Here is a 72,089-nt window from a genome sequence, read left to right on the forward strand (position 1 = left end):
TTACGCATTTGCATTTATTTAGAACCATGGAAATGATATTATGCTGATGGGAAAAAAAGAACGTGATCAAAGTCTTTGTTCAGAGCGAAATTTATTGTCTAGTAGTTTTTAACCTTGTAACGCTGTGGAAGTTTCACGAAATGTAAAGGCTTAGAGAGGAGGAGCAATTTGTAAGTGGGAGATTACCAGGTGTCTCTGTGAGATAGAGATTCTCTTGAACAACTGGCATTCCCTGGCTTCCAACGCTCTCTTCAAATTAGGATAAATTGAGAGGTAATGTTGCACCTTTTATGGAATGGGAAACAATGTTTCAATTTAACAATTAAATGATTTAACACCCCTAGATTGGGAATTGATTTTGAAAGTTTAAAGAGCTGGAATATACTTCCTTTAAAAAATGCAATCTACTTAGCAAGAATATTAACTCTGCCAAATAAAAACTAGTTGAGTAGCATTTACTTTAAATGTTTTAATTTCCACGATTTTCTTTATAATTCTCATACTTATGCCCTTGAATACGAGACCGATTAAACAGGTTTCCCTGTCAGATCATTGTTGCTAAAATGAACATCAACAAGCTTGTACCACTCAACTCAATCCGCGTTTGGTGTCATTGTTTGTTTTCTGTGCGTATATAATGTTCCACGACAAATATTGTGATTCATATGTAATTTTAATTGAACTTCACATGCACATTTCTCAGCTTCAAGAGACATTAATGTGGTTTGGAATTTAACTTCCTCAGTAATAAGGAGAGTAAAAGTGGTATTTTTAACTGCACATCACACGTGTGCACTGCAGTACTCATAGGTCAAACAAACCAATTGCCTTGACATAATTTTCATTTAATAATAAATATATTCGATTTTCACTAAATATACGTGTGTGTGTGTGTTTTCCCGGTGCCTTGATACGACAAAGTAAGTTTTGTTTGAGAACTAAAACTTACCCATATTATTCAGTAAACGTAGTAAGATGTTAGAGGTGAATTCAGTTTGTAATGAAAAACAGTCAGTTAAAGCTTATACTTTCTGGAAACCTTCAAATTTCGAACAAACTAAGGAGGCTAAAGTTTTCAAACATTCATAAATATGCACACTTTGGAAGCCTCCATAATACTAACAACACAAAAGAGACGGGTGTGTAAATATACATCGGAAGACTTTAGTGAGAAATGTTATTATGAGGGTGTAAAATGTTTCGAAGAGATGGAAAGCTATAAGAAATTGAAAATCTTATTTTTTTAAATGATTTTTCTTAAATAAATACCATATCAAATCACACAAAATATTTTCAGTGAATGTAAATAGCATTATGTCGTTTACAACAAATTGACATATCAAATTGTTTTTAAAATATTATAAGTATTGGGAAATTTCACAACACTGTTTAAAATCATGCAATTTCGAGAACGTATTGTCACTACAACTACCAGAAACTATTGTAGTAGTGTTATAGAAGCAAATGAAATGAGCATGCATTGGAAAGTGTTCCAAAAAGTGAGGTCATTTCAAACAGAATTGCAATATATGTCCACGTTTTTCACATGTCAAAAGCGGTTTGAAATAACAAAGTTGCGTAAAGAGAATTATGATAATTCCACATTGTGATAACCACCTACGTAATTAGACTTGACACTTATCTAGCCAAGTTTTAGAAACAGTCTTACACAATGAATTTGTTGTAATGTTGCTACTATTTAGTCGAAATATGCCATATTATGGTCATAGTATTAGACACTAAAGTACTTTAAATGCACATCACACTATCAGTTTCGTTTCCATTATTATTGAAATAGATACCCCCAAAATGCAAATGTTTGTTAGTGTAGCTTTCTCCGTCTACCTTACTGCATAATAAATAGGTCATTGTAAGTTTTTATTTTTAATATGCATGTTTTAAATATGTAACAATCTGGTATAGTGTTATTAATACGGTCTCTACTCTTCAATATTCAATTGCATACTAAAAAAAAAATAAAAATAAACAATCTGTTTTGCTAAACCTAATCACAGATTCATATATATATATACACCCAGAAATACATGTCTCATTTTTAATGTATTCACCGGATAGTGGTTGCCATAAATAAATTCGTCTTAAACTTTAACGTTAACAGCGGACATCTTATCAGCCACGATGTTCTTTCCTTAATAAAATTTTCAAGGACAAATATGTGAGTGTTCAATGATAAATGAAATGATGTCATGCTAACTTAGGTTAAGCAATGTCATCTCGATTAAGGAAATGTGAACGATGGCATGCTGAATTTGTAACATAAATCTGCACTGCCAATATATGGAGATATATACACTAAGAATTCTTTTTAAATTTATGATGTGATGTTGTATATTCAGCAATAACTCAAAATTCTGCAGTAAATCGGAACTAACGTCATCTTACACCTAATCATTTGTAGAATACGTGGACAAGTCTAGTGTTTAAGAAGCTAAATAATTCTAGCAATTTTGTATCTTCCATGAGTAGATATCTTGCAGGTAAAATCATATTTTATTATCTTGAAGAATCGCCGGTAACCTAATTGAAAACTTTGCTGAAATAGCATCTCTAGAAATATTGTAATGCCATATTGCCTTATAAAGTCATGTTAGTAAACAATTTAATCACATTATGTGTGTTAAGAAACTTCAAACAAGTAGCCATTATGATTTCATGACGAGTACTATTGCAAAAAATACATTTGCGTATCAGCTCAAAAAAAAATGCATGTCATAAACGGATGTGATTCAATTCTGTTGATCAAGCATAAATTTGCTCATAAATGAATTACTCGACCATAATGGTGATTTTTTTTTGCGTACAGTATGAGCGGATGTTCAATTTTAACCAGTTCGATTCATTAGAAATAATACTTGGCTGAGAATTTTGTTTTTTAATGAATAAAAATAATCAAACAAAAACTAAATCTTTTCAAAACTGACAAATTATAAATTTAAGGCAAACATGTAAAAAAAAAGCTAAATTTAAAACGAATTTACATACAACATTTCCAAATTATATTTTCTTGAGGTAATGAAACTAAATAAAACTAAACTTTTCCCAATGAGTGTAAAATAATCAAACAAAAACTTTCAAACTAAAATTGCCTAACTATTTTCTAAAACAAACACATTAACTGTGTGTTCGTCAAACTTAATTTTATCAACTTTTTTTTTTTCATACAAATAATTTAATATGTGCAAATATTCTCAAACAAAATCACTTTTAAACGTTTCAGTGATAATCAAATTGGATTAAAATAACCTTTGGGAGTTAAACAAAAAAAAAAAAACTAAACAATATTTAATACAATACAATTTTAAATAAGAAAATCAAACGATGATTGAAAATATATTTCCAATCTATAAATGTTGTGCATTTATTTCTAAATAAAAACTTAAAGAAAAGAATAAACGTTTCAAAACTAAACAGAAACATGAGTGACAGAAGAAATTTCACATAAAAATATCCTTTTTAAATTAAAAATAATACTTCTTAGCATTTTGAAACAAAACAACTTCGAACAATATCTTAAAACAACGTTTACAAAGTTGCCTTTTTTTGCTATAAAGTTTGAAAGAGTGTAAAAGAAATCAGCAAAATAAATAATAAAACTGACAAATTGTCAACCAATCAGAGTTTTCCAGTATATATATTTTTTTCCATTAATGACATCAGAATGTAAGTGGCGTTTACAAGCACTAAATATCGAAGTATGAGATTGTTGTCATTGTGTATCGGTTGCTGTGATGATTCACTATCAAGTTTCATGTCCAGATTCTTTAGGTTCAATTTGAACCCTAGTAGCAAGAAACTTTTCGACCAGTTAGCCCGTGCTTTGCTTTTGGCTTTCCACGCCGCTTGCATTTGAGACGCGTGATTTCACATAGTTTGCATTTTGTTGTACCTGCAAGCGATGCTTTAGACTCTTCGCAGAGCATCGTTGTATCACTGGTGGTTCATTGGCTATTGACTTGACTTGAAAAAGGCTTGCGTCATTGAACATAGAATGCAGGAACATTGAATGTAACTTCGTTACTGCAATCCAGCTTGCGGCAAGCTCCACGTTTTCCAATCAAGGTAGATGCAAGCTTCGCAGACTTGCAATTCAAGTTTACAGCAAGCGGTTTGCAAGTGGTCTCTGCTATTAAGGAAGACATAAAATGTGTAAAGCAGACGCGAGAACACACGAATCTGATTACAAGAATCTATCGACGATTTGTTTCTTCTTCCAAATTTCAAGATAACACATTAAATCTATTGCATTATCATGACTTTGCTTCTATTCGGATGTGACGTCAGCATAATTTACTGTAAAAGAATTATGCAGTGCATCCCAATGTGCTATTTATTACTCGATGCCAGGTATTAAAATCTCTAGAAATGTAGCTTTGAATGCTGGGTAGAAATACCTTAGTTCAGAACTCAGATCTGATGTACAGTTTTGTTAAAGAAGCCTGGTCACTCGCCTTATTTTGGAGAGCCGTGCAATCTTACACACAGTTAAAGATAAATAAATTTGAATTTTCTTTTGTGAATTGAGATTATTTAGAGCCACAGTATTAAAATTTCTTAAGTACGGTTCCCAGTATATTAAGTTTTAAATGATAGTGGATGGCATTTAAAAACAAATGTAAAGCACAATATACGTAAACCTCCAAAACTAAGTTCGAAAATTTCCCTTTGCATTATTAGTTTGGTTTAAAATATCGTTCAAATGTTTATTACCCTCACTGAAGAATTTTAGTTATAAAAGTATTAAATCACTAAATAAATATTTTAAAAAAATGAAAAATAAAGTTTTATAATTTTAGCTTGATTTTTTTAGACTAGTTTCAAAAGCAAAATGGTTCAGAATATTTAGCAAAAAGTCTTAAAATGTACGTTGGAATTTTTGTTTAAAAATAAACTCAAAGTTTTTATTCAAGTTATATTTTCGCACTCCCTGAAAACTTGAGAGCAGCTTTAAAAATGTTGTTTGAAATTTTGATTGGATGTTTTTGTTCTCATTCAAAGATCTACTTTCTGGTTTAAAAAAAAAAGTTTGGAAATTTAACATCATTTTTATATTGTTTATGTGATTTTTTACTTGAAAAAGCCTCCTTAGATTTCAAAGGTTTCAATAAATACTGATGTACAGTTGTACAAAAAAGAAAAAAAAAACATTGAACTCATCCATATGGTCATATTAATAGTTTCACCTTCGTGAACCTTGCAGCACTATATTCAAAATTCCTGACCCACACAGAAAGCTAATTCAAATTTCGTGTCAAAATTCAAAATCCTCGTCAAATTCCACCAAAATTCCCTCTCTCTAATCAAATATCTAGTGTGTTTGATGCACACTTTTTGACACTTTTTTTTACCCACGCAAAGATAGGAGGTGAACCAATCAAAATTACAGAAGCATTTGCATTTTCGTCCTAGAGAATAACTACCAATTTATAAATTTTGACTTTTCAATTTTTGCATATACATTTTGACTTTACATTTACAAAAGTTGTATTACTTTTTTTTTTTCATTTTTAAATTGATGAGGTGAGGTACTGTACCCCTCCGGAAATTTTAAAAGGAAACGTCAACATAGTAATGCCTTGCGAAAGAAAATTAACATCTCTACTAAACTATATAGTGTAAAAAGGATACAATATGTCAAAAAGAATATAATATGTCAAAAACATTCGAAGGTTTAATTTTGGCATTTTCTTTAGAGATGGTAGCAAGACGAGATGAGACGAGACTTTGCAAGTCTCGGTCGCGTCTCGGTTGATAAATAGCGATCTCGGTATCGATCTCATCTCGAGTCAAAAATCACCGTCTCGGTCAACAGATGCTTGTCTCCATCTCGGTCTCGGTCTCGAGGGCCAAGTCTCGGTCTCGTCTCGAAAGTCTCGAAATAAATAGTGTGAAATTAAAATTTGTGAAACGAAAGTACAGTCCGTCGTTTTCGCTTCTTATTTTTTTGCTTTCATTCTTGACATAGAATTATGGTATGATGTACCTCTTCATAGCTAATTTGCTAGCGTTAATGCTTTCCATGCGTGTGTTCCAGATTCAGTCACAGGTGGGTATACGAGGGGGTGCTGGGAAGTCCTTAGCTTTGCCCCCTTGCCCTTCCGATATTTATAATGTTTGATTTTATTTGAAAGCTACATGCGTCTATATGTTTGTGACGAAATATTAAAACATTGGTACTAAGGAAAGTTGTTTTATTTTTTTTATTTTTTTTTTTTTTAGGTGAGTGCTTGAGATGGCAGGGCAGCCCAAGTTCAACGATGTTTAGAGTCGAGCGGTGATGAAGTTCCTCTTCCTCCAGGGGAATTCTGCAAAGACGATCCATGGTGACATGCAAGAAACATTGGGGGTTCATGCACCTTGTTATGCCACAGTGAAGAACTGGGTTGTGAAATTTAAGACAGACCATTTTGGCACTGAAGATGACCCCTGCCCTGGGAGACCATCCATAGTGATTGTTCCAGAAAGCATTGAACAGGTTCATGAAATGTTTCTCACAGACAGACGAATTTCTGCTTAAAGCATAGCAGAGGACCTAGGTATGTCCCTAACGCGTTGGTGTCATTATTCACGAGCATTTGCCCATGAACAAACTTTCTGCCAAATGGGTGCCGAAATGTTTGCAAGCCGATCAAAAGCGTGCAAGAGTGCTTGCTTCCAAAGAGGTTTTCAGCCGTTTTGAGCAGGAGGGAACTAATTTTGTGGAACGTTTGGTCACGGAGGATGGAACATGGATCCATTTATATGATCCAGGCACCAAATAACAATCAAAAGAGTGGCGCCACAGTGGTTCACCGAGGCCAAAAAAAGTTTCGTGTGTAAAAATCAAGTTCAAAGGTTCTTGCCAGTGTTTTTTTTTTTTTTTGGGATAAGGAAGGGGTAATCTTTGTTGATTATCTAGAACAAGATAACACCATAACCGGAGCTTACTATGCATCATTACTGGAAAGGCTTCACTCAGAGCTGAAGCAAAAACGCCGTGGAAAGTTGTCCCGAAAAGTTGTCAACCTTCTAGACAACGCATCTCGTCACAAGAGCAATGGTGCGATGCAAAAATTGGCTAGCTTAGGGTTTGAAAACTTGTACCACTTACCATATTCACCTGGCCTAGCCCCATCAGACTGCCATTTATTCCCAAATTTAAAGAAACACTTGAAGGGGCAAAAATTCGCCACCATTCCTGAAGCAATTACAGCAGTAAACGCATGGTTTGACACGCAACCAAAAGAGTTTTATTTAGAGGGTCTAAATAAATTGCAGGCCCGAAGCAAAAAATGCATCGAATTGAACGGAGAGTATGTTGAATAAATCTATCAAAACAATTTAATTTTGTCTTATTTTTCTTAGCAAAGCTAAAAACTTATCAGCACCCCGTCGTATCATACCTAGGATAAAACTCTAATAGTAACCCATATTTCACTTTCAGCCAGTAGCGTACCCAGGAATTTATTTCGGGGGGGGGGGTCAAACTAAATATGAAGCTATTTTATATTAAAATTGCTAAAATTGCCCCTAAAATTAGGCTAATTTTTTTAAAAGTCGAAATTTCGGGGGGGTCCGGACCCCCGTGTCCCCCCCCTTCCGTACGTCCCTGCTTTCAGCAATAGACTTTGTCTCGTATAACCTCAACTGCCCATACAATTAAACTCTATTAAATTAACTCCAGTACTATACAGTAGTTTATTTCCTTCCATTGAATCAGAATTGTTCAATACTTCCTAAAGGATAGCGCAACACATAGCAGCACTAATGTATTCAATCGTATCGAAATTGAAATTTTACAATTTCTCATTTATTATCCAATACATCCTTCTTTGACTGCCATTTTTTAAAACCAGAATATAACGTTTATTATCTTTAAAAAATACGGTAAATTATTACTACAATATATTTTGTTTCAAATTGGTCAAATGCTTTATTGCCGTTTCACAAATCCGTGTTTAATTGACGCTTTATAGCACGAACTTGTTGAACCTTGTGGTGGGAGCTACGACACTCATCTTTGCTATGTGTGTGGTCTCGGGTTTAATCACCAAACAAGTTAGATTCAAAGTCCGAAGTTTCACATACTTCGCGTCTCATTTTAAGTATGTTTTGTTTCTTATACAAGTTCATAAGGTTGTAATGCATTACATAGGCATATATGTACTGCCGTAACATAGTTTAAGCTTAGTCCTGAGCTTTCAGAGGTGCATGCGATTTGTATTCGAGAAAACTAATTGTGCGTTCATACATGTTATAGAATTGTATAGGTAATCCAAGCTATGTGTATATATTTTCTCTACCTCACCAAAACAAGCGATTCTTAACTTTCTAGTTTTCTTTTGTATTAATTTTCGTAGTTCTGCAACACTATGAAGGATTGAATAGTCAAAAATATTTTTTGCTCTACTACTTCTGTTAAATTTTTGGATCAATTTTTATTATATTTTACCTAGTAAAAGTTACATATATATACTATACTACCAGATAAACAATGTTGCAAGCCCGATATATATTTTAATTGCACTATATTTCAGACCTACAGGGTGGTCCAAAATTCATTAAACACACTAATCAGTGGTAAAGTTGCAAAATATGTCACCAAAGTAACAATGTAGATGAAAATGAGAGAAAGTGTTTGATGACGCATCACACCGACGTCCGTCATTTTGAATTCTACGCATTTGTCTTAAATATAAACTATAACGTGTGATATGCCATTTAAATATTAAAGTTTTGTAGAAATTAAATATCAGTATTATTTTTGCTCTAACACTAACCATTACCAAGTTATCGCTGTTGTGTTCCACATCACTTCGCCGACCACCACGTGTTATGAAACCAGTCATTGAGGACTCGCGGGCATAGATACCATAATCAAATGGGTAGTGCTGTAGAAACTTAGGTAACTAACTATCTTCCGAAAGCACTAATGGGAAGACGTCGTATTCTCGCATGTGCCAATAGCCATACTATTAGGTTTCCGTCGATGAAAAATAGATCATAACGCGAGTCTCTTACTCGTCATACAACAACACACTATCAATTGCACCTGCACCTGCAAATGATTCAAACGTGTCTGTATTACTATCCGATCAGTGCCAAGCGTTTGTTTGTTTACCTCACCCGACACGCAGAATTTTGCTTAATCAGTAAATAATACGTCAGAGAAGAATATAGCAGTTTATGATAGTTTCTTTGTGACTCATTGAAAAAAATTTCAGACGATGATGCAGATTATTTGCTGTAAGGCCTACTGCTCACTGACAACATTTTGTCGGGCGACTATCTTGTTGCTCTGGCTAAATGCATTGAGTCTTATGAGAGTCCGCTCACTTAGGCGACAGCGACAGAAAAGTTGTCGAGGTGCCGCCAAGCAGGGCAACAGCAGGCCAATAGCTCGGCGACGGAACAGTTGGGTAACATCTAAAAATGCGTTGAGTCTTATGGGACTCCGCTCACTGTGGCGACAGAAAAGTTGCTGAGGTACCTCCAAGTAGAGAGATAAAAAATAAGTGTTTTCTACAAGTTTTTTCACATAACAGTTCTTTCCGTGTGTAGCGTATGAAGAGAAGTATTCGCAATGGAAGTTGCTATACAGTTTTTAATTAGTGATGAAGACAATGAAAAATTGAAGAAATAGAGAAACACCGAGCGTTATATATATGAAAAAAAAAGTTTGCAAGAATATTCAGATATAAATTGAAAGAAGAAATTGTGGGAGGAAGTGTATGTTTCACTATTTGTAAGAAATTGGAATGAGCTTTCCAGCCAAGAAAAAATTAACACGGGTATTTACACAGGAGTCTGTTACATTTTGAAATGAAAATGAAATGAAACCTTGGAATTTTATGTTTCACGGTTATGCCGGGTAGGCTAAAGGAGACGGTGATGATGAGAATTAATGAAATGGCAGGATGAAGAAAGTGGGAGGAAATGGGTAAACCCATCCACACGATATTTGTCCACCACAAACTCCATTTAGCGCGGGTTGTGATTGAACCAGAGCCCCTATGCACCAGAGGTGAATGCTTTACCACCGAACTCTATTAGATTTTGAATCTGATATCGCAGTACAACTAAATGGACCAATGTTATTAGCCGGTCTAATTATTATTAACGATTATTTTACTGGTAAATCAATCTAATACGCACATAGTACATGCTTACCTTAATGTTACAATTAGCCTTTCTTCAGGTGGTACATCTAGTCTGAAGTTTGTGTTTATTGCTGGTGCAACTAGTTATTGCTGGTGCAGTTATTGCTGGTGCGGTTATTGCTGGTGCAGTTATTGCTGGTGCAACTAGAGACAACAGTTCATAACTATACATTTCAGTGCATATATGTTTAATGTTAAAAATGTAGTTAGAGATCAGCAATTAAATATTGACTTGTACTTTATTCTTAATAAAAAGTGACAATAATTTTGAAATGCACATCATTACCAAAATTTGGACAGATGAATCCCATAAATTTGTCATGTAAATATACCCTGTGCTGATTTTTTTACGTCTCTCTAAACGTGCGTCCAGTGATTTACTATTATTTTATACTAAATATTGAAAGTTCGACTTCAGAGGTCTTGTCGAGGTTAAGCGTAGTAATTATCAAAGTTAATAGTTCTCACAAAATCTGGACATGTTATTCGGGGTTTTATCTATAATCGATTCAAATAATTAATTTGGAACATATATATCATTCTGAAGTAAATATGCCAAACTTTTAGGGTGAGCCTACACACTTTTTCCTAAATTTCGACAACGTTATACCTAAAATTAATGCAAACGAAAAAAAAAAAAGAATTTATACATCATTCTGGACTAACCTCTAGTTAAACGTATGTTGTAAAAAGACGTGAGAGAGTTAGAGAATTTTAACCACACACCCACACACGCCCACTGCAGAGAATTTTAACCACAAAGAAGTTAGGTCCTGAGGGGTGGCCATACTCACATTAACCTAGGATCACCCCTGGCTAAAGGACTGAAGCTTACGCCTGTGAACCAAGTCATATTTTGAAATGCTCACCTTAATGAACTTGGAGACATTTTTAAGACGCGTTAGCCTCGCCTCTAGAACGTGCCTCTCCACAAGTACTCCCTTGTCTGGGTGCGTTTTCATATTCCTTAAAATCTACACAAGTGTGTCCTTCCTACTCTCCCGACCATTACATTTTTTTTCTGAATTGGCACGTTATAAACAAGACAGTCTTGCTGTCGTATCGTTAGATACGCCGAGAATTGCAACGTAAAACACAATCTTACGAAGATGAATCGTATATTCACATACAGGGTCCTTAGGTTAGATGTTGTTTGAGTTTTTCTGGGTTTCCCAATAATAGTGATTTTTTTTTTACTTGGAATAAAATGCTGATTATGCACATTGCGGTTTGTTAGTTCTACAAAAATACGTTGGAATTTTTCTACCAGGGGCAAACATTTAAGTATATTTGACAGGAAGAACATGCAGCGCATTTTATAAATGAATAAACTCAGAAACCATAGCACAATAAACTTTATAATTACGGAATATAAACATGAATTAATTTGGAGGATGCAGTCTAAAAACTACCAAATATTGCGTAACTTAGAACGCTAGGGATGCTGCGGAAGAGTTGTCTAGGTGAAAAGTAAAGACCAAACAATATCCTATTAAAGTAAGAAAAATATCCTTGTGTAGTATCCTCAGCGATCTGAATGAAAATACGATTTTCACTACATTTTGCACGATGCTTCATATAAAACATTGGTTTCATATTACATATTTTGTTACAAGATATGTAGCACACATAAGAGATTATCTACAAGTGTATGAACTTTTATTAGTATATTTTATCAGTCTCCAAGAGTTGCAAAACGATTTTTGATGTACATTGTATTAAGACCCAGAACAGTGATCTCAAAATATAACTATATTTTGAACTTTTATGTATTGCACTTCAAATTGAAAACCTTTTTGTTTCATGTAGGCGACTACAGTATTTAGAAAAGCAGCTAATAAATATTATAAAATTTGAAAATGATAAACAATCACGTTAATTCCTCGTTATCATTCCAATTTTCCCACTGTAAGATAAATTTCGAAGACGAAGTAATACAACAATGTGATTAATTTGACTTTAAAAGCAAGCATAAAACATTGGTGTTGTAACACTAATTTACGGAGCTGTTAAAATGCGTATTAGATGTGTCCCAAGGTCTTGAGGAGCAGCTGCACATTAAAGCCGACAATTAAACCAACACCGAGATCATTAGGCTATAACAAGCGAACACACACAAGCTGATAAGGATCGGATAGCTCTCGAAGTTGTAACTTGTTGGAAAATCTTAATTTGGAAAGAAACTAGGTCTTATTCGCAACTTAGAAGTTTTACCCTTATCTTCGTAAGAACTGACGAGGTATATATATTGTTGTTTGACATCTTAAGTTCTAGGTACTTCCACCGACTATAGTTAACTAATAATAATAGAGATTTTATGAAAACTAATGAATTTTCCCGAAGCCAAGTAACATTTGACACATACGAATTCATAAAATAAAATATCATAAAATGCATGTCAGTTAACGACTTCGACCAAACCCATAAACAAATAATAATAATAATAATAAACATATTATGTATGTAAGAAATATCAAAGCGATTAATAGTAAAGCCAAATATAATCTATCAACTCAATAAAATTATCTTGTTAAATGAAACATGTAACATTTTCTTTTAAATTGACGATTTAAATAGATTTGTTTTATTTATATTTTTTTTTAACACCAAGACTATTTCACCAACGAACATACTTTAGAGTAAAACCAGATTGATACGTTTTCCTACCAAAAATTAAACTCGCAACATTAATTAATTACAGAGTCTGAGCATAGCGAGGTATTTGTAAATAAATACAAACCAGCTTCGAGCATATATTGTAAGTATTTTGCAGAAAATTGTCAATGTTCCCGGAGTACAAAATTGTTCTTATCCCGGAGACAACAATTGGGCCAATAGGAACAGTTATCATTAGAGAACGAATTATAAGATGCAACACCTTTCGGAAGATGTAGCTGTTTTCATTTCCAGAGTTCAATATACACAATGTGATCAAAAGTATCCGGACACCTAGCTGAAAATGACTTACAAGTTTGGGGCGCACTCCATCGGTATTGCTGGAATTCAACTGGGTGCTGGCCCACCCTTACCCTTGATGACAGCTTTTACTCTCGCAGGCATACTTTCAATCAGGTGCTGGAAGGTCTCTTGGAGAATGGCAGTCCATTCTTCACGGAGTGCTGAACTGAGGACTGAGGATCGATGTGGTGAGGTCTGGCACGAAGTCGGCGTTCCGAAACATCCCAAAGGTGTTATATAGGATTCCAATCAGGGCTCTCTGCAAGCCAGTCCACTACATGAATGTTATGGTCGTGTAACCACTCCGCCATAGGTGGAACAGTATGAAAAGGTGCTCGATCGTGTTGAAAGATGCAATCCCCATCCCCAAATTGCTCTTCAACAGTGGGAAGCAAGAAGGTGCTTAAAACATCAATGTAGGACTGCGCTGTGAGAGTGCCACGTAAAACATGGGGTGCAAGACCCCTCCAAGAAAAAAACACGACCGCACCATAACACCACCACCTCCGAATTTTACTGTTGGCACTACACACGCTGACAGATGGCGTTCACCGGGTATTCGCTATACCTACACCCTGCCATCGGATCGCCACATTGTGTACCGTGATTCGTCACTCCACACAACGTTTTTCCACTGTTCAATCGTCTAATGTTTACGCTCCTTACACCAAGCGAGGTGTCATTTGGCATTTATCTGCGTGATGTGTAGCTTATGGGGAGCGCTCGACCATGAAATCCAAGTTTCCTCACCTCATGCCTAACTGTCATAGTACTTGGAGTGGATCATGAAGCAGTTTGGAATTCCTATATGATAGTCTGGATAGATGTCTGCCTATTACACTTTACGACCCTCTTCAACTGTCGGCTTTCTCTGTCAGTCAACAGACGAGGTCGGCCTGTACGCTTTTGTGCTGTACGTGTCCCTTCACGTTTCCACTTCACTATCACATCAGACACAGTGGACCTATGGATGCTTAGGAGTGTGGAAATCTCGCGTACAGACTTCTGACACAAATTACACCCAATCACGTGACCACGTGCGAAGTCCGTGAGTTTCGCGGACCGCCCCACTCTGCTTTCTCACGATGTCTAATGACTACTGAGGTCGTTGATAATGAGTACCTGACAGTAAGTTTCAGCACAATGCACCTAATATTTGAAAAAGGTATGTTTTTTGGGGTGTACGGATACTTTTGATCGCATAGTGTATGTATGTAAAATCATCAAATGAAGTGAAATGGAGAAAAAGTGTGCTGCATCGTGTTGTCTCTTTGTTCAACTTTTTGTTTCTTGAGCACCTTTGTCTTCACCTTTTTCTTATGTTACTTTAATGAACAGAACAAATACTTTGTTTTCATTCTAGTTGAACAGCTACGACAAATTTGACTTCTCATTTTATAACATGATATATAAAATGATGTCATTAAGTCGCAATCTTTGATGGTAGATTGCGAGGATTGAAATTACAACGGGCGTTTCGGCTTTACACGTATTCGTCGTAGTATGAACACATTTATCATCATATGCTTCTTTCGAACCATTTTACACGGATTTTTTTATAATGTATTTCTAATATTCATAAAGTATACAATTTATTCGTATGCGCATGTCTTGGAGAGGATGCGGATATGACTTTAATAAGACAGGGTATCGCCTTTAGCTGCAAATCGGAAACTTTCATGGACTGATAATCACATAGTTTTGTTGTATAAAAACACGGGACAATCTAAGTGAAATCGGCCAATTTCCAGGTCAAAGATTGCTGACAAAATTTATGTACCTTTTTAACTAACATTGTACCACATTCAGGGAGTTGAAAACGGGTATTCATTTATTTTTTAGCAGCGCAGGTTTGTTTGTGGCGCCCATTTTCTATAGGCTCCTGAGCGTATGTTGCGCTTCTCAGAGGATTTCGTTAAACGCTATAACATTTTAGCTTTTAAAGATAATGAGTTCAAACCAAAACCGTTTGAAAGATAATAGAATGGACAACAATTTGTATTATGTGCACATTGAGACGTACTTTAGAGCGTCGAAAAAAGAAGCTCTGAACATTGAGGTTGGAAACCTAAAAATGACCATTTTGGAATGCACATTTTGAAATGAAATAAAAAAGACTCACCTTCAATTCTTTGTCTATATAGAGACTAGATAGTAAACAACATCGCAAGCAAGTTTCAAATTTGAGAACGGTATACTTGATTTTTTTGGAAAGTTTTGAGCTTTAGAAATTTTCAAAAATCGTGTATTTTCACCATCAAACATCTTAGGAAGGACGGAAGTGAAAAATTCCAGATTTTGCACAAAATAGACAATATATATTCAGTAATAAGTGAATAAAATTTAATTACTAAGACTTGAATAGTTTCTGAGTTATAGGTTGTTGCAAGTGATTCGAAATTCATGATTTTGAAAACTGAACAGATGTGCAGGTTTTGTGTTGAGATAGTATCCAGGCATATATTTTATCTATGTTTCATCAGAAAAAAGTGCGTCCAAACAGCAACAAATTGGAGATTTGCTGCTTGTAAAATAATTATTATTACCAGGTCGTATCATACATTTGTACCTCTGACGAAAACAGAAATCATGTGTTATGAATACTCCTAATCAGATCAATTTACTGATTGCAGTACTTCAGTACTTCCAGAACATAGCATGTTACCATTTTCACCCAATGATACCGTAGCCTTTATTTGTGGCAGATATGGTGGATTGGAGTAATTGAAGACATCAGTTACGAAAATAACGATCTTTTTGATCACTTTTTCCATCCCTATGGCCCAAGAACCTCTTTTAAACTATGTACGAAACACAAAGTGTGGGTGCCAATCACTAAGGTTCACCGGAGACTCATACTCACAGAGTTTACAACTGCTGCAGGTCGTACTTTCAATTGTCAGTGCCAAACTCTGTACACAAATTAGTCAACTATTTACCTCACTCATGTCTTAACAGCAGCGCTGGAGGCAGAAAAGAAATAACAGACAACTTTCGTTTGTTGTACAAGATATGATTCATAAATGATGCATACTTTACCAATTTAACATTAGGCTGACTATACACAACGAGATAAATCCTAGGGAATATCTTAGGATTTATCTTCGGAAAAATGTTATGACATATCTCGTAGGAAATCCTTCCGTTCTGTGCCATACACCGGAGGAGTTTTACTGTTGGACCGAATGACGTTTTTCAATATTACAAAATTGTTTTATTTAACAAAAGTACAAAATTGATGAATTCCTATGCTAACTACACTGCACATCCTACTAATATTAATACTAGCCGCAATATTGTTAAATTGGATACCTCTGAAAAAAAGCATAAAAATCAGAAGGACATTGGTGGACTTCAGGCGCATCACATTTTAGAATATTTATAGGTGAAATTCAATACTATGCATGAAAAGACATAATTACAAAGCACAAATGTCTGCAAGCAATAGAATTGAATACATTTGTATTTTACGTTTAGCCTACAAGTATAGATTTACTTGGGTAAAATCATTATAAATGTTTTCCGACGGATAAAATAAGTAAGGGACAATGTTTAGCAAAAGGGATCCAACTACTTTTTCCAAGAAATGTTACAATTTCGATAGTTTCCGTTCACATTAGTTAATTTAGGTTAGTTATGGTTAGGTTAGGCTAGGTTAGGTTATGTTAGATTATATTAGCACAGGAGTCCAGCATAATTTTCAAAAAGTATAGAATTTAGCTTTTTTCTATTAATATTAGGCTAGTTTAGTTTCATTAGGTTACATTAGGTTAGGCTGTGTTAGGTCTAACTACTTGAATCTTCCATTTATCCTGTTAATTTGGTATTTATTTTTTACGTTTCCCTGAACCCCTTCTGCGAAACATTTACCTAAGTAGGTGCATATAAAAGATGACCGACTATACTATTCCACCACCGGTGTATTTCTGCACAGTTTAGAGAAGCTGTAATTTGTGTTTACACGTGGAGCACTACTAGCATGATACCATAAAAAGTTCTACTCAAACTCGTATAATTGCCAAAAGTCACACGTTTTCACTACCTTCGCTCACGCTCCTGCTTCCTTCGAAAGCACCCAATCACTAACGCTCGGTCCCCACTTCACCCTACCCTGACTCGGTTTGATAGCATTCGTACTTTTCAGGGGCCATCTAGCGCAGGTTGGTTTGTAAATTTTGCACTATGTTTTTATATTATACATCTTGGTGCCGTATTTATAGGCAAATCGTAAAAGAAGTGTACTTCTTCAATAACTGCTTTTGATGGTCTTTTTTTTTTAATCTGTACCATGCGAGATATTTTCATGACGCTCAGCTCAGATCATTTAGGAAATAATAATAAGGAAATGAGTCACAAATTATAATTTTTCGACCATTATTTCGAGTGGTGCACCAAAATTAAACCTGCACGATGAGAAGATAAATTAACAAAATATACCTCATAAGTTGTTTGTTTTCACTTGTTTTGCTTTCACTTTCTCTCATCTGGTGTCGCTTAAATCGAAGTCTTACGAATTTTCTTTTCGAAATAGAGCGTGTTTTAAATAAGAGAAATCTCATACGATCGTTCGGAACACAGGAAATGACATGCGATCTGATGCCATACACATTGAGATTTTGAGTCTAGGAAAAATCGTGAGATTTCCTAGGATCTATCCTATAGTGTATATAGATCCTAGATATAGCTACCTTACTGTAGTGTTATTGTGAGTTTTGCCACAAAGTTTATATTCAGTCCAATGGCGCTTCATGATATTAAGTCCCAGTGAAGAAAAAACTTACAACTCAGAAACTGTTCGAGTCTCAGTGATTAAATTTTACCCACGTGTTACTGCATTACTATCGTCCATTTTGTGTAAATTTGAGATTTTTTTTACTCTTGTCCTTCCTGAGATAATTGATGGTGAATATACATGACTTTCAAAATTAACAATGTTTAAAAAGTTCCAAAAAAATCAAGTATATAGTTCTCATATCTGAATCTTGTTTTGTACGTTGTCTATTATCTAGTCTCTATGCAGACAAAGAATTTAAGCTGAATCTCGTTTATTTCGTTTCATAATGTACATTCCAAAATTGCAATTTCTAGGTTTCTAACCTCAATCTCCAGAGCTTCTTTTTTCGACGTTCTGAAGCACGTCTCAATGTGCACAGAACATGAAATATTGTCCATTCCATTATCTTTCATATGGTTTTGGTTTGAACTCATTATCTTTAAAATCTAAAATGTTACAGCGTTTAACGGAATGCACTAAAAAGTTAAAAATACGCTCAGGCGCCTATACAAAATGACCGGTACAACAAAACCTGCGCTCCTAAAAAAGAAAATAAACGAACACCCATTTTCAACTCTCTAAATGTGGTACAAACTTAGATAAAAAAAAATAATGAAAAACTAAGTTTTGTCAGCAACCATCATTGGTCGATTTCATTTAGATTGACCCACACACTTTTTTTTTTTTAAATATTGTTAACCAACTGCAGTCTTTGCTTTCTCCTCCTCTCATAGCTTCTTGCGTACCTTCTATCACAACCCTAATAAGACAATTTCTCAAATGATGTCGGGACCACCATCTCTAGCGTTGGTCTTCTTGCCTAGCTTCTGATAACACTTCCTTGTTGGGTTTTTCTCATGATACTTTCTTATTATACTTCAAATTCCCGTTTCAAATGCCCCTTGATCTTTTCCGTCGTCTTTCCATGCTGTTTTAGGCCAGTAAAAATACGATTTAACCAAGGACTAATTGCAATTGAAATAAAACCAACGCCAATTGTTTTATTTTATGTTCTTATTGAACATACAAAAAGAATAGAAGAATCTGAGTAGGGAAACACCCTCAAAATGGCTATTTTCAATATGGCGGCCAGTACACCTTCAAATAAATTACATATATATACATATATATAAGCTATTTCATTTTATTTCAAAGAAAAACTATTAACTTTAGAGTGAAAGTTCTCTGCTTAACTTTTGTTCGTCTTTCTTTAACTTCATTTTGATACCCAGATAATTAAAATCGGGCTCATATTCCTAAAGTTATATAGCAAATTATTTGTGACTTCGGCTTCCGCAGGATATAAATAGCGGCGCATGTATGTTAAAAGAAACTTCGCTGTTTATAGAACTTCCATACAAACATATGTGCAGCGTTACTTTCAAAATCATTATTCTTATCATTAGTTGAAATGTTTTTAGATAATTTTATAACAAAATAATTTTAAACTTGAATATTCTGGTTTTCTTTTAGGATGTGACTTTTTTAATGTGCTAAATTATCTTTTTTCTCAGTACAATGCAGATTCAATGTATTGTACAGTGGTTATATTATTTCTTACTGATACTGAAATACTTTATACTGGTCTCTTTGATGGAAAGCACAGCTGAAAGCATAATAATTCTGTAGATACTTTCCTTAGTTCCATAGAGTTGTGTTTAGGAGGTTTTCACTTACAAACTTACTTGAGGTTCTTGGGTTGCATTGGGCATCTCATGAGTGGAAGAGGGTTGAAAGAGATATTAGTGTACGCACCAAACACTGTAGTTCACATGCTAAGTGGTAAAGAAGTTTCAGGAGCAGTGCGAGGTCATTTCTTAATAGATGCAGTTCTAAATATACTTCTATCTGGGAACACCATTTTATACGGAAATTCACCTGAGCTTATGCAGAGCACCTTGACAAGTAACACTTCCTTGCTTCATAATGAACATAATGCTCCAAAAGGTATGTGGTTTGCTGTAGAGAACTGTATCACATGACTACGAGTAAAAGAAAAAAAATTCAAACCCTCCGACTCATTTCACATGAACTATTGAAGGAAATTCACAGTTTTATCAAGGATAAGAAAACATATTTGGCAGCTGAAAGTCGTAGCAGCAATATATGGATTCAACACATGAATCTTGTAGATATCCTTCACAGCTTTATCAACCCGAAAGGACAGAGGATTGGAATTTCCATTTAAATACATGTAAAGAAAAACTTTACATTTTGCAGCCTGTGACCACAACACCTACTGAAATCAGTGTACCTATACCTAAATGAAATCACTGGGCTACAAGATGGCCATCCGGACATATACAAATTGTTCTCTGAGGACCACCACGTCACCCGACAAAGTGATCGTTACTGGGCAGGACTTTGTAATGATATTGTGATTAAACATACTATAATGACAAACATCAAAACCACAGGAGAATTAACACGAGGTAGAGGTATTGGGAAGTCCCAAAGGTAACTTTAGTTTTTGTCTATGCCAGCATGCACTGAAATTAACTACGCCCTACAAGAGTTATGGGACTTTAGTATTACACAAGTAATCAACATCAGGAGTGCACACCTGCTAGAGTGAAGAAATGCCAGAAAGATCTTTCAATTATTTCGCAATACCTTCGGGACCGAAACCCGTTCTAATTCAGTATTGGATGCACTATGCTGTACAATATTATAAATGAAAGTGAGGCAAAATGAATGTTAATGTTGATATCGCAAAGAAAGTTGGAGATAAAATTCTGAGCTAAGAGGTCGAGAAAGAAGTTGGTAAGTATTCATTTAAAAGATCGAATCAATTTGTCACTATGAATGCTAAAAGCAATATTGTTATCGATGGCCAAAATGTGTCTATGGAAAGACAAATTCTCTTCCAGAGGCTGCTGTTAGTAGCTCAATCAAATAATAAAAATATGGATGAGGTGTTCAAGTAAGAATTATCACAATATCCTTCATTCATGTTTGACCATTGAATTTATGATAAAAAACGACAAAGTCTAACTTAACAGATGCGTTGTGGAAGATGGTAGGAAATGAATTGAATGAATCAAGTAAAACATTACTAGCAGAACAAGACTTTGTGTATTGCGGCAAAAAAGGTGAGCCTTTTAATCCTGTATGTGCTAACTGTGTTCAGTTTTCCTTTAAAAAAAATCTATACCAAAGCTATCATTGTCTTTGACGGTTATTGTTCTGAACGAAGAATAAAAGACAACCCATGTTCGTCGATCGAGTGGAATAAATGGAGCTCAAGTTACATTTACTTTGGACATGTCATTTCATTCTAAGAAGGAATTGTTCCTCGCAAACCCGAACACTAAACAGCTTTTCGTAAACATGTTGAGTGATAAACTGTCAGTAGAAGGCTCCCAAACACTATATGCTACTAACGACGCGGGTGTCTACATTGTAACAACTTGAGTGAAATATGCCAGAAAAATGAAGACACTTGAGTATGCAGAAGATACTGAAATTTAGATGTTACTTTCTTATTTTCAAGAGTAGGTGGATTACCATTGTATCTCAGATCACATGGACGAAACTGCTCTAGTTCACAACGTATTTAAACCATAGAACATTATGCTCTATTCTCAGTGAAGAAACTTGTAGTCACTTTCCATTTATTCATGCGATTGCTGAATGTGATATGACATAGCATTTGCTTGGTATAGGTAAACATGTGCCATTAAAGAAAAATAAAGATGAACTCTTTCTTTAGCAAGAAAGAGTATTCCAAGATTATTCGTCCACCAAAAAGAACATCGTCGCTGCGGATGAAAAAGTCCTAGTTTATTTCTACAGTGGTAAGTCAACTGATACGTTACAAAACTTGCGTTACCAAATATTTTGTCAAAAAACATATATCAGCACAATCGTCTGTAGTTGAAGCTAAATGCTTCCCATTCACAAGTGATGCAAAAGCAGCAAGTAATCACATGTGATTGTGTGTATGTGTGTATAGCGGATATGTAAAAATAAGTATTCCAGATTATTTTATATTTTATAAGCTATATTGAGAATGAGAATAATAATCATATGTGATTGTGAGTGTATAGTGTCTAAGTGAAAATAAGTATTCCTCGTAACTTTATATTGTATAAGCAATATATTTTACCAAGTACTGTTCAGTTATGGTTAATAACCAATACGGCGGCCAGCAGACCTTTAAATAAATTATATATATATATATATATATATATATATATATATATATATATATATATATATATATATATATATATATATATATATATGCAATTTATTTAAATGTGAGCTGGCCGCCATATTGAAAGTAGCCATTTTGAGAGTGATCCCCTACTTAGATTTTTATACTTTTTGTATGTTCAATAAGAACATAAAACTAAATAATTGGTGTTGGTTTCATTTCATTTGCAATTAGTCTTAGGTCAAGCCCTATTTTTCACTAGTTTTACTGGACTATTTACAATTTCGCCCCATATATTGAAATACTGCACACGAAACATTTCATAAGACTCTTCATACTTATTCGTATATAACCTCACAAAATATGGTTTAATTATTATTGGAAGGTAAATAATCAAAGTACTAAAAATATCGTTCTTTGTTTCACTTGTTTTATTTTAAATGACCATTAATTGCTATCCAAACAGTGTGCATTACGTTTACTAGACTTCCGAACTGTGCTATGCGTATGTGTTGGGAGTAATATAGAACGCTTTGTCCATCCATCTGTTGAGAGGAGTCAGAGCAAAAGCGTTAAGAGTTATTGCGGTGAGAATTCATTCAAACGTTTCTGCATACTAAGGGTAGGTTCCATATCATTCGTCAACTTTCTATTCAAACTGGAAGTGCTTCAATTTTGTCGCTTCCGGTTTTAATGTTTATAGCCATAGAACGAAAACAGTAGCGGACAGCGACAACCGGTTTCTTGCAAGCGATTTACCGTTCTAAGTTAACCTATCTCGAAGACTCTATCAAAACCGAAAGTGATTCAAATTTAATATTACTTCCCTTTCAATATTGATTTCTAGAGAACAAAAATTTCGTCGGACAAAGAGGACGATCGATGTCAGGTGTCACTTCTCGGAGTTTGAGCACATCATTCAGGCTCACCCTACATACATACATACATATATATATTAGTAATTATTTACCTTACAATAATAATTCAACCATATTTTGTCAGGTTATATACGAATAAGTATGAAGAGTCTTATGAAATGTCTCGTGTGCAGTATTTCAATATATGGGGTGAAATTGTAAATAGTCCAGTAAAAGTAGTGTAAAATAGGGCTTAACCTAGGACTAATTGCAAATGAAATGAAACCAACACCAATTATTTTGTTTTATGTTCTTATTGAACATACAAAAAGTATAAAAATCTAAGTAGGGGATCACTCTCAAAATGGCTACTTTCAATATGGCGGCCAGCTCACATTTAAATAAATTGCAGATATATATATATATATATATATAATTTATTTAAAGGCGTGCTGGCCGCCGTATTGGTTATTAACCATAACTGAACAGTACTTGGTAAAATATATTGCTTATACAATATAAAGTTACGAGGAATACTTATTTTCACTTATATATATATATATATATATATATATATATATATATATATATATATATATATATATATATATATATATATATATATATAACCTTTCTTAAAGATTGATCAAATTAATAATAATTATTGTTGAGTACTTACAATATAGAACATAACTACTAAAATGTCACAGTTGTGTTCTGCAATAAAATAAGTTTCTGGCTGTGAAATATTGTACCTAGCTCTAACAAGTTCGTCTTGTCTTAGGTAAAACACTACATAAAGTAATTGGTCATCAAATTGATGTTGACTGCATGAAGATATGGAAAATAGCATGCCCACTGATTAGTTATTCGCGTGAAGGGAAAAGAGTTTGAACATTTGTTATAAACGTGAATGACATGATTTGAGTTAAGCGTAGCAACGAAGAAAGATTAATGGAAATTTAGGTGAAAAAATGTATGACAAATTGTGTAGAATAAATTATTTGAATATTGGAATTCTAGTTTCGGAGTTCCAAAAACACAGCTGCGCTTTAGTGCAATGAAATTGTGTGAGACATGATATCTAAAGTCGGCCACATTAATTAAATAAATACTTAAACTATAATATATTTTTTTCGGATTTAACATAAAATTATATTTATGAGATATGACTAGGAATGATACAATATCATGTTCTACTTCGGATGTTTCTATATGATCACGGGGTGTTATATAATGATTGTGTTTCACTGTTACTTATAAGCTTCAGTAGGCGATATAAATACATATAGACAAATATATATAATATTACGCAATAATCCGTTGTGAGAAATCATCACATACCATGAAAGCGCGTGAAATGAATTTATTTTAGCATTCGTAACATAAGGATGGATGACGTAGAAGGGAATAAATAATTGATTTCAATCTTTGTGATACAACACTTTAACTGTAATCTTATGCTAAAATGCACGGTATAAACGTTAAGAGCTGGCAGATTACAGTCATATGGTGCAAGAGCTGGTTCCGCGGCCAAGAAAGTTTGTTGTGGACAACATCGTGTCCCTAGGTTTTCTCTGGATACTCCGGCTTTCTCCCACTCTCGCACTCTACTATATTTTTATCATCATTCTCTTGCTTCAATCATAGTTTCCCTTAACCTAAAGGGCATAATGGAAGTACCTTAAACTCGGATTACATTTTTTTTTGTTTGAGGTTTCATGTTCTGTTTCTTTATTATTATTATTATTATTATTATTATTATTATTATTATTATTATTATTATTATTATTATTATTATTATTATTATTAGACGCAAGCCATTATACATTTTACAAATTATCAAAAGATGAAAACACTTGATTAAACATATATATATATATATATATATATATATATATATATATATATATATATATATATATATATATATATATATATTTTTTAAAGTTCTTCAATTTTTTTTAAGAATTGTAGCTGTAGAGACTTTTATAGTGAGTTTGTATCATTGCCATTAACGTTTCTCTTTTGTTTTTAAAAACAGTTTGTGTGCGTGAGTGTCAGCAAGTTGAGCACCAAGAGATCCATACAAGACGGTCCTCCGGAATTCGTAAAAAAAGACAAGATAAAGTAAGTTGTAAATGTTTCAGTTGTTGTGTAGTTAGTGCAAATAAACATTTATTCATTTATCACAATTAAGCTGTTTTGTGAACATTTATTCATCAAAAGACAGAAACATTGGTCAGCTCCGACCAGATCACAGTGAGCTAGCGTTTGATACAAACTGTGAATGTGTATGTTAACAATTGTTACATTGCTCTTTGTTTAGTGCTGTTCATGTGCGCAGTGACATTTATTAATTCTTCTGGAAACTATGTGAATAGACATAACTGAGAACACGTTCATCAGTGTGGACTTGTGTGTGGACTTGTGTTTATTAGTTAGTGTGGACTTACAATAATTTTCAAGATGGAGGACTCGGACAGAAGCAAGTTAGTGAAGAAACAACATGGTGTGTGCAAATGTCAACTGACAAGAATTCAAAACTACGTAAGTAATATTAATTCATCAACTACAATTAGCCAGGTGAAAATACGTAAGACTGCAATGATTGAGTTGTACAAAAAGTTCGATGAAGTACAATCACAGTTAGAAATAAATTACGAACAAGTAGAGGACGATGCATATAGGGAGGAGTTTGAAACCAGTTACTATGATGTATTAGCGCAACTAGAGGATTTTATTATTCAGCGTAGCCATGAATCTCATTCAAACAATTCCACGAAACATGAGAATCAGGTGTCAAATGATCAATTAAAATTGCCTCGTGTTGAATTGCCATCATTTGAAGGACGATACGAAAATTGGCTTTCATTTTCAGACAATTTTAAAGTTATGATTCATAATAACGATAACGTGTCAGTGTTGCAAAAGTTCCATTACCTTAAGAGTGCATTGAGAGGGGAAGCGTATGATTTAATAGCGAATCTGCAAGTTACAGAAGCTAATTATAAAATTGCGTGGCAATTATTGAAAGACAGGTATGAAAATAAGCGTTTGATTGCAGCTACTCATGTCCGTAATTTGTTACATATTAAATGCATCACAAAGGAAACTACATCAGAATTAAGAGAATTTATTAATACAGCTACTAGTAACTTGAATGCATTACGAGCTTTAGATTTGCAGACACCACTAGAAGAGGTTTTGTTAGTTCAACATTTCATTTCACAATTAGACAGTAACACTAGGCGTGCGTGAGAGTTACAAATCACAGATCATTCTTTCCCTCCCTTATCATAGTTCTTTGCTTTCTTGGAACGTAGGTGTCAAGCATTTGAAACTATAAAAAATACACCATCGCAGGAAGTAGTGTCAAGGTCAAGGGGCGATAAAAATAGACAGAGTGCTGAACCAAAACAAAAAGAAAAACAACCAAATCATACGTGACAACAGCTCAGTCTTTCTGTAACTTTTGTGAACAAAACCTAATACATCAGTTGTTTAAATGTCCTGCATTTTTAAACGCTGAAGCAAAAGAAAGACAAGACTATGTTCGAGATAATATATTGTGTTTCAACTGTCTCAAAAAAGAATGTAAAGTAAAAACGTGCAGATCAGGTGGCTGTAAACGCTGTTCCAAAAAGCATAATACCTTGCTGCATTATGATGTAATGTCAAAAGCAGATGAGAAACCCAGTGTTGCTAATTCACAATCAAGAAATTTTTCGAGTCATTCTAATACGAATAGGGAAAATATGACACAAGGTTCTTATTGCATTTTTAAGGGAAAACCAAATGTTACTGTTATGGTATCTACTGCTATAGTAAATGTACGAGATACGAATGGTAAATTACATCCATGTAGAGTATTATTAGATTCTGCCAGTCAAAGTAATTTTGTAACTGAAGATTTAGTTCAAAGGTTGCGTCTACCTAAAAATAAACACCGAGTTCCAATTCAAGGTATTAATAGTGTGATTAGTGAAACAAAGTATTGTGTAGATGTACATATAGAATCAAGAATTCGTGAATTTGCAATTGATGTAAACTGTTTAGTTTTGCTCAAAATAGATAACATTCCAAGTAGGCCAATAGATCATGCTGATTGGAACTTGCCGACAGACATAGTGTATGCAGATCCTAACTTTCACCAACCAGATACTATTGACATTTCCTTAGGCGCGGAAGTGTTTTTGGACATTTTGCGATCACATAAACTAACTAGACCAGGGAATTATCCAGTAGTACAAGAGACTGAATTTGGGTACATTTTAGCGGGTAAAGTTCCTACAACAAGAGATTCTAGTATACCGCAAGTGTCATTTTTTTGCAAGAAAGTAGCCTTGATAGACAGTTACAGACATTTTGGGAGCTCGAAACTATACATTCAACAGTCATGACTCAAGAAGAAAGGCAATGTGAACGACACTTTGAGGAAAACACTACCAGAAATAGCAGTGGTCGATTCGTTGTACGTCTGCTAATTAAGCCAAACCATAAACCATTAGGAGAATCAAATAATTTAGCTCTTCGTAGATTTTACCAGCTAGAAAGACGGTTACAGCAGTGTCCAGAAATTAACGAGCAGTACTGTAACTTTATGAGGGAATATGAAGAATTAGATCATATGAAACAAGTGAAAGAAGAACATGAAGATAATGGTATGAAATGTCATCTGCCACATCATGCAGTATTGAAACCATCCAGTACTACAACAAAGCTAAGAGTGGTGTTCGACGCTTCTGCAAAGACTTCAACGGGGGTTTCATTAAACGACATACTCATGACAGGACCAACAATCCAGCAAGATTTACATTCAATTGTCACGAGATTTCGAACCTTTCCTATTGCTTTTACGGCGGATATTCAGTCAATGTATCGAATGATTAAAGTTCGTGAAGATGACATTGGACTTCAAAAAATTCTGTGGAGATATTCATCATTGGAACCAGTCAAGATTTATGAGTTGCAGCGGGTCACATATGGTGAAGCATCATCACCATATTTGGAAACGGCGTGTCTTCGAAGGTTAGCGGAAGAAGAAAGAAGTAAATATCCTCAAGCAGCGACAGTATTGGAACGTGATTTTTATATGGATGATGTAAGCTCAGAATTTCATAACGTTGAACAGGCGTTAAAACTTCAGAAATAACTTATTCAATTATTGCAAAGCGGTGGGTTTACTTTAAGAAAATGGTGTTCGAACGAGCCAGCATTGTTGGAAGCAGTGCCAGAAGAACATAGGGAAATTTACTTGCCGTTTGAATTCGAGTCCGAGTCAGGTGTTTCAACATTGGGTTTATCGTGGAATCCTGCATCAGATAAGCTTCTCATCACCAACAAGTCAGTTAAAGAATGTCTCACGAACAACATACCAACCAAACGTCAAGTGACTTCGACCATAGCAAAAATATTTGATCCTTTAGGACTTCTAAGCTCTGTAGTTACTCCGTTCAAGATTTTCTTACAACAAATGTGGATCCATAAGATCAATTGGGATGATCAAATACCATCAGAGCTCTATCAGCAATGGTTAGACCTGGGTCATCATCTTCCAAGTGTTAACGAAATACAAATTGATAGATGTGTAGTATTGAAGAATTATGTTCATGTCGAGATACATGGGTTTGCTGACAGCAGTCAACTTGCGTACGGCTGTTGCATTTATGTTAAAACTGTGGACATTTCAGGCAAAACTACTGTTAAACTTCTGGGTTCTAAATCGAGAATAGCTCCTATTAAAAGGGTAACGTTACCAAGACTTGAACTTTGTGCGGCAGTACTTTTGAGCAGGCTGTATCGGAAAATAATTCCGATATTAAACATTTCAGTGAATAGTACTTACTTCTGGACCGATTCAAAAATAGTGCTTGCATGGATATCATCTGCAGCTGTCAGATGGAAGGAGTTCGTGGCAAACAGGGTTGCAGAGATACAGGAGATCACATCAGTCAACCAGTGGCATCATGTGTCGTCAATGGACAATCCAGCCGACATTATTACACGGGAATGGATCCGAAACAGTTGAAGGAAGCATATATTTGGTGGCATGGACCCCCATGGCTTGAATCATCGGCATGGCCCGAACAATCAGAAGTGGTAGACGAAGATGTTCCAGAAGAAAGGAAAGTAACGAGCATATCTTTAGTCAGTTATGAAGGTGACATAAGCTTTCTGGAAAACTTTTCATCATTGTGGAAACTATCGCGAGTTATTTGCTTGTGTCGTCGTTTTATTTACAATTGTAAAAATCACAACGAGAAGAAAGTAGGGACTATTTCCACTACTGAAATTGGTGATACTTTACAACAATGCATTAAGTTAATTCAACAGGTCAGTTATTCGCAACAATTCAAAGATTTAGCTTCGTCAGGCCAAGTTTCATCCCAAAGTGAACTTAAATCTTTGTATCCATTTATAGATAATGAACAGTTGCTACGAGTGGGAGGACGGCTAAAAAACTCCGACTTACCGTATGGTAGCCGACATCAGATCATCTTACCATCTAAAGAGCATCTCACCAAATTGATAATTGAAGCTGAACATAGAAGATTGTTACATGCTGGACCGCAGTTATTGATTTCATCATTGAGGCAAAAATATTGGATCCCACGAGCTAAACAAGTCGTTCGATCTATCATTCATCAGTGTCTAGTTTGTCTTAAATTGAAAGCGTCAGCCTCAGAACAACTCATGGGTCAATTACTATCAGCACGAGTACAACCAGCTCGAGCTGTTATTCACGTAGGGGTGGATTTCACCGGTCCCCTAATGATTAAGCAAGGAACTAGATCTCGTAAAGTGACAAAGGCGTATGTTGCAATATTCGTGTGCTTAGCAACCAAAGCGATTCATATGGAGTTAGTGAGTGATTTGAGTAGTCAAGCATTTTTAGCAGCTCTTCGAAGATTTGTATCCAGAAGAGGCAAATTTTCAAACATATATAGTGACAACGGAACCAATTTCGTTGGAGCTCAGCGAGAACTTAAGGAGCTTCAACAACTATTCAGTTCACAACAATTTCAAAACTCAATTCAAGACGTTGCAGTGCAAGAAGGATTTACATGGCATTTCATTCCACCCAGAGCAAGTCATTTTGCAGGCATTTGGGAAAGTGCACTGAAGTCATTTAAGTTTCATTTAAGAAGAATAGTAGGTTGCACAATTTTGACATTTGAAGAACTCAATACAGTTATAACACAAATAGAAGCCTGTTTGAATTCAAGACCAATCACCGTTCTATCCAATGATCCCGATGATCCTTCATTTTTGTCGTCAGGACATTTCCTTATTGGTGAACCTCTGATGAGCATTCCTGAACCAGATCTGGTGGATATTCCGACCAACCGATTATCAAGATGGAATCACCTTCAGAAGATGAAGCAGCATTTTTGGAAAAGATGGTCTCAGGATTATCTACATGAACTCCAGCAGAGAAGAAAATGGACAACAAAACAACCTAATATTTCTATTGGAGATGTGGTTCTAATCAAAGAACACAATACTCCTCCATTGTCATGGAAATTAGGTGTCATTCAACAAGTGTTTCCGGGAAAAGATAGACTAGTGAGAGTAGTGAGTGTAAAGTGTAAAACAGGGGCTGTTAAGAGACCAATTACTAAAATTGTACCTTTACCTAAAAGTGATAATGTGGATTGTGTGTAAGTTGATTGACTTGGTTCAATCAAGAGAGGGGAGAATGTAGAGACTTTTATAGTGAGTTTGTATCATTGCCATTACATTTGCATAAAGTTTCTCTTTTGTTTTTAAAAACAGTTTGTGTGCGTGAGTGTCAGCAAGTTGAGCACCAAGAGGTCCATACAAGACGGTCCTCCTGAATTCGTAAAAAAAGACAAGATAAAGTAAGTTGTAAGTGTTTCAGTTGTTGTATAGTTAGTGCAAATAAACATTTATTCATTTATCACAATTAAGCTGTTTTGTGAATATTTATTCATCAAAAGACAGAAACAGCAGCCTTTCTCTGTTGCTTAGGTTGCTTCCTCCATGTCAAACGTTTAGCCTTGAACATGAGGGATTGGGTTAAGATGGTAGAAGCGCTGAGAACAACTTTCTATCTGTCATGAATCAGACTCATCTACCCTAACGAAATATCCAGGACTCCTCACTTCCTGTTAGGAACTCCCATGTGCCCCACTCAACGACTCAGAATCATGCATTTAGGAATGGATGAGATTACAAGTCTAAGAGAATAAGCGTACTTCCTCAGTTCAATGAGTAATATTTTTTTTGGTGATATTTGTCCCCAAGGTTCCTTTTCGCATGGTTTGAACAGTCCTAGCTCTGAAACTATGAACTTATGGCCACGGGTCTATATGTACACTGTTTCCTTATTTTGGTCTGATGAATCATCTGTTTCACTTTGTTCGTCGAGTTCATTTGTACTACACACACACACACACACACACACACACATTTAATATATATATGATGTGTGTATGTGTTTTTGTATATTACAGCGTAACTCTGAAATGTATGGAGTTGTAGTATTTCAACTAAATTTGGTGCAGTAATGTTTTGCAACCTGAGAGAAAGCTGGAGTAAGATACATCTAGCTTTACTTGGAGTGGGAATAGAAAGGGGTATCGTGTAAAAACAATCACAAACGACGTATATAATATCGGATTCATAGTTTTCGGGATAGTTAATATGAATACTGACACTCCTTACACCGAATGCATCTCCCAATACGAGTTAGACACCTATACCACTCCCAAGGTAGAGTTGGAAGCAAGTGGCATGTAATAATAATAAAACACAACCCATAATGGTACCGAATCCATAGGTTTTTTTTTTTAAGTTTCATTTTGTTTCATTTTATTTGCGTTTATATTTATTTATTTTTATTATTCAATAACACTAATGCTTTTTTATTCAAAGTTTAGTAGATATTGAGGTTGGTGAAAAGGGGTGAGAAAAATGACCCAGAATGGTGTTAAATCCAAAGTTTAAAGGGTTGGAAAAACGGCCGATCCATTTGAAATAACTTTCCGAATATAGTATTTGCAACATTTTTCTTTACTGTCTCTTTTTTTTCTTTCTTCCTTTCTCTCTTTTCTTTCTTGTTTTTTGCTCATGTGACTTCGGTTAAAGTTTCTATTCCATGGGGTTAGAGTCTTTCAAAAGTTATGACAAACGTAGAATACCCTATGGTTATTATATTTAAACTTTCATTAAATGTTTATTTCAAGGCAAAATCATTTGAATATTTGCCACATACCTATTCTATTAGTGAAAACAGTGCATATTTCGGACAGTATATACATACACACACACACACACACACATATATATATATATATATATATATATATATATATATATATATAGATAGATAGATAGATAGATAGATAGATATAGAGATAGAGATATAGGGCGGACAATTTATCTTGACAATCTGCTATAACGGAGAAACCCAAAGAAAAAAAGCGAAACTATGCACGAAGCAACAGTAAGGAGAAGATCTTCAGATGCGTTAAACACAAACACCGAGCAAACAGCGTTGCCAACCCAATATAATGTTAGATTTCTTTAAATGGTGCTACGTCAGATTATTGCATGTTTCAAATCAGTATTTCGAACGAAAACTTGTTGTAAAGGTACCACATTTGTTATTTGTTTTAAACAGTATATGTTCCAAGATAACCAAAGAAGGAGTTTCAACCACATTTCGTGCAGACATTATTTACAATCTTAAAAAAAGTATACTGTTGGATAAGACCTTCTAGTGGGCCTAGGGGAGTGGTAGGGCGTGACGCTTTAAAAAATACCGAAAACGGCTGATATTAGTGTCGAATCATAAATTTCGAGGTCGTTGACATGAATAGTGACACTCTAAATGATATTTAAATCCATATTATTTCCTCATTCACACTCCTGTGAAAGGCAGAGTGGCATGTAAAGACAGTTGGAAAGGACCAATATTAATGCAAAATCTATAGTTATTTTAGTGCAAGTTAAGCCACCAATGTAGGTAATACTTCTAAAACACCTAGGGGGAGTGGAAGTGAAGACATTTAAAAGTGTCGTATGTTTTTATCGCACCTAAGTGCTGAGATTAATAATGACACTCCGGATGTCGTTCAAATCCAAGTTCAACTCACATTATTACCTCTGAAAGATAGGGTGGCATGAAAAAAAAACTTAATGTCAAAATCATAGTTTTCTCGGGTTTTAAGTGTGTTGGTGATAGTTCCGATGCCTCGTAAATTCAAGCTCAGCATCCAGTTGGGTAAGTCTACCCACCGACCCTAGGGAGCGTGGAAAGTGAGGAACCTTTAAAAAACAGACATGTATTAGTATCGGATCTATAGTGACACTGAAGATGCCGTTTACAACCTATTACCTCCCCTGGGGTATTGGAAAGGAGGTATTATGTACAAATAATGTAAATTTTCTAATGTTAATATCGAATGCATATATGTTTTGTGTAACTAGTTTGTTGGTGCCAAGAAGCTACAAAAAAGGATCATTGATAATTTGTAAATTGACAGTGGACGCCCGGTATTTCCCTCGAGAAGAAGCTGTTCAAATTATTTTTGCATCCACACTTTTGAATTGTCGTAAAGATAGAAACAATGAACAAAATTTTCTGATGTGTAGCCAAACTCAAAAAAATGAACCTTTTTTGGGGGGGTAATACAGTTTACGGAATATCGTGCTTCCCATTTCTTTTTTTCTTTTCTTTTTTGGTAATCGTTAAAATCACATACTTTTGTTTCTTGAAATATTTTCGTACCTGTCTGGAAAGCAAATTCGTTTTGCAATATATATAAATTAAACTCTCTCTCTCTCTTTCTCTCTCTCTCTCTCTCTGCATATATAGGGGAAACATACCTAATTTCGTGATATGAAGGAATTTGACTGAAAAAAAATACACATTTACAAGCATGTAGGATAAATGTATTTTTTATCTTAGGAAGGTCGAACATAAACACAACTGCTGTAGTAAAAGAAGCGCAAACAATACAAAAGAAACTATATAAAGAAACAGAACACATAGTATATTTGAGCTACCTAACTTCATGATAGCATATCTTATTCCGTGAGGGTGTGTACCTAATTTCGTGATATGATAGAGTACTCACGTAATATTAATTGTCACCGTATGTATCACTGTCATTTGTCATTGTGCATACGCTCCACTTGAAAATTGTTATATCAGCTGAATTAAGATTCTGACGCCTTTCAAGAAACCATCGTAAACATGAACAGCATTGCATCCAGGGTCTACGATTCTATCCCGAACTGTAGCACTCGTTACAACTAGCGCTCAAGTCATCAGTTTGCTTACGCTGACACTTGTTATTTTCAACTGGAGCATCACGTTGCATTATAGTGACATTTGCCGTTGACGTTGTGGCCTGATCAGGAAGATGAACTATTGCCTTCGTATTTCGTCGAGCTTTACTGCTACATACAGTATTGGTTTTGTCAGGCAGGGTTAAATTCGGTACACGGAGAAGACTATTCATCGCTGATGTAAAACTACTGGTCGAAGCGGTTGATTCATTCTCAGCGGATAGAGACTTGGTTGCGTCCAGGGAGGAATCTAGACGTCTTCTGCCTGTTTAAGTGCTTCACTGGCTGCTGTGTGAGGATTCAGAGAAAACATTCTTGTTTTAGTGAAACCAGATATGATATTTACGGAAAATGCTTTAGTGAAGGAAGGGTTGAAGAGAGTGAAACTCATAATGACCATGAACCATCCTGGCACAAACTTTTATAAGAATATGATGCAATTTGATAAGCGTCTATTGTTTTACAGTTGCACTACTGTTTCAAGGTTATACACAAAATTATAACCAGAGTATTTCTAGAGAAGCCACCTGTAACAAGAGCCACACAATGACACAGTACACACAAAAAATATTTGGTCTCCGAAGGTCACTTGACTTAGAAGCGCTTTCTACCAGCTAACATCTTGAGTGGTGTCCACACGGTAACACTTATCACTGCCACATTTTTTCACCAGATGATGTCGATATTTCTGCTCTATCTTGAGCACCGCTGTAACTAAATCTATAATGCATACCTTCTTCTGTGAAGATTAATTTGTCTCGTATCACGAAATAAGTTATATCACGAAGTTAGGTAGGTTTGCCCTATATATATATATATATATATATATATATATATATATATATATATATATATATATATATATATATACAGAGAGAGAGAGAGAGAGAGAGAGAACTCTTGCTCAAAAGTGTATAACATTTTACGAACCTTTTCTCAATCCGCCTCTGAGAGTGAAAGTAACTTTTCCTCTTCCTTCCAGCCTCTGCAAAAGAAAAGAGATAACCCAGATTTGTTGCCTTTGCCATAGGTATAGATAGCTAAGCCACAAAATATGGAATATATTTTCCCCTTTATTTGTAGGAAACTTTCATTTCCAGATGTAAGTATTGCACATCACAGTAGTCAGGAGACCCTTGTCAACCAATATGTAAATATGCAAATTCTCAGCACTTCAATGGTTCTCTACCATAGGAGAAAATTAAAATATTTTCAATTCTTTATATTAGTAACATCTCGTTTCTAGCTCAGAATAGTATGTGAACTTAATATGGAATACTAGAAAGAAATACAATGTAGATAAAAATACCTTCGAAGCAAATACACTGACGGAAATATAAATCCAAACACCAAGAAAGAGTTATGCTAGGTGAATGAAACTTACACAAAATAATAATGTACATGTGTTATTACATTGATTCAAGTTTGAAGTACAGAACTTACAGAATGCAGATGCACGGCCGGACGAAAATGGCCGATATTCGTCTTTAATATCCAGTGTAGTCACCGCCTCGTTGAATGCAGGCGTCCACACGAGCAGACAATCGATCGTAGAGATGTCGGATGTTATCTTCTGGAATTGCGTTCCACGCCTGCTGCTACTATAAGGTCAGATCGTCCATGGTCGTTGCTGGTTGAGGATGGGTTCGGAGACGTCGTCCAATCATGTATCACACATGCTCTATTGGAGACAAATTTGGAGATTTTGCTGGCAAAGGTAACAAGTTAACATCTTGAAGAGCACGTAGAGTTGCAGCTTTGATATGGTGACGAGCGTTTTGTTGAAACATGCCATCTTCCACTCGTTCATGGACGGGAGAACAACGGGTTCGATCACCATCGTAATGTAGACGTGTGCTGGCATGGTGTTATGAATAATCACTAGTTAGGGCCTGTGGTCATACGAAATATCTCCCCATACCATAATGCTTGGGGTCGGACCGATGTGACGACGACAAATGCAGCTTGGCAACAAATATTCATCAGGCCGCCTCTTGACTCGTGTACGTCCATCACTTGTTCCGAGGCAGAAACGGCTCTCGTCCGTCAATACCACAGTTCCATTCTGCCCTCCAATGAGCTCTCTAGCGTCACCACTGTAGACGGTTTTGACTATTGGTAGGAATAAACGGTAAACACTCCACAGGACGTCTACAAAGGAGCCCACACTCCAGTAGACGATTCACAACAGTTCTTGTACTGACGCCAAGTGTTACTCTAGCTCGAATTTCAGCTACAGACGCCCTCCGATCCGCCATCCTGCGAATACGTCGATCATCTCTTTCTCCGGTGGACCAGGAAGGCTCGGAACGCGGTCTTCTGGTAGTAGTCCCTTCCTGTGACCACTGCTGCCAACAGCTGTATATCGTGGAGACGTCTCGACCGATTCTTGCTGCGATGTCACGAAAGAAAAATCCACCCTCTCGCAGTCCTACTACGCGGACCCATTCGAACTGCGTTAACTGCCGATAAACAGTTCGTTTTCGTATTCGAGGCATTCTGTGCACTCTTACCGTAGACTGGTACAATGAACTACTGCTTCTGACCAGCGTGGCACGTGTCTAATGGCTCCACCCATTCCACAGTTACATAGCAGTGCACACGTGTCCTTGGAGTTGTGACCTTGTAACTGGTATCACTGGAATAAAAGATGCAGGTGAATAGTCTGTTTAAGTTTCATTCGCCTAGCATAAATCCTTCTTGGTGTTGGGATTTCCACTTCTATCAGTCTATCTTATACAAAAGTTACTTCTTACTTTGAATTGACTTATTTAGTACTTCTGCCGACCGTATTGCATATCAATTGCTTTCATACACCTTCGAATAATACATTAACAATTTCTACATATACTAAAACATACAAAAACATATATATCTTCTTCAGAAGTAACTCGTGCGGGACAAATTAGCAAAGAGAACCAACAAAAAGAAGCAATTTTGTCAATATAAGAATGTTCAAAAAATAGACCTGAGTTTTCAAATTCTGAATCAGAACTATCAAAATAAAAAAGAAGTAATAATAATAATAATAATAATAATAATAATAATAATAATAATAATAATAATAATAATAATAATTAACTCTATGGCCTATGGAACCCGGAGGTTCAATGCCGCGTTCACAAAAGCTCTCCACTGACTTCTATCCTTAGCTAACTGGATCCAGTTTCTACTTTGTATTCCAATCTCTGCGAGATCCATCTTAATATTGTCCTCCCATCTGCACCTAGGACTTCCTAATGGTCGCTTTCCGATTGGTCTTCCAGTCAAGACTTTGAAAGCGTTTCTACTTTCTTCCATTCTAGCTACATGACCCGCCCACCTAAGCCTCCTAGACTTGACGACCTTAACAATGTTGGGTAAACCATATAAATTACGTAGTTCCTCGTTATGAAGTTTCCGCCATTCCCCATTCCCGTTCCTCTTGGGTCCGAATATTCGTCTCAGGATCTTGTTCTCAAATACTTTCAGTCTATGTTCTTCCCCCACAGTAAATAATCACGTTTCGCAACCATACAGAACAACAGGCATGATTATCGTTTTGTATATTTTTAGCTTCACATTCCTCGGCAGAATTCGCGACGACAAGAGATTTTAAACCGAATAATAACACGAATTCCCTGCTTTATATTAATAATAATAATAATAATAATAATAATAATAATAATAATAATAATAATAATAATAATAATAATAATAAAGACTTTGAAGGAAAATCATAATACCTTTCCTTTCCGTCTTGTAACGAAAATACCTTTTGCAAACTGTACAATTTTCAATTTTATGCAGTTAATGGCTGCAATTTACCACATTAAAATTTTTACTCGCATTTCGCATCAGTAACATCAGTTGAATCATTATTTCTAGTGTAGTCATTGACTCATCAAAGGTTCTTTTCTTTCTTTGTCATGTAACAATATCGTTGTTTAATGTTCACCAAATTTACTTCGAAAGTGTGAATTTTTACTGCTACTGCTGAGAACGTTGCTACGATGTAGTGCATGCGCTCATTGTGTTCTGGTCCACTGCAGCTGTGGTCGGTGATTCATAATTCAAGTTCGTAGCATTATCGTTTTCTTTTGGACTTTTCTGTAGCTGACAAGGTAGAGGAAATATTACCACTTAAAACGTCGCTTTTATCAAGCAAATATAACCTAGTGCATATATGCCAATTATTTTTAGTGTGCTAACTTCTGCCTCCAGTGGTATCCTCACCCAGGAACGAGGAAGTTTCTTAAAGGATTGCTGCATGGGCTCATTCCATGCCTGCATATTCAAGAATAGTGGAAGCTGTGGAGAAATCCACTGATGTTATCTCCACCTCCTCCGAACGACATGTTGAGTTGCGAGAGTCTCGTCAAACTCGCGACACCGAAGATGTCTTTGTTTCATCAACTGGCTTCGGGAACATAAAACATTCGAGAGATGTAATGAGGTAATTTGTGTAATCCCAAACTAGCTTCTGCACTGCATGGTATGTACAGTTAGCTCTGGGGAATAATTGTCTGAGATCTTCAAATGTGAACTATCTGCGTATCCTTTCTCCTTATTTATGGAGGAAAGGTACAAAATCATAGACAACATTCGTTTCGTTCTGAACTTTGATCCAGAAAACAAGTAGTACCGCAAAACAGGGTGTATCCTACATAGTTAATGGTGGGGACCTGTTGCATCGTCTTGTATGATAGCGTCCAGCCACGTTCAAAGTAATATGTCACCAGTATATTGCATGCGCTGTTATTATTACAAAAAGAAAAAAAAAACTCTCGTCGTTTTGATGGAAATAACGAAGGTATAAGGGCATAAAATAAAGAGCATCTGCGACGTGCAAGAAAGACTTGCCACGTAGACATAGAATTAGAAGATAATATTACTGTTGTAGGGCAGACTGAATTTCTCCTAAATCACCCCAGCAAAATATGATTCAGCCATCTCTGGAGTAAGCATCTTCAGAAATCAGGATGCAAGGTACTCCAGACCAAGGCAGATGTTGATATTCTGATTGCAACCACGGCTATTACAGAGGCCAAGAAAGGCCTTAGAGTTATTTTGATTGGTGAAGTGAAAGATTTATTAGTACTAGTTGCCCTTGCTCCACCAGACGCATCTTTCAAAATGATGATGCCAGGAACGAAGACTTGCACAGACAACATTCACCATATTTGAACTACTCAGCATGATAGAGGTGACATGAAGCACTTTCTTCTAATTGTACACGGCTTCACAGAATGCGATTCAGTTTCGTCAATTCATCGAAAAGGTAAAATCTCTGCTTACAAAAAAGTTAGAGTAATAAGAAATACAGAGAGAAACTAAGTATTTTTCAATAATTCTCGAGTGTCAGCTGAAGTTGTATCTTAAGCTGGTGAATCTTTCTTTCTGTCACCTTATGAGTCAAAATAGATCAAGAACTTGACAATTTATGTCAACAATTATTTGAGAAGACAATTGCCAAACAACCCTTGCATTTGCAGTTTAACTTAGCTGTAATTCTTCCTAAAACAAGAGTCGCTCGTCATCATTCACTCTGAGTCTTTTATCAAGTGCAGCAATGACGTGGTGTTACCATGGACACTTTACGCTACGGTTTGAAGATAGTCAATAGTTATCTAGGCTCCATACCAACTTTGAAGTCTGCTGCTCCTGAAGACTTACTACATCTTATCTCTTGTCCCTGCATCGATGGCTGTGAAGTAAGTTCTGAGTGCCAGAGAGGTATTCTAAAATGCTCAATTATGTGTATGCACTGCGCACCATGCAACTGTTCGAACTGGCATGAACGTACCAACAGGAACGTAGAATATGAAGTGGAAATGCATGGAGATATCGTAGTTCCCGAGAAGGATATCGAAGAAAAGACATTCCAAGATGCCAAACATTCTCGTCTGGAATGAAAACGTAAGGTACATTCAAATCAAAATTCTAAGTTTGAAACATCTACATAATAAAGAATTACATTTTAGGATTATCCGAGGCTCAAACATTAAGAATTTTTGTACGTTAGTAAACATGATTTTTTTTTCAACAATTTTGTATACATGTCAAATTCCTCTGACTAATTTGTCTTGCTAAGAATAGAACACTTTTTTTAAAAACATTCCTAAAATTTTGGGATTCTTCCCTTTTCCCCTTCCCAAAAACAGTCAACATCGGGGTTTGTAAAATATATACATATTTAAGCCTTTTCAAATGTCTATCCATTGATAACTTCACTCAAAACTTGTAGATTCGCTGGTGAAAAAAAAGTAAAATAATTATACAAGAGGGAATTTAACGCATTACATTAATCTAAGTTTAAAATCGCAACTTTAGAAGGTATTAATATTGTGTATTTCTAACGTGTTACTGAAAAAAAGATTTAGCAACCAATTTGCACATATTTTATGTTTCTTCTTCCTACAATATTGTAATAGGGATAAAAAAAAATACCTTCTGTTCTCAGAAAGTTTGCGGAATTTCTCTTTTTTCCCACCAGTGAAAGTGAAAATTTCCTCAATTCTCATACAATAAGAACAACTAATTAAAAATGTATTATAGTCTGTTAAAGTGAATCATATGTTTACACAAAAACTTTTGGCGTTGGAAACAGGCTATCCAATATGGTGGCCACAGTGACCAAACCCGACGCGGGTTCTTTTGGGACTTCCTCTGAGGTACCGAATAGAATATCAAGATCATTTTAGAAAAGATTTCGGCTTGCTTTTTTGAATGTCCGGGTTCAAATCTAATTGCACTATACTATGCATTCTTGCTAGAGAGTCCCATAATTAATTTCTGGTTTGCAATATTATTATTATTATTATTATTATTATTATTATTATTATTATTATTATTATTATTATTATTATTATTATTATTATTATTATTATTATTATTTCTCCTGCTTAATATTTACAGTTGTAATTGAATGTAAGTATTGCATACATATACAACTTTGAGAAGAGTAACAAATGATCTAAAACGAAACCGACCCCTTTTGAACTATCAACGATATCAGTTCTGTATTGTTGATTTATCAACAAAGATAGCACAACAATTACGAATTGGTGCGTAGCTTTTGTATTTACTGCGGTACCACCGAGAAGATAATCAATTGTCTGGCACTTTGACTTATATTTTAGGATTCAGTTTCTGTTGCATTTGTGTATTCCAATATGCAATAATTTTCCAGTTTGATTCCTCCTTTGTCTCAACTTTTCTTTTTTACTAAGGACTCTTTATTTGTTTAAAATTATATGCTGTATTTGAGAATAAGTAAAATAATAAATTCAAAATAATATTTAAAAAACAATATACTTTTTTTTCCGCTGCTATGCTACAATTACCTTTTTCCCCTCCTTCGCGGCCCCTAGGGGTCCCGATCCTCAGGCTAAAAGATTGTCTAATTTCAAACCGTAATTATTAAAAATAAAGCAGGAACATAAATAAATCAAGGTAATAGATAGATGCAGAGCTGGAAATCGTAACAGACCAAGTGTGTGTATGTGGAGGAGAGACCAGAGGGTACAAAAAATAAAAAAAAAGAAAAGAAATCACACTGAAGTGTTTCGACATAATTTATGGAAAGTTGAAACATTTGAACATTAATATTTTATTAAAATTGTAAGACTATCAATACCGTTAACCACGAGTTCACCCATAAATACGAAATAATTAATTACACGTTAATTATTGTAATTTGCAAATTTCCAATAGTAGTGTTACTTTTTTACCCTTCACCAAGTTATTAGTGGGGGAATTTTCTGTCGAAAAAGTTAAGTGGGGTGAATTTTCTTACGAAAATGCTAAGTGGGCTAATTTTTCTCCCATCCCCCAGATTTCGCACTCCAAATAGATGGATATCCACTGTTACCCAACACTTTGTTTTCTTTCCTGAATCCAGTTTTTTTTTTTTTTTTTTTTTTTTTTTGTATCTGGAGGCATGCTACTTGCATTTCCAATTTCAAAATATATGCCAAATTACCGGTAGTGTCGGTTAAGTGAATCTCGTTGGGAAGTTGTTTCTCCTCAAAAGCGAGGAAAGCGCACTACTTAACACAGGAATCACTCACGATGCAAAATTTCGGATTTTGTGTTGGCAAGCGTTTGTATCATTAGGGGTAGACATTGCACAGAATGTTTGCTTTAGAGATGAGTCGGCGTGAGCAGAGGGTCGCAGTAAACTGAGCGAAGGACAGCTGTTTAGCATACATGACGTAGAATATCTCGTTCTTCATAACCTTGATGTTGCACAAGGAGTACCTCGTATAACTTAGATCGATTATTGAACATGTATAAAAAGAGGAGGCTAAAGTCATACTCTTATAGTCTCTTTCGAGTAGAATGAGATATATTCCTAATTTAAGTTTTGTCGTAGTTCCATATAGCAAACATACTTCCGTACACAAACTTTTGATGAGGCTGTTTCCTGTGATCGTTATTAGTTATTAATAGTTTTTATGCATTCTCTGAGAAAGTTCGAAATACGTACAAATTTAAAATATCCAATACAAAACATAATTTTAGTAGCGTTTCATCGTTATACAGTATTCGTAAGTAAAATTCAGTAATGTCACGAGCGAAATGACTCACTTATACAATGAATGTATTTATAAGGCAAAACTTGTAAGATAAAATTAAAAAAATAAATAAATTGAAAAGGAGATATGCTCATTCACTGCATACTTTCAATAGATTGTATGTAGCTAGCTAAAGCAAGTTGTCCTGGTAATATAATAATCTACGTTCTTGCTGTATACAAGTTACGCTAATGCCTTTCTTTTCTGTGTGCAACAATGTAGCACAAATGTTTCATGAGTATCAATGTAGATGACAACATTAATATATATATATATATATATATATATATATATATATATATATATATATATATATATATATATATATATATTGTAATTAGAAAACGTGCATATGCTAAACACAAATACTGATCATACAAAATTTCGTATAGGTAATAAATACCACAACAATTTAGTTAACTGCCAAAAGTACACCACACTTTCTCCTTTCCCGATTTATGGGTGTTTGTAACTTTAGTCTCTTCACGCAATCCTCTCAGGAACCAAAGAATTACTCCAATTTACTGAAAATAAAAAAAAAAATCCAACGGTTGTAATATTTGTTAATATAATTATGAAAATGTTTTCTGTTTCTAATGCATATTTGTCATATTTGATTTATTTATTTGTAACATTGTGTTAACTAATGGTTGCTTCTTTAGCGTTACGTGAATATGGTCCAAAAGTAAGATATATAGTGATTTTGATAATGAACGAAATGATCGAATGACGGGAGTGGAAGAAACGGAAATACATGGAAACAAAAGAGTTTTCATCCACTGAAAACCTACTTGGTCGTGTAACGTGGGTTGCTGTCACCACGCCATGGCGCGTCCTCAGGTTGCGGATCGAGGAGAAGGCCTCTAGATATAGAGGATAACTGCGAATATACTGAATGAGACGGACAGACGACAAGGAGTGGTCCTCCAGCTTGGGGGTTAAGGTAAGGATAACAACCTCATCCTGAAAAAAAAGAAACTTGTTCAGAAACACTCACAAAAGCCTCGGACAAAGACTGATAATAACTTGTCACGTCCTCAGCAAAATAAAATGGACAAGTGGAACTGACATTTGACCAACTCCCGCGATACCATATGAAAAATATATTAGAGGATTTCAATGCGAAGGTAGGACGAGAGTGTATTTCCAAACCGATTATAGGAAACGAAAGTCTGCATAAGGAAAGTAATGACAATGATGTTAGACTCATGAACATTGCAACATCCAAAAAAACCAATCGCGAAGAGTACAAAATCCCCACATCGCGACGTTCGTAAATATACTTGGACTTCATCAGACGGAAAAACATATAATCAAATTGATCACGTTTTAGTAGATGGAAGAATACAATTTAGCATATTTGATGCCCGGTCGTTTAGAAGGCTGATTGTGACACTGGTCCCTACCTGGTAGCAGCGACAATAAGAGAGATATTATCGTTGAATAAAGGAAATATTCAGTGTCCAAAAACAGAGTGATTTAATTTAAAGAAATCAGATGAGACCCGGTAGGAGAGGAAAACCAGATTCATATTTCGAACAGATTCTCGGCTTTAGAAGATTCGGAGTGCACGAGTGTTGAAGACACTTGGATTACTATTAGAGATAGAATTAAAATTTCAGCAAAATAAAGATTGGGACACTTGGAAATACGTAGAACAAACCATGGTTCGACCAGGAATGCATTAAACTAATAGAGAAGAGAAAAAAAGGCAAAATTACGTTGGCTACAAAATCCGAATAAAACAACTACACAAAATTTCGTAGACATCAGGCGGGAAATTTTTAAAACTTTTAGAACAAAGAAACACGATAGTTTGTAAGCTAAAATTAAGGAACTTGAAGATAACAGTAAAACTAAAGAAATGTATAAAAGGACCTATTTTGCGTACAATATAGCCTCCCAAACGCCATCCCCTCTTTCTCGAAAACTATCAGGGTACGAACAAAACTTTTTTCGCTACAAACTATACAAACGATTTGCTTTCGAATGGTATTTTATTTTTTGTGCTCTGATATAGGGGCTATCTTGGCGACAAAATAGTCCCCCAGTTGACCTCCCAAGTAACCCTATAAGGAAAATGGTACAAGCGAGAATATTTTCGGTACAAACGGTACAAACGAATGACCTAGTCATTGTTTCAATTTTCTAAACTCGGGGGGCTATCTTGCCATACGTGCTGTGGCTTCCTGTATACAGACCATGCATGTATTACTTTGTAAGTCAATTTTGGCTTTCAAACTATTTAGAATATATTCTCCGGATAAAAGAAGAATTCTCCGTGTTCTCAAATTCGGAAGTAATGAGCAAATGTTGTTGAGCTAATTTTGAATTTGATCAGAGCTATGTAACGCAAATTTACGATGGAATTCTCAATTCCTCGAGGGTTGGTGTGAACCCTGCGTTACCCGCGCTAGAAAAGTTACACTAATACCCGCACACGGACTTAGAGACCGTGTTTTCTTTTCATTGCTAAAATTAGGTTATAATGAAAAACAAACGTTGAAATTTATGGCAAACTTTAATATTACATGCGTACAATAACAAGTATGCTAGTGGTACTTACATGTTTTACGTAATTACATGCCTACAATAATAGGTGTACTTAAAAAATGTCTACTAAAAAAAACTAAATATCTAACTACAGAAAAACCTTTTTACTGGAAATACCTTATAAAAAACATTGCTTTTGGGCCTGTATGCTCCCCACAGATGTATGTATTGCATCTGACATTTGTAAATCTGGTTTTCCTGTTCTGATTCCACGAGCAAAACGAACATATTGCAGCGTTACCTTCGACAGTTACAGGTTGCTGATGATCTGGAACTTCAGCGGCTATTTGAACCCTCATTTGCAGTTCACGAGGAAGGTTTGTCTTCACTGCTCTAGGTTGGGAGGGGCAGAAACGGAAGCTATACGGACTGGCCGCACGTGTTGCCAACTTATAGCATTGTAATAACTAAAATCCCCTAAACCCGGAACGTGAGACCGTGCGCGAGTAACGCAGGGTTAAAAGGAATTAATTGTGTTTGGAACAATCATCGATTTCGGCCACAGGCTCAACCAGTTCCATGTATCAATTATTACAGGGTATTTTTCTTTGCTAGCTATTACATTAATTAACAGCTTATGCTCCTGATTTAATAATTTAATGTTCTCTCTCCTGTCGGTCTCTGGAGCCAGTATAAAGTGACGTCAGTGCTTGCTTGTTAGAGCTAGTACTTGCGACTACTTGTCGTTCATTTACTCCTTGTGATATGGTCCTCAGAACTTGTGCTTGAGAAAAATTGTCCGTGGGCCTACTATGCGCTTCTCTGCTCATTACTTTTATATCATATGCTTGAAAAATGTCCTAGTTTATAGCACGTACCGCAAACTGTGACTGTTTCCGGTTTAGGTGTATTATTATTTTTATTGTTTTTTTTTTTTTTTTAGAATTGCTTTTCTTCTGATTCTTATGGTGGTTATTGTTGCCACTATTTGTACTGCTTGATTTGTAATTATTACGACCGCCCCGTCTAAATTGTGAATTGTTCATAGCATTTTGTGCTACTAAAAGAGATAACTCTGCCGTTTGATTAGCAAGTTTACTAAATTGTAATGAACTATTGGTGATTGTATTACGAAATGTCCTAGGCGCAGGGGGGTCGGGCGGGGGTTGCGTATTACCAACTTGAGAGGGAGGATTCGACGGTAATTGAATTTGTGAGGCACTCTGTAGCCGTGGTGCTGAAGGTACAGGAAGTACTGGAGCAGGTTGTTGGTAGTGATTCCAATTGGGTGTCTGATTATATAAGGGATAAGTTGGTTGTTGATGATGTGTGGGGAAGGAAGAGCTAGCAACTGCCGACGAATTTAAACTACTGACTGTCGGATTTTTGTCACAAAACAAATATATTGCTTACTGTAATTTTACATAATCACGCTTTCCCATGAAAACGTGAGCCTTTTCCAAGTTATGCATGTGCGACTGCAAAGCTTGAACTGTTTTAAATGTTTCAAATGAGATTTTTTTGCAAAAAAAAAAAAAAAAAAAACTTTAAACCTAAAGATAAATAATTTATTTTCTGTTCCTCGGTTGCCTGAGGCATAACTTGACAGATAACTCTTAATTTTCATTAACAAATATACATCAATTGGTTCCTTTTTGCCCTGTTGAATCTAAAAAAAAATCAAATTCAGCCCTATATGCAGGTAATCTTGGCCTACTTAAGTCCATTAGTTTAGTTTTTAATTGTACATAATTGAGTGTGTCCAATTGGTTTTGTGCTTTTAATTGCAACACTAAATCAAAAGCCACGTCCTGAAGGTAGCCACATGCGCCGAAAAAAATACGCGTATACTGTAACTAACGATTTTTCGCATTTATTCTATTTTCCTTGCGTTTATGAATAAAACTCAGTTATTAGTATGTGGAGATGATAGAAAGCTATCCATCTAGGGAGATATTTCCAAAAAAAATTATAAAAAAATAAAAATATAAGCAAAAAATAAAATTAAGCTCGGTTTTGTGTATACTCGCAATCATGCTTTTGAGGGATTTTCAGTAGCAAAGCACGATTGCGAAGGGAAATAAACAATAGGCAGTGAACCAGGGTCGATAAGCGAACGAAGGAACTGGGAAGTGGAGTAAAATACTGAATTTGTTCGTTTAAACCTAGTGTCTAGATGCTTTGCTAAATATAAATTAGCTTCTGTAAGATGTGGTACGAAAATATAGAATAAGACAGAAAAATACTCTACAGCGATACGCACCATGGTTATGATCACTATTTGTTAAGAAAAAGGGAGCAAACACAACGTAGTCTCCGTGGTTAGGTCGATAGAGTGGCGGACAAGCAGTTATTTTATTATTTTGACACGAGATCGAATCCCATATATATATATATATATATATATATATATATATATATATATATATATATATATATATATATATATATTACAAAACGTTATAGGAAGTATATAATTTTGATGTTAATAAGAACCGAAACAATCTAATAAGGAAATAACTTATTGATAATATCCTTTAATTGACGTATTTATTCAGCATTAGAATGCGTGTAGGCCTACTATTGTAAACAGCGATTGTTTTCAGTTTATGGTCTTGTATGTTACACCTCGCCTGCCCGGTCTTGAACAGCAGACAACTCACTTCGGATTTGTGTGTCAGGAACAAGAAAAAGAACATATGCGACCTTGATAGTCTTTCCAGTCTTACTTCTTGTTACATCGACCTGATGTCAAATTATTGTTTATGCGTGTGTGTGTGCTTGTGCTTTTGCTTTTTAGAGTATTGACTTTCTTTCGTTTTTTTTCATTATTACAAGTGCAAGAATGCCTTCGTTGAACGTAACTTAATTGTACAGAGCTATGCATGCGGAATACGAATATTTCCAAAACATAGCATGAATATGAACGATAATCATGCCATATTTCTACGTTATATAGTAGCGTGAAAAGCTGATATTAAATTGATATAACACAAAGGCATAAGCTTTTTTTTTCTAGCATGGGAACACATTAAACGTAAATCATTAAATTTTGAGTATTACAAATTATCACCTTGCGTGTCGTTGTATTCCTATTCGTTTTCACGTTCGAGCGACGAAAGAAGAAATTGTAGTGATAGTGATAAAAATCGAATTCGAGATTTTAATGAATTCAAGTTTCACGCCCCCACATATCGAAAAAGTGATTTTGATGTCTGTTCATCTGTTCGTCTGTCGGTTCCTCACGCTTTTACATGAATTCAAGTAGAGGCAATATTGTTCGACGTATCTGGACCAAATTCGAGACATGAAGTTTATGTAAAACTTTATCGTTTCGAATTCTATATCCTCCGACACCTAAAAGTAAGGGTAGTTTACTGAAGGATGAAAATTTAAAATAACCAAATTGTCTCAAAAACAGCTGTAAAGATTTTGCTTATTTTTACAAATATATATTTTATTAATAACCCTTCACCGAAGTATGAATCATTGCTCTGAAAAAAAATACACAAGGTGTAATTTACTGGATGGGATGCGTTTTTTTTTTTCTTGAACAATTTTCTCAATCACATTTCATAAATAGTGTAGCATTAATAACCTAACAATATGACACAACTCGTTCGTCCTGTAAACATTCAGAAGGGGTAGTTTACTCTTATCCGACGATTTTCTCATTAACGCCTGACGCAATTTTGTTCATATTTCATAAATAAATGTTACATAAATAACCTAACGGTATGGTATAATTCCATCATCCTAAAAAAGCTAGAAGTGGTATATTAATTTTCAGAGTAAATTTTACCCTACGATTTAGTCAAGAATGACTCAGGCAATTTTGTTGGTATTTCATAAATAGCATAACTCGTTTGTCCTGAAAAGATATAAAGGGATATTTTATTCTTGGGGATCACTTTTTTTGAGGATTTTCGCGCTTTTGCTCATAGTTCACATACAATTATTTCCTTAATAATTCTAATATATGACATAAATTGAAATAGAAATATTACCAATGGGTAATTTAGTTTAGACTTACGTTGCTTCGAACAAAGTTTTCCAAAACATTATTTTATTCGTATTTCCCAAATGAATGTTTCAGTAATAGCTGCAGCCTAACACGAGTCAGTTTAAGAAATTCGAGTTAGTAAATGCAGTGCGTTTCATCCGTACCCATTCTTAAATATATTTTAAATCACAATTTTCCTAACAAAATCGAAACTTCTTCTTAAATATGCCTCGTTGTGGCCAAATGGTCCAAGTGCATTGTTTCTGGATTTGAGAGCTAGTGTATTTTTATCCAACGTTAAGGTATAGGTAATAAGTAGGTGCAAAGAGAAAAGTGTTTAAACAAGCCTTACCAAGCTAATGAATAATACAAAGAAATAATACGATATTACGAAGTTATAGAATAAACGATGTTAATATTAGATATTTGCGTGTAAAATGTCCAACCGATTATTGTCAACTCGAAAGGTAAGAAAGTGAAACATCCAATGCCAGGTTAATCAGTGGTCTCTAGGTAAAGCTATCCTACTAGGAAGTGATTGAGATAACAAAAAATGTTGTAATCGCTGGGAGACATGTTAGGAGAATACTGTGGGTGAGAGAGTTTAATACTTCAACTCATGAATAGTCTGCACCTTCGTTAATGCGTAGGCCTATGTAGGTTTGCACTGAAATGAGCATTAATACACAATATCTGTTGAACATTACGGGGGACTTGCAGACAGGTTTGCAGTGCATTCCAGGGGGTTCGATATTGTAACGATCCTAGCGAACTCCTGAGCCTTCCCCACTGTACTCTATAAGTTAAAAACGTGCTTAATAAAAACTCAAGCTTTGTTTAAATTTAACACTGTTAACCATTATCACCTGTGCACTATGAGCAACAATCCGCCAGTAATTCTTTATTTTTGCCCTCTGTTTTAGCGCCATAAATGTCTTTCTTCATAAATTCCTTTGTCTATGGTTTTGCATATACGTAGCGTGGACATTAAATTTTGACTTCTACGCCATATGAATCTAATTGCAAACACACCTATAACACGAACACAACAAACTTGGAATATATAGTTTGCGTATGGAAAATCATACACGAGGCGCTGCACGGGAGAGCCGTGTGCATACATATGGCAGTAAACTTCCTAGAAAATTATTATTATTATTATTATTATTATTATTATTATTATTAATAATAATAATAATAATAATAATAATAATAAGCAGAAAACGAAACAGTTATTTACATAATTTATTTATTTAAGCATGGAAGTGCAATGAACTTAAGTTATTTCTCTCTCTCTCTCTTTGAAGGCAACAACACTTAGGATGCCAAGACGTAGAAAATGACTTGTGGCACTCACGACTATAGGGTGGTGTGTGGTTGGCACATCGGGTTCATTTCTTGTTAGTTCCAGCTTTCTAGACCAGATGCAGTTATTCCCGGTAGAAAATACAAAAAAAAAATATATACCTTTCTCTTACTATTAAAGAAAATAATTACACTCATTCCCTCAACGTGATACTTGTTTGTTTAACTGTATACAGACAGCTGATCCGTGGAAGAATCGTTGATAATAATAAATAAAATAAACTCGATAAATATTCTTGTAAATAATAGGTAAAAGTTTGCGTCACACTGTTCATTTTGCTTGGCACGCCAGTGTGCAGTGTTATCCGGTTGTGGCACACTCGAATATAGGGTATGGCTTTCTAATTTTTCCCAACTATTTTAACTGCTTCAATTGAAATGAATCTATAATAATAAGAGAGTGAATTTAGTCTTCTTTCCCTTCGATTTAGAAATAAGGTCCGCTAGAATTGTATGCATAAAAAGTAATAATACTCAGAATTTTATAAAGTAGTTTGTTTTATTCGAAATGACATACTTCATGGAACTGTTTGCACTGAAATTATTTGAAATCAAATCTTTAAGTTTAACGTCCCGCGGTTATACCCGGTACGCTAAAGGAGATGGTGATGGTGAGAAACGAATGAAATGATGGAATGAAGAAAGTGAGAGAAAACGATAGAAAACCCCGAGAAAACCCATGCACATGGTGTTTGTCCATAAGAAAATTCACTCGGTGCGAGCTGGGATCGAACCAAGGATCCCACGCACCAAAGGTGAACACTTTATCACTGAGCCACCACGGACCCTCTGAAATTGTGTAGGGGAAATGGAAAAGGCTGAAAGTGCCAAAAAATAAAAAAAAAACGATTTTTTGCATGGAATGTGTTGTAAACGACATCGCCAATAACCTAGAGAAGGTCCAAAGTGCCAGAAAAATTCCTACTAGTTTCTAGAGCAGTCGGAAGGAGCAGCACCGTGAAAGCGCCAGCTGGCCGTCAGTGGGAAAGGCTGAAAGTGCCACCCGCCATGATGAAGGTGCCATTTTCTACCGGCAGGGTAGGAGGGGCGTGTGCGAATAACAAGTGTTTCGTAGTTCCTGCGTTTCCGCGTACTGCGAATAGTTTGTGCGCTTTTGCTGTTAAAGTGTGCTTTGTGAAAAGTTTACGTTTGCTGTGATTTCAAAATGAGTGAAAATCAAACCCCTCCGCCGAAGAAATCCCACGTTCGAAAACAGAGGAGGAAAGCACGAGAAAAAGGACTGCCTTATACGACTAGTGAAGGAAAAAACGTACCTGGTAAACCTACCCCCCTTCATGTCGCCACTTGATCATGTAAGTACTTTTGTAAAAACTTGACTCATGACCAAAAACAGTTACTGTTTGAAGCATAAATGAAAAAAAAAATAATAAGATATTGTGATTGCTATCAGAGATGGAAACTTTGGTGAGCATTGCGACTAGTTATAGTGCTGCCACCTACGATTTTTGGGAGAAATTGACCTATTGAACCTTGTAGTAAGACAAGGTAATACCCGGAGTTAACATGTAAAATTGCGTGGTAGTGAAATTGTTTCGAAATAGTGTCGTGCTCATGAGAAGTTAAACGAAGTGTATTAGTGGTTTGTATAAGGAACCGGGAACATTGTGAGTGAGTGATTAATATTCAGAAATTCTAAATTTAAATCTTGTTTTTTATTCTTTCTTATTTTCGGTTAACATTAAGGTGAGTATTGGTCACCCACTTGGGAATGGCCCCAACTCCTATTAGATTTAAAGTGCATGTAATTAGTAACATTAAATTTGGTAAAATATTTGGAAGTAATTTGATCATAATAACTTCTAAATTGAATCGAAATTATTGGACTTTGAATGAATTGATCAATAGAAGCTTAATTACATCTAACGACATTGAACCGTGATTGCGGAGCAATTTCACCAAGGAATCGGTTTGCTTGTTGTTATATTTATATGTTGTCCGTTGAGTTGTTTGTTATAATAAATTATATATCTTAGTTGAAACTGATTCCTTCTAATTTTAAAACTGTTAAATAACCTTTCACCAAGTCTTATTTTCCGTAACAACTGGGAAAATGCAGTGTACTTGTCGTTCTTTTGATATGATTGCTGCATTTTCATGGATTTTTACCAAGTTAATGAACAAAACCAAGGTACCTACTTACTAAACCATATACACCTTGTACCTGTCGGCCGTAGGCGTCATGGAAATTATGATGACCCAGCGGAAAGTAGGCGTTCTTGCAGTTTTACTTACTGTGTGCCAGATGGTTCGGGTAAAGATGTTCAAGTGTGTAGTAAAACATTTCGTCAGAGTTTCGGATAAAACCCAGAAAACTGCAAACTCTTGAAACAAAAAAGAAACAGGGTTGCCTGGTTTACAAATATACTAGAGGTCAGAATCCACATTCGCATGAACATAAAGTTAAGATCACAGAAAATGATCGAAATCTAGTTCGGCACCACATTAATTCTTTTGCCGGGTATGAAAGCCACTATTTCCGTAACAAAACAACAAATGAATTTCTATCCCCGGACCTAAACAAAGCCCGTGTGTTTTTACCTTTCAAAGCCCAAAATCCAACAACTAAAGTAACTTACAAATACTATGCTCAAGTTTTTCAACAAGACTTTCAGAAATTAAAATTCAAATGTTTAGCAACAGACACTTGTAAGAAATGTGACTTGTTTAAAGCCGAAATTGCAGCAGCTGCCAGTGAAAAAGCCAGAAATGTCATAAAAGTAAAGCAGAAGTTACACCATAGAAAAGCAGAAAAAGCACAAGCGTGTACGAAGGAAGACATTGTATCATCCATCCAAGTAGTATCAATAACTGCTTATGTATGGACTTGCAACAAGTAATGTTTGTACCAATGCTCACACACAGTGATATTTTTTACAGCCGGCAGCTCTCATGCACAGACAAAGGATATCCTTTGTCTGTGCTCTCATGTTACAACTTGGGAATTCATGTGTGTAACCATGGGTCTGCATATATGTGTATGTGGCACGAAGGGATTGGTGGTCGAGGGGCAAATGAGATATCATCTTGCTTCTTCAAGGTTGCCACTTCTGAGGCCTTGCTATCAAGAAGAAGGTTAGTTTCATGGTGTGACAATTGTGGAGCACAAAACAAGAACCAGTTCATCCTAATGACAGTAATTTACTTGGTAAAAAGGGTTTTATCGCTCGATAGATTTTAAGTACTTGGTTAGTGGACATAGTTACATCAACTGCGACCGGGACTTCGGAGTCATTGAAAAGCGGCGCAAAACATGCAAAGCAATAGTACCAAACGATCATGAACATGTTGTTGCTACTGTTGTTTCGATGAAATCTGAGGATTTTATTGACTTCAAAGAGCTTGCTAACAAGTACCTCAACACTAAAAAACTTGTAATCACTAAAATTTTACATTTTCGTATTTCGCACAAGAATGCTGTTATTGTAAAAGTGGCATCAGTTTTGGCAAAGGAAAATGATAATATGGTAACTTGGGACAAGGTAGATGTTTTAAAGAAAATTGCACATCTTGAAGACCTTCCCGATGTGGATGAGGTACCAAAAATTCAGTTTAAATGCAAGATATCTCAAGAAAAGAAAACGGATCTAGAGGGAACGATAGAATACCTAGAGAAAGAAGAAGACAGGGCATTCTACAGGGCCATTGTTCATGGACCTCCGCAGCCTGCGGTGGTGGAGCAAGAAGAAGACGACAATCAGGAGGAATCAGAAAACGACTTCTAGCGGACTACTAGAAGGAGAAGGTGGGGTATAGGAAGGAAGAAGGAGAGAGACAATATGTATATGCGAGTCTTTTTAATTTCACATATCAGATTATTAATTTGTAATATCTTCTAAAAACTTTACATTCTAAAGTAAGAAACATAAATAGGGCAAAAATGAAACAAAGTAGGCCTAACAAATTACTTTGCATTTAATACTTTTGCATTTAATTGCTTTTGTATTTAATTTTGAAATACATTTGTTTTGTAGTTGTTTCAGTTTTTTTTAAGGATTCCGTATTTTTTTTTAAACCACTATGAACATTCAACCTTTACGTGTAATGAGCGCTGGACTTCCAGCCTTTTAACTAACAAGGTATGGCACTTACAGCGTTTTCAAAAAAAAGAAACATATGATGGCACTTTCTGCTTTTCACATGCAAAATCAAGTTATATTATGTACAATAAGAAAAACAAATCTTGAAAAACAAATAAAAGTATATTTTGTATTTTTAATGAATTTTATACATTTTTAAAGGATAAAGTACAGTTTTAGAAAGTTTTTATTGAATACTGGAAATTTTACTTTGTGCCACTTTCAGCCTTTTCCATTTTCATTAAACAAGTATTTATAAGAGAGAGTGACTACTTTATGAAAACTTGATATCGAACATATTTGTTTAAAAATACCAGCTTTTTGTGAAATATTGCGTAATATTCAGGGAAACTTAAGTCAATAAATTATTATTATTATTATTATTATTATTATTATTATTATTATTATTATTATTATTATTATTATTTAATAATAATAATAATAATAATCTTAAAAACTCTCTGGACCTAGTGCATTGGCACAATTCCACGAATTAAAAAGAATTTGTTTACTTCTCATGTAAGTATAGAAGGACGTAATCCCTGTTGCTTTCAATATACGAAGAAAGTGTCCAACTGTCAAATGACATGTTACATAAGATTCCCTATGCAGCATAATGTAGGATAGAGTCATCATTTCTGGGTTGTCTAAAGAACACTTTTGTTTTAGCAACAAAGGAAGAAAATAGAAACTGTTCAGTTTTAACCTAGTCGAAAGTTTGCAGATTTAAAGGAAAATGCACAGAGTTTTTGGATATTAAACGAAGTTCGGATTAATGGAGTAAGACACCGTAGTTTATTGTTTCAAATATACTAGGAGTGACCAAGCCATTAACTATGAAAATATCGAAAGAGATACGTTAATGGTGTTAGTTGCAAACTGTTGTAGAAATGAAAAATTCAAGGAAACCTCTAAAACTCTGAAATCACAGATCCAAATTGACTGACTGTTAAGTAAAAGTGCTAAATCTGACTAAACCAAAAAAAAAATGTATTAATGACCTGTGTTACAATTTCAGACATATCATTCACATATCAAAGCTACGATAGAACTAAATTATGAATAAATGTGAATTTACAGTTCTGGAATACCAACAAATGATTTTGCTAGATGTAAACTTTGGGAAAACTTTTTATAAGGCTTCAGATTTATTTATTGATTTGTTTGTTTATTAGGTTCCCCATGCCGTAAACGTTGCCAACACCTAGTGGCCCACTTACGGTAAATGGCGATCGTCGATATAGCGACGCGTCGAAGGATTTTCGCTAGTGTGCCACTAGTAACAGGGATTCGTTGAGTCGTAGCAGGTAACTAGAATGGGGGGGGGGGTATTGAAGTTAGCACTGTGTAACAGCGAGTACTTAATTTTGATCCGCGCTCCTTTGATTTGTCACGGATAATCGCAAAGGAACAAACACGAACTATTGCCAGTCATGTGAATGCAGTTATTATTATAAATTATTTTTCCCTTACTAATTTTTATTCTAAGGACAATACTTGAACTCCGGCGGTCAAGAGTAACTCCTGCCTTTACATCATGAAGTTGTAAATCTTGAGATGAGTGCGTATAATTGTATGAATTTATATGGCAACTGTCGCCGATCACTAGCAAGTGAATATGGGGAAACTATGAGAAAAGTAAATAGACGCTTGTCATTTTGTTATAAAATTACATGGCGAATGAATTTGATCTGATTCCAAACAGTTATCGTCAAATATACACAGCTAAAGGAGCACTCTGATTAGAAATCTTAAAAAGACGTCAACAATTTATCACTCTACAAGCTGTGTTTTCCTAGTCGCCTCCGTGGCGAATTCGGAAGTGCACGCAACTAGTAACTCTAAGATTGGTGGTTTGCACCTAGCTAAGGACACTTTTTTTACTTTCTTAAAAATGTTTCTAGACTCACCTTAATGAAAACAAATTACGCATATAGGCGATTCAACGCATTTTAGGGGAATAATTTTGTGGTTCGTTTGCGTTCCGTCGCTTCTCTGCCGCTGGTGGTATAGTTTTCAAAACGGAAGTGGGACCACCGCAGCTCGTCGCTGCGAGACCACCAATTTTTGGGGACATATCACTAGTTGCCTAACGGTGGTCCACCGACGCTTACAGCATGGTGTTGTCTCCTCACAAGTGAGGGAGATTGTAATCGACCAAGAGGGTTTTGCAAAAATGGGGAACGTCTTCCGACTTCGACTTCTGAATAATCCGCTTAGGATCAAGTCGAATCAAGGCTGCCCCACGGAAAGGTAGAACAAGTGAGACAATCGTTCGAAGCATTACGCTCGACACCCTCCGTCTCATTCAAGACTTAGACTCTTCAGGAAAAGTAACAAGTTTATTACTTGTAATTTATTCTTTTAGTCAAAGTATTTTGCAATAAACCATTATTTTGTAAGATATTTTTTTATGATCGTATACTATTACTTTCGAAAATTGTACTCATAATATAATTTCCCATCATGGATCTGAATTAATCAAAGTTCGAACAAAGAAAGATCTACGATCCATATGTCTCTTCAAGTTCGATATGGAAGTCTCATCTTCATTATTGACCCTTATTTATTTTAGTCCTAGGCAACGCGAATCGATGGGATGGCTCTAAGTGAAAACATTCTTTTAGATAGTTAAGTAATCAGGAAATTGCTGCTGTTATTTCACGAAACACAGCAGATCATGAGGGGAAAAATTGCTTAACAGGGAGAAGGAGTAAATCATCTGCTTACGTTTGCTTAACTAGGAAGAAGGCAAGGGCGCCGATCCTGGAGGGCAGGACCCTCCAAAGCTCATGAGGGCCTCCTTTGTATTTATGAATATACAATATTTGGCATAATTTGAGTGCAATTTGTCTTAAAATCCTCATATATATATATATATATATATATATATATATATATATATATATATATATATATTTGCATTTGAGTGCACCCCTCCCCAAATTTACAGAGAAATCGGCGCCCTTGGAAGAAGGTCTAATGAAATGAATAAAAATGTGATAACGTAATACTTGAACAACTCTATCTAATGGAGGAAAGTGAATCAGTATTCAACACTTCTTTCAATTTTAAGCATTTCAAATATTCTATAATTTAGTAGCATCCCTGATTTGCATTTTTGAAATGTGGAAACTCTATCTATACCTTAACGTGGGAATGGGTTTCGGACCACGCACTTAAGCCACTTTGTCACAAGAGGCACATATGAGTTTTTATTTCGATTTCCTTAGAAATATTGCCAATGGTATGACTTTTAAAACTATGTTTTAAAAAAGAATACGCATCGACACAATAATATGACAATCTGATACCTAGGAAATATATTGAACTGTTTTTAATTTGTTGTCACGCTACCAAAACAGTACATATGCTTTTTTTTTATTCCAGCGTTTTAATATAAGCATTTCACACTATTGTCTTTTATAGGACGATACAATTCTAGTTCATGTATATGCTAGCTTTGGAAATACAGTAGAGTTTCGCTAATTCGACATAAACAGGCAGGAAGAACGCCTGATAATATGAATGTGTTAAGAAAAGAGCTATTAAAAGGAAAACATGATATCATTTTACATATTACGCATCTAATAACCATGTTTTATAACAAATAAATGCACTGCACTGAGTCAGGGATGTATCCAGCGTGAAGACCTGAGGGCTGTCCCTCTCCGAAACTCAAGCACTTTTTAATAAATTTGCTTTTACCCTTTTGAGGTTCTTTTATATCAGTTTTCTTGGAGCCAGTGTCCAAACTTTGGGCAATGTGCTGTTGTCTTCTTATAATTCTAAGAACATACCATAATGCCATTATACCAGGTGGAATTAAAGAACGGTTTTGAGTAGGATTAACATTTCGTTTCCGTTCTGCTTTTAACTTTAATATATTAGAACGATACACTCAATGTCTTCTTGCTATTTTTGTTATGTGATATACGTAGCAGATAGTTTTCTTTAGTTACATTTCTCTCGAAAATATGTTTCATTTTGTTTGTGCTATAATGCAGTTTCCAAATCAAACCGGTTTAAAAATGACAAGTAGGAAAAAGTTTAAAGGAAATACAGAATTGTTGCATTATTATTATTATTATTATTATTATTATTATTATTATTATTATTATTATTATTATTATTATTATTATTATTATTATTATTATTTATTGATATTTTTAAAACATTAGAATTACGTGCTTACGTGGATTCGTGTTGGGCCCCGTCCGAATAGAAAATCTGGATACGTGTCTGTACTGAATGATAGACAGATGAGTCAAGGTCTAGACGGGCGCGCTAGGCAATAGACTCCAGAGCATGATAAATAGATTAAGACCACAACTTGCACAACTTTGTGCTATCTGCAATGATATGTCGGATCATACGGTATGTGGAACAAAGGAAGGTCAAATAAGCGAGACCATGGTGCATTGGTGTTTTACGCACCTAAATGTGTAAAATGTTTGTATAAACAATCATCTTTCACTCCCTAGCTAAATTTTTGGGTATGATCACACACCTTGCCTTATAAAGTATACTCTTATAAAGAAAAAAATATTCCTTTTAGCTAAAAGCTAAAGAGAAGCCAACTTCAATAATTTACTTTTTTTTTTAATAATGGCAAACTAGTCCATTTCATCACGATAAATCATGTTTTGCACTAAGATTTCTTTTTCTGTACGTATATACCCTTCACACTTTGTTGGAGACGAAATTGTTATCCCCCCAAAAAAAGACTGGATGAGAGAAGCTATACAATAGCATGAACTGAAAACAGTACCTATTACCAATAGTACTCTAATACTGGATAAATACGTCATTACAGCAAAATATCAATAAGTTATGTCATTATATTGCTTCGATTCTTATTAACATGAAAATTATAATTTGTCAAAAAAGGAATGGAGTGGGATGGGATTCGATCTAGTGTCAAAATAGTGTAAGAACTACTAATCCACCACGCTACCCACCTAACCACGGAAACTACTCTTTTGCTTTTATTCTTTTCCTTAATAAATAAATGCTAATATCCATAGCGCATGTCACTTCCAACCGCAAGACAGGAGATCTCCTCTTTGTTTCTATATTTTCGTACGACATCTTGGTTACATAAGCTAATTTATATTTGGCAGAAAATCTACACACTAGGTTTTAACCAATAAGTGCAACATTTTACTCCACTATTCAGTTTCTTGATCCAACTCCTCGACTTCCCTACTGAATTCCCTCCGCAATCGTGCTTTGCTACTGAAAAAATATCTAGAAATCATGATTGCCACAAAAAAACGAGCATATTTTTTTGCATATGTTTTTATTATTTTATTATATTGTTTTGGAAATATCTCCTTGGATTGTTTTATATTATCTCTACATACTAATAACTGAATTTTACGCATAAACGTAAGGAAAATGGAATAAATGCGAAAAATCATGAGTTGCAGTATACACGCATTTTTTTATTGCGGATGGGAGTACATAAGTAATAGTTCTTTTTTTCCTACATTCCAAGAATGCAACAAGGCAAGATGGTCAAATAGCATTAAAAACAACAGTCTTCAATAACCTGTTCAGGGTAATTAGTAATGAGAGGGATATTGAAAGAAGGGCGGGAATTCTGTTCCGTGTTCACACTGTCCTCCGGAAAAATGTTTTCCCTGATCTGGTATGAGGTATACACTAAAATATAGTCAAGTTCGAGTCACTATTTTCACAGATAAGAAAATCACATACCGGTTAATGCAAATGCCATCCGGTAGCGGAGTATGCAGATCAAAACTGATCCGCTCAAAGCCTAGACCATGTAAAACTCTGTTCCACAAAGGTTGAAGGTACAGAGTTAATAAAAAGAGCGTCCGGAATAAATTCCCATTACGGGCTTTTATTATAAAATTCCACTATAAGCAGTATTTTACAAAAATAATATAAAGATAATTCTACTAAATTTGCAAGGTTAGTTATAGGTAGTCTTTGACCGCAAGTTCGCAGACAGGATCTCCACAGAACCCCATAGCAGGCTAAGCAGAGTGGCTTTAGAGATCCCAATGCTTCCGCGGCAAGCAGAAGGTTGGTTACGTGAGCACATAGCCCTGTAGGAGGCTAGGCCCGGAGAAAGGAAAAGCCAAGAGTCCCGTTGCAGACTAGAGGCCTGGGGTTAGGTTACTCCTAATGTTTCGTTGCAAACAGTAGGAGGGGCACCAGAGAACTGATACAGGTCCGACCATCAAATTTATAGCGGTCCTCGGACGGCGGTAGCGCTGCTGCTTCGTTGTCGTCGTCTGCTTCGTGGAAGGAACCAAAGGTCCGTCATCTGCAGGTGATACTGGATGCATCTGGTGTGTAGAATTTTCTTGCAAAACCATTTGGTGGTGTTTGTAAACATAAGCGTGAGGTTGTTTGTATGCAACACCACGTGGGACATTTTATCTATCTATCTATCTATCTATCTATCTATCTATCTATCTATCTATCTATCTATCTATCTATCTATCTATCTATCTATCTATCTATCTATCTATCTATTGCATTCTCACTTGCATTCTCACCACTTGCATTCTCATACCATATACCAGAAGCGGGAAAAATGATGTCAAAGGGAAAATTTCGGAGGGAAATTTTTTTCCTCGCACTTTGGGCCCCTGTGGAGCGGCCCGGTGTGAACGTAGCCATCTAAAAAAATCTGATAAATAGTACTTGGTATACTGAATGTGTGTACCAAATTTCAAGTTTCTATCCTGAACACCAAGGGCGAAAGAAATTTTATCAGGAATTCCCACCATGCTCCAAATTACCGTAAAACACCATCATCTCAGGTAAAAATTTCCTGAAACATCCCTGATTACCGTAGGGTCATATTTCGCCTATCTTTCTCTTCAGAATAGAACTGCCTTTCAGGCAGTATGACTCACGTGTCTTCATCATGTATCTAAGGCGGAAAATGAGGAAAAACGGGATTTTTGGGGTAAAAATATCCTTTTATTTCAACGTTTAGCCCCCTTCCCTGAACGCCCTGTTTTATCGCAGAGATGTGAAAAAAATATGGCGAATACTACTCGGTGGGCTGAATGTTTATGCACAATTCCAATTTTCCAGGTGCAAAAGTAAGCCCGCCAAAAAAAAAAAGACATATACCGACAATGTATCATATTCCCGTATACAGAGGGAAATTTTTAAACATTCCCTGAGACATAATTATTTACCCTACGTTCATGTTTCGCCTATCATTCTCTTCAAAATAGAACTGCCTTTCAGGCGGTACCATTCACTTGTCCCCATCATGTATCTAAGGCGGGAAAATCCCGTAAAAGTGATTTTTTGGTAAAAATTTCCCTTTTTCAACGTTTAGCCCCTCTCTATCCCCCTGTTTTAACGCAGAAATCTGAAAACAATCTGGTAAATACTACTCGGTGGACTGAATGTTTTTGCACAACTTCAATATTCTAGGTGCAAAAATAAGCCCGCAAAAAATAATACTGAAAATGTCCAAAATTCCCCTATACAGAAGTATATTTTGATAAAAATTTCCTGACACTTCCCTAATTGCCCTAGAGCCATTTGTCGCACATCATTCTCTTCAGAATAGAACTGCCTTTCAGACGGTATGACTCCAGTGTCTCCATCATGTATCAAAGGCGGGAAAATGAGGAAAAACGGGCTTTTTTGGGTAAACATATCTTTTTTTTTTTTTCAAATTTTAGCCCCTCTGGTTCCTCCATGTTAAACGCAGAAATCTGAAAAAAAAATATGATAAATACTACTCGGTGGACTGAATGTTTGTGCAAAATTTCAATCTTCTACTTGCAAAAATAAGCCCACCAAAAATACTTTACATAAACGCCCCAAACAATATTACACGAAAATATATATTTTAGAATTATGACGTCATTACCTCCTATGTCTCGACGCAGGAAGGTGTGAAACCATGCGTAATTTCTTCTACAATGCCTCTGGACTTGAAAAAAAAAAGGACGTAAAAGCTCAAATAGGAGAGTTATAACGCAATGTACCATGAAACACCCCGTATGGTACAGATTGTACCATGGGATACCCAAAGCGATATATATATATAAAGGACAGTAATTGTCTTTCTGATTTCATCACTGCAGAACCACCCAACCATTCTCGGTGAAATTTTCATCATAGATGAAGACCAGATCTGAGATGGTTTTGTCATATAACTTTGGCGGTGCAAGTTAGGGGAGGAAGAAGGGGGATTTTTTATAAATTATCGAAAACGATCATATTAGTGTCGAATCTATAGTTTTCGGGGTCGCTGAGATGAACAATGACACTTCCGATCCCGTTTGCATCCAAATTTAGCCCCACATCTTGGGAAAGGAGAAAATACATAACACTGATCAAAATAACCTTTATTAGTGTCGAATCCACATTTCTGGGGGTTCTCTGAGTTGAACGGTGACACTTTCCATGCCATGCCCCGCAACATGGAGGAGTGGGAGATATATAAAAGTGATCGAAAATGGCCCATGGTAGTGTCGAATCCATAGTTTTTGGGGTCGCTGAGATGAACAGTGAGACTTCCGATCCCGTTTAAAACCAAATTCATTCCCGCAAATTGGGGAAGGAAGATATATATATATATATATATATATATATATATATATATATATATATATATATATATATATATATATATATATATATATGTGTGTGTGTGTGTGTGTGTGTGTGTGTGTGTGTGTGTGTGTGATAGAAAATGACTGATATTTGTGCCGAACCCTTAGTTTTCGGATTCGCAGAGTTGAACAATGATATTACCGATGCCCTTTAAATCTATGCCACTAAAAAGGCTAACAGTATATTTCACGGGTACCAAACGCATCGGTAATACGGAGTTAATAATAATAATAATAATAATAATAATAACAAGCTGTTGAGTTGCAATTAACTACTTTCGTAGCAGCATTATGGCAACTACTGCACTGCCACAGTCATGTGTGGTGGTGACAAATTTCGGAACTAAAACAAGTAAATTGAACAGACACAAGCTTGAAACAACACCATTTCTAAAATTTAGGGCTTATGTCCACATTTTAAGGTCTCGCGTTGCCTAGACCTCTTTCGATAACATCTATAGTGTGCATACTATTACAAAAGTTTCTTATATATGTTATAAACGCATTTGAAGTTATTTGTATTTATGTTTAAAACTTGCCATTGAATGGGCTCACTTTTCCAAAAAATGGGCTCACTTTTCCAAAATCTTTATAATGTCATAACTTCATTATTTTTGTCCACTAATAGCTAAAATTTTAAAATATATTACCCTCTCTCTAAGTTTGTTTTGAGATTACGCGAATGTCATTTTATAATTGGGAAGCACTCCTGGTAAGTAGGTGCAATGTTATGAAATTAATACACTGCCAAATTGAAGAGGAAGAACATATATATATATATATATATATATATATATATATATATATATATATATATATATATATATATATATATATATATATATATATATATATATATATATATCTTCCTCTTCAAGATCATCCCGAAAGAAATGATTTCAGAAAGGAGACTATGTATATCTTGATCGGATTGCGAACAGTGATCTTTTTATATTTATCGCTGGTGAACTAGGAAATGTGCTGTCAATTTAGAATTCCAGAATATGCTTTGTGGGGTTCGATTACATTTTATGTTTTTTTTTTTTTTTTTTTGCTTTCTTCTCTCTCTTTCTCCGGATTGAGAACTATTGTTTTGTTGTTACCCGGATACGTTCGTTCTCTAGAGATGGAAGATTGATCTATGTATGAAAACCGGTTACATTTGCGAGCATATGTAGCAATGGTGAATGCCGGAGAAGAAGGAGGTAAAGAAAAAAAGAAAACAAGGATGGTGTCAATAATCTTCCACGGCTGATCGCCGAGAAGAAATGTTAGTTCCTTCGTCTTCAGGGATTTCTATCTCATGAAGGATGAGGATTTGAATGGACAGCGCCATCGATAAAGTCCTGCAAAATCCGTCTTCTTTCCTCACGGCTTCGGATGGGTTCGTCTGGTAGTCGATAAAACCGCATCTCATCAGACTGGCATTCTATGAACCTTCGTGGAGAAGATTCAGCATGGAAGGAATTCAAGAATAAGGTTCTATTCGTATGGAAGTATTTACCACCTTTCACTCTCGTCGATTTTTGAATATGTCTTGTTCACAGATCATTGACTTATTTTTTCCCATAAGATTACATTTAAAAAAAAGAATACATGGCCACTGATACGTATAGAATTTTGCCCATAGCTAGATGGATATACAAATAATATGTTTATAATAAATCATATTAACCATAAATACAGAAAACCCTCGTGGCTGCATGGCTAACGTGTGTGCCTTTTGCTTTTGCCGTGAGATACCCAGACTCGATTCTCGGTTGGAGATCATGCAGTTTGAATGCTGCGTGAAGCTGTAGGTACGTGTATCATACAGATTCGCTCCGGGACGGGATGCTAAACTTCAAATCAGCAAATTAGCCAAGATAGGGTAAATGTACTGAATAGTCAAGTGTATCATTCAAGTGCAAATACCAATTACATATGTAGATATAAAACATTGGTAAACTAAGAATATTAGGACTTAATTCTAATGAATAATTTTATGTACACCTGGTTCACAAAATAGATATAGCCAAGTAATAGGTAGTGCTAGATTTTTTTCGTACAGTTTTGGTTGAAAATACTCCACATTATTTTTTTTTTTTAAGAAACATAAAATAGGTTAATGTGGGAAGGAAGAAGGGCAAACGATTAGATAAAAATATTATTTGATAAATTCAGAAAAAAATTTTAAAAAAATATGGTTCACAGACTAATTACACAATTTATTCAATACTGATCAACATTGTAGTTTTAAATAGAGCAGTTCCCATTTGTCTATTCTACTCGACAACATGTAGGGGCCGCGGTCGCTCAGTGGTAGAAGCTTCACCTTTGGTGTTTGGGGTCCCAGGTTCAAACCCTGCTCTCGCCAAGTGAACTTTGTGGTGGACAAACACCGTGTGCGTGGGTTTTCTCGGGGTTCTCCCGTTTCCTCCCACTTTCTTCATTCCACCATTTCATTCATCTCTCATTATCACCGTCTCCTTTAGCCTAACCGGCATAAGCGTGGGACATAAAAACTCAAAAATTTCATTTAATTTCAACAACATGTAATGAAAATAATCAACACGTACTTTTATAGAGGCTCATACAACATTAATAATTAGACTTCCAAATTTATCTATATATAAGTATCGGGAGTATTATAGAATGACAAATTCCATCTGTCAGTTTATTTAGCGTAGATACCGGGATGTTGTCCGTAATCGATTATTCGTTCCAAAATAGGCTCTACATTATCCGCTAACTTTTCCGTTAAAATGCTGGAAGTAAAAAATTGGAACTGCTCCAACTAAATCGGAACGGGATATAACCCTACGTGTTAGTGACTAATTCTAACAGTAATGCCAAAATTATTTTCTAAATTCTTGATATCTAGTTGTGAAATGTCTGACATTGAAATGAACGGTATTATCTAGGAATTCTAGAGTTATGCTGAAACATACACACATACATATTGATTTGGAAACATGGAAAACTCACACGAAACTTATATACGAGCAAACATGTAGGTGTTAGAATAGGGAATAATAAGATAGAAGATGCAATTAGAAGGGAAGTTCAACAGAGACGTATTTCTCCCACAGTACTTAATATCAAGAATGTAGTGAAAAAAAGAGCATGTATAACGGAGATGGTATTTCGGTAGGAGGTGGAACGATTAGATATATACAGTTTGCATATGATATAACACTTGTTGTGGGATATGAAAAGAAAATCAGTAAGATGTTAGAAAATTGGGAAGAACTGTGAAGAACATGAAAAAGAAATAAATGTTGGAAGGAAAAAAAACATGTTGATTGAAAATAAATTATTTGTGTGAAATAAAAAAAGTAGGACTGGGTAAAATAGAGCTGGTGACTATTTTTGGAAACCTAGTAGTATTGATAGTGATGATACACTATGTGATCAAAAGTATCCGGACACCCCACAAAACATACGTTTTTTTCATATTAGGTGCATTGTGCTGCCACCTATTGCCAGGTACTCATTGTCAGCGATCTCAGTAGTCATTAGACATCGTGAGAAAGCAGAATAGGGTTCTCTGCTGAACTCACGGACTTCGAACGTGGTCAGGTGATTGGGAGTCACTTTTGTCAGAAGTCTGCATGCGAGATTTCCACACTCCTAAACATCCCTAGGTCCACTGTGTCTGATGTGATAGTGAAGTGGAAACGTGAAGGATCACGTACAGCACAAAAACGTACAGGCCGACCTCGTCTGTTGACTGACAGAGACGGCCGACAGTTGAAAAGGGTCGTAAACTGCAATAGGCAGACATCTATCCAGACCATCACACAGGAGTTCCAAACTTAATCAGGATCCACTCCAAGTGCTATAACAGTTAGGCGTGAGGTGAGAAAACTTGGATTTAATGTTCGAGCGGCTGCTCATAAGCCACACATTACACAGGTAAATGTCAAACGACGCCTCACTTGGTGTAAGAAGCGTAAAATTGGATGATTGAAAAGTGGAAAAAGGTTGTGTGGAGTGACGAATCACGGTACACAATGCGGCGATCCGATGGCAGGGTGTGGGTATGGCAAATTCCAGGTGAACATCATCTGTCAGCGTGTGAACTGCCAACAGTAAAATTCGGAGGTGCTGGTGTTATGATGTGGTCGAGTTTTTCTTGGAGGGGGCTTGCACCCCTTGTTGTTTTGCGTGGCACTCTCACAGCGCAGTCCTACATTGATGTTTTAAGCACCTTCTTGCTTCCCACTGTTCAAGAGCAATTCGGGGAAGGCGATTGCATCTTTCAACACGATCGAGCGCCTGTTCATACTACACGCCCTGTGGCCGAGTTGTTACACGACCATAATATCCCTGTAATGGACCGGCCTGCACAGAGTTCAGACCTGAATCCTATAGAACACCTTTGGGATGTTTTAGAACGCCAACTTCGTGCCGTTCCTCGCTATCTACATCGATACCTCTCCTCAGTTCAGCATTCCGTGAAGAATGTTCTGCCATTCCCCAAGACACCTTCCAGCGCCTGATTGAAAATATGCCTGCGAGAGTGAAGGCTGTCGCAAAGGGTAAGGGTTGGCCAACACCAAATTGAATTCCAGCAATACCGATGGAAATTTTAAGTCATTTTCAAACAGGTGTTCGGATACTTTTGATCACATAATGTATGAAGTACGAATATGAAATAAAAGTAATTAAATGATTGGGGAAATTAATATTTAGAACACAGAAAAAATATATCTTTTTTAGGTTCGTAGGTTTAGGTTTAGGTTTGTAGGATTTAGAACAAAGAGTTTAGAAAAATACTCTCAAAGTACTTCGTGTGGAGTATTGTATTGTATGGGTCACAAACATGTACATTACGCGAAAGTGATAAAAGAAAAACTCTGCAAACTTTCGAAATGCGTGTGTGAAGAAGAATTGATAATTTGCTGGATGAAGCGGGGAACAAATGAGAATGTGCTAGACATAGCGGAGAAGAAAAGAACGACTTTAGATATAATTAAAGCGAGGAAGAGAAACTAGTTGTGACATTAGTGGAAAAGGAATTGAATCATGAGGAACGTGCTACAGGATAGGACGAGAGGAGAGAAATGGGGGAGAGGCAAATGAGGCTGCAGTTGATGGAAGTTATAGAAACAGAAAAAAAAACATCCGTGTAGACGACGAGGTTACCTGATACCTGTGGAGCATGGAAGCTTCTCAGTTATAGGAAGTGGCCCGCCAATTGTAGCTGAATATTTATTTGATGGGGATCTTGAGAATGACGTATAGCTTTATTTTATATGATTCTCAAGCGTTTATATTGTGATAGGTAGTACATTTAACTTTCAATGAAATAATTTGGCATAAATAACACACAAAACAGTAGTGACAAGAGACAGATCATCGTGCTTCTTACAAGGACATTGGCAGCCTTATACATATTGTCCATGACAATGACAATATTCCATCGTAATATCCGGGTATGGCGGGTCTCTGCGGATCACGGGTCTTTCTGAGTCACTCAAGATGATAGGTCTGGTTGGGTGTCTTAGCATGAAAGGTCCGTTAGGTCACTGGTTTAATTGTGTCCGGGTCATCAGGGTGACTTTCCTAGCATACTTTCCTCGGACAGAAACTCAAATAGCAGTGACAGTTCCACTTTAAGTATTATACTATATCTCATATAGTCTGAGTGGTAAGAAAGAACAGTTACATTCGTAGTCAATTAATGCGTGAAAGACAAAATAAAACATATTTTTCAAACTAAAAAAAACAAAGTGTCATCTCTTTCAAATCACTTCAATATGACTTCATAAACAATATTTTATACCACTACTGCTACCATTTATAATAATACTTTATTATACAGTATGCATTCATGAGGAAACAGTATACACAGCCATAGGTCCTCTCACACAGTAGATACATAAAACATGCAATGGATCCCATACAACAATGCCACAGAATATATATATTTTTTAGCAAATAAATTAATCTCACAAGACATAAACTGCAATAGAAATCGTAAAAAGCAACACACAGAAACTTACAAATTATTAAATTGTGAAATAAAATACGACATATCAAAAATAGAATAAGAAGACTCATATTAAAAAAAAAATAAACATAAAATTAGATCATGCACTATCCAATCATGCAAAAACAAAATCTTAAATACAGAAGAAATAGAAAACATGAAAAGAATAAAAAGAAGAGAGAGATTATTAAAATTCGAAATTAACAATCCTCACACAGTAAAACATGCTTGTGTTAATTCAAGTCAAATTTAACACCAGGCAGTGGGTCCAGCGTGACTACCACTATACGGTGTTAATTCAACACATAACCCACGGTGTTATAGTTTAAAACAGGTGACGTATTACGTTTCTAACACACAACTGGTGTTGAGCAGTGTTAAATTCGGATGTGTGTTAGTATTTACGGTGTTGATTCGACACCATGTCAGGGTCACTACGGTGGGGAAAGTGTTGAGTGTTACTTGTGGCGTTGTTGCACCAAGACGAACAAAGTAACGCAGTGTGTAGTGTGTTAATTATTTTGTGTTAATATTACACCATGTTAAGTATTAATATAACACAGTCTCTGTGTTATTTCAACATCATTTTCTTATTATTTCATCACACAATCTATCATAATTCAAGGTCAAAGCCGTATAAGTAACACCGTTTGATGTTAATTCAACACTCCCAATATTAAAATTCAAGGTCAGACCATTCGGGACTTTTAAGCCCCATTTTCTTGCCCCATTATACACTACTTATCTGTGTGTGTTATAATGTCGAATCCTATCTGCCTCACGAGACTCCTCAGTCCCCTTTCCCCTCATCATTGTTGAGCAACAATAGAAGCAAAAATTATTTTATATAGTCTAATGTACCCTCAATTTACTATACTTTACTATCAAATCAAATTATAGTAACAAAAATATAATTCAGTCGGAAAAGGGTTAAATTAGATAATCTTCATAAACTTTTTGTCGTCCTCCCCAGCACTTATTGTGAAGTATTTCTTGATGGCTCGAAACACAACCTTCACCAACAATTTGTTCAAGAACGATAAGAAACTCTTATCTATATCCTTACAGTATGTTTGCCTCTTAATCGTGTTTCGATTGCTTCTCCGCCATTTTGAGGCAGAGTCCTTGGTGTTGACTGTCGGGCTCAAGTGCAGTGTAGAAGTGACACAGTAATACGGTGTTGTTTCTCGCTGTTGACATATTTCTTCAGATACATTATGTAAACCAATTGGGAACACGTCGCGCGGTTTGCACGTTGACATTTGTCGAATCCCTGAATTTGTTTAAGCATTTCTTTCTACTGTGAATGTAGCTTCAGTACATAAGGCTTTATAATTAGATGGCCAGTATATTTGGCAATCACGCCGGAAACAACACCGAAGATTCTACACTTGTGTTAATTTAACACAAAGGCTATGCGCCATTTCAAGTATCGGCATTTGATACACAACTCCAAATAGAGAGTGAGTTGTTCTAACTACCGGTTTGTGTTATATTTTAACACAATTGTGTTAACACATAGGCATGTTGAAATAACACAACATTTTTTTTACAGTGTACGAAGAAGAAGTTTCAAGTGGCACCACTCTAAATTAAATAGGTAACATTAAAAGTTATTTAATAACTAAATAAGTTCTGAACTAACGTTAACAAGTTTAGTTTGGAAAATGTATTAAACAGAACATAATTTATTTGTAGTATCAGTTGTTTTATAAGTAAGTTATTTCAGAGCAGAAGCTTTACAGAAAAAATGAACAAAATTTCTAGTGTTACGGTAAGGAGTCGTTATGGAAACAAAACCATCAATTTAAGTAAACCTCCATGAAGGACATTATGAAAGGAAAGCATATGGAAAATATATGATGTCAGTCAGTTAAAAAACAAAAGGTGCAGCATATCCTAAGTACTCATGAATTTAAATTTTAAACTTCCATCGTAACCAGGATAGAAAGCTGGTCTGAATAGACTCGAAGGTATTTACAAAATATTTGACTCGATTGTTCTAAATCACTGTATCTTATTAAAAATGAGAATGCACATAACGCATGTAGAGAAATTTGGAAGTATTGATATTTTTTTTTAAAAACAAATACGGAAAAGCCATTTAGCATTCTTACTTTTTATAACCTTAGAAGCAATTACCTTTGCTTTCTTTTCTTTTCTTTCCTTCTTTCTTTCTTTCTTTCTTTTTTGAAATACTAATTTACCTAATATTATTATGAGATTTTTAACGTAAGTTTCAAATTCAATTTCCTGATTACTTAGTATATATTGATGAGACAATAGATCAGTTTACCTCGAGAAAGTTACAAATTCGAGAAAGTTGGCAATATTCAAAGTTAGGAAATTATTTTCTGACCATTTAGCTAATATACCAATGTTTCTTTGCAACGCAACTTGATTTTGAAGAGTATTAATTTTATTAAGGGTTTTAATATCGTCAGCATAGATTCACTATTTACAGATTAACTTATCATAGAGACGAAATTTTTTCGCTAATGCGATGTGTGCAAAACGTTAAAAGAAATGCGTGTATGTTTCAGAAAACCTCAAACGTTTCCTTTCAGAGCCAGAAATCTCTTTTATATTATTGCTAATTTTCGCGAAATTCAGCATTACTTGTGATAAATGCGAATAAAAGCAAGAAAAGTGTAATTATTGCTAATTAATTGCAAAAATAACTAAAAGCCGCATTTTCATTATTATTTAACTTAACAATCATTGCATTTTACCGAAAACTTGCAC

At 35.4% G+C, this 72,089-nt stretch overlaps 2 protein-coding genes across 2 annotated transcripts; both read left to right on the forward strand.

The window, feature by feature from the left end:
- Window positions 1-27,304: 27,304 nt before the first annotated feature.
- LOC145687504 (uncharacterized) lies at window positions 27,305-28,060 on the forward strand. Its single transcript, XM_081760968.1, has one exon. It carries the CDS (start codon window positions 27,305-27,307, stop codon window positions 28,058-28,060), a length of 756 nt encoding a protein of 251 aa, XP_081617094.1.
- Window positions 28,061-28,782: 722 nt separating this feature from the next.
- LOC145687505 (uncharacterized) lies at window positions 28,783-30,573 on the forward strand. Its single transcript, XM_081760970.1, has one exon. The coding sequence runs from the start codon at window positions 28,783-28,785 to the stop codon at window positions 30,571-30,573; it is 1,791 nt and encodes a 596-aa protein (XP_081617096.1).
- The last annotated feature ends 41,516 nt before the right edge of the window (window positions 30,574-72,089 follow it).

The sequence above is a fragment of the Thermobia domestica genome, chromosome 6, assembly GCF_964235325.1.
Source record: "Thermobia domestica chromosome 6, izTheDome1.hap1.1, whole genome shotgun sequence".
NCBI lineage: Eukaryota > Metazoa > Arthropoda > Insecta > Zygentoma > Lepismatidae > Thermobia > Thermobia domestica.

Excerpts from the sequence above, each read along its gene's own strand:
- LOC145687504 (XM_081760968.1), top strand. The coding sequence starts at position 27,305 with ATGACTCAAGAAGAAAGGCAATGTGAACGACACTTTGAGGAAAACACT.
- LOC145687505 (XM_081760970.1), top strand. The coding sequence starts at position 28,783 with ATGGATATCATCTGCAGCTGTCAGATGGAAGGAGTTCGTGGCAAACAG.